Source organism: Dermochelys coriacea, chromosome 9, assembly GCF_009764565.3.
Source record: "Dermochelys coriacea isolate rDerCor1 chromosome 9, rDerCor1.pri.v4, whole genome shotgun sequence".
Lineage (NCBI taxonomy): Eukaryota > Metazoa > Chordata > Testudines > Dermochelyidae > Dermochelys > Dermochelys coriacea.
In genome coordinates this window covers 68,794,200-68,866,288 of record NC_050076.1, presented here as the reverse complement: position 1 = coordinate 68,866,288, position 72,089 = coordinate 68,794,200, and the positions used below count along the sequence as shown (strand labels likewise).

The 72,089-nt window shown below is 39.0% G+C and overlaps 1 long non-coding RNA gene and 1 pseudogene across 1 annotated transcript; both read left to right on the top strand.

Moving 5' to 3' along the window:
- Positions 1–13,010: 13,010 nt before the first annotated feature.
- On the top strand, positions 13,011–37,356 carry LOC122455638 (annotated as a pseudogene).
- Positions 37,357–55,120: 17,764 nt separating this feature from the next.
- On the top strand, positions 55,121–71,577 carry LOC122455806. The gene is made up of 3 exons (XR_006274284.1): positions 55,121–55,352; positions 66,544–66,546; positions 71,566–71,577. It is a non-coding gene; the product is annotated as an uncharacterized LOC122455806 (long non-coding RNA).
- The last annotated feature ends 512 nt before the right edge of the window (positions 71,578–72,089 follow it).

The following is a 72,089-nucleotide window of genomic DNA, read 5'->3' as shown; positions in this document are numbered from 1 at the left end:
GCACCAGGGGCTTGATTTTCAGAGTATGCAACACTTGCATGTAAAGTTAACAGGAGCTGTGGGTACTCAGCTGTTTTGAATATCAGGCTGCTTTGCAACTGACATCAGCTGTACACTCAAGAAGAGTGAAATGAGGGTGTGCGTGAGGGTGAAGCGTACTTAACTATCAAAGTCATTACGAATTTTGTTCCAATAGAGCCAGGGTTTGTTCATCTTCTGAGCAGTCTGCAAGATTCTTACTTTTGGCCAAGCCTTTGTCAGATGGGTCTAAACTCTGTCTTATTTTTCTCTGGTTTCAGAGTAGCAGCCGTGTTAGACTGTATTCGCAAAAAGAAAAGGAGTACTTGTGGCACCTTAGAGACTAACAAATTTATTAGAGCATAAGTTTTCGTGAGCTACAGCTCACTTCATCGGATGCGTTTGGTGGAAAAAACAGAGGGGAGATTGATATACACACACAGAGAACATGAAACAATGGGTTTATCATACACACTGTAAGGAGAGTGATCACTTAATATAAGCCATCACCAGCAGCAGGGGGGGGAAAGGAGGAAAACCTTTCATGGTGACAAGCAAGGTAATTGTCACCATGAAAGGTTTTCCTCCTTACCGCGCCCCCCCGCTGCTGGTGATGGCTTATCTTAAGTGATCACTCTCCTTACAGTGTGTATGATAAACCCATTGTTTCATGTTCTCTGTGTGTGTATATCAATCTCCCCTCTGTTTTTTCCACCAAATGCATCCGATGAAGTGAGCTGTAGCTCACGAAAGCTTATGCTCTAATAAATTTGTTAGTCTCTAAGGTGCCACAAGTACTCCTTTTCTTTTTATTTTTCTCTGTGTGTCTTGTGTTGTGTGATAAGATTTTGAATAAGATATATATTTTTAGGTTAGTCTATTAGATTTTCTGGTTCAGTGGAATTGCAGAAGGATTAATGTTAATGCCCAAAATTGATAATTACAGATTCATTATTGTTTTAATGTATTTTAATAAATATTTTTAATTGTTTGTGCCCTAACAAAGGATGTCTTACAAGGACCAATTGCTGCTCCCTACTTAATTTGCCCCATGGATGCACAAGGCCTAAAAAGCAAAAGGATCACCCTTCAGTTAAGAATATTTTTGAAAGTAAGTCTGAACAGTGCATATACTTGAGCAACAACTATGTAAAATATTGCTTCCGAGATACACAAATATTTAAGTTGCACGACAGTGTCCTTAAGCCTCTAGATCTATCTAGACTCTTGTAAGAGTTCTTGTCCCCTAAGTAGCTCCATAGCCAAATTAAAATGCTCATGTTTGAGTGTGTGCAGCCAGGACAAAGGGAAGCAGAGCTGGCAAAATGGAGAAGGGGCAAATACTCTTTTTCCTTTTAGCAGAAGGGGAGCTGCAATACACCATGCTACCTTTTACTTATATCCCTGCTAATAGCTAAATGTAGGTCACACTAAAGTAGGAGTTTTGTACTGAATCTCAATGGGAGCACAATTTGGTGTTAAATGTTTCTGTCCTGTTACGTGCGTAAAACCACGAAGGAACTTGTTTTATGTGATTGATTGAAATACTGGAACCTCTTAAAATTATTAGCCCCAGTTCACTCCAGGACATAAGCTGGCAGAAGCCAACCTAGAGCTGACAAAAGATAACTTTTGCAAGGATGGTTGTGTAATCCTCCATTCTTCTGAAGGACAAGTGCAGCCCACACAACCTCAGAAGTGGGTCGTATTGTCACAGGAGCCATCATCAGGACAGCTGGAATTGGGGTACCAATTCAATACATCCCTATTACAGCCCCCACCAACAGAGCTCTTGGTAAATGTAAAGCTGCCTTCTCCCCTGGGCACCCCAGTATGAGTGGTAGTGTAAAGACCTCATACTCCATCAGAGTCAAATTCCCCAGAATGCAGCAGCCTCCAGTGGTGTAGCCTTCACTGTTGAAGGAGGAATGTGTTTACTGTGCTACTCAAAAACTTACCAGACATTAGACCTGAGAAAATATTAAGTGACCCACCTTTCAGTTATAGCCAAAAGGAGAGATAGAGAGCAGCAGAGAGCTTAACATTTGAAAGGAAATTGAAGGATTACATTTTAAGTTGTGTCAGCCAGCTTTTTGTAACCTTTTTCTCCCCATGCTTCTAACAGGTATGTTTTGTCACTTGGCTCTTTATGACATGCTGGCTCACCTTTTGCTTGTTCCCAGGCAACCATCAAGGAGATGCTCCCATGATTAGCAGCTCTCTTGCTTTTTAGAGATTTTGTTGTTTTAACTAAGAAATAGTTGCAATCCCAAGAAGATCTTGTTTTCTGTCAGATATAGCATCTCTTGGAATTCTGCTGGCAGACACGTATCTCGTGTAACACTCAAATTCGACATCATTTTTAGACAAATTTAGTAAGTAAAAATAATGATTTTGTGGCAGAACATCTGGGCTCCGATGCTTTAATGTCTATATCTGCCAAAACATGTTAGAATTGTAATTAGTATTGTTAGCAAAATCAAGACAGCATTTGTTACACCATTAATGATCATCAGCATCCAACAAAGACTAACATCTCTACTTAATACAGGTATGAGTTACTCATTCAACACTTGGAGAAGAAAGAAGTTCAACAGAGAAAAGCATTAAGATTAGGAGATAGCATAGTCTATAAGCATCCTATCCTCAGTTCAATAAGTGAGCAAATAATGAGTTTTTACACTCAATTTCCATCAGTCCACAGGTATGAAATCATACATGCAAATGACATGGGAATTATAGATTTAGAGAATGTCTTACTGCCACACCAAGGATTCAAACTGACACTCTTGCTACAGTTGCAGACTACACTAGTCTCTTGAATCATATTTCACAGGACAAATTTTTTCTACAGGTTTTTACAGTTAAATGACTGCACAAAAATGAAAAATAATGGTAAAATAAAAGGGTGTGAACAGCACAATATACTGTACAGTTGAGGATTACTGCACAACTTATACTGTGATTGAAACATTTTATTTTTTCCATGCACAAAATATATATAGCACCCATATGTCACTAGGAAAATTAGTCTGACTTTGAATGCCATAAGATTATTATTAATCTAGAAACATAGACATTAATATTTTGGGGTGTGAATTAAGTTATTACATACTGTGCATTAAATAGTGCATAATTATAGACAGGAATTTTAGATACTGGACTCAGGAACATGTGCAGGAATTTAAATTTCACCACTTTTGGAGGAGCACGTTCTGGGTCCCTGCCACAGCCCCAGGGCTGAAGGAGCTCACTCTACCCGGCAGGACCTTGGGGTCAAAGGAGTTCCCTGCCCCTGCCAATTATTGGGGGGCGTGCCTCAGCTTGCCCCCACTTGTGCATACCCCTGACTGAACCTTGCATGGTTAACATTTCTAAGAATAGAAACCCTAAATACTTTGTACATTCATTTTCCTTTAACTGCACTGCTGAATGGCATCTAGTTTTCAATGGGAGATAAAAGAATGGTAAAAGGTATCACACATACTATTTTTAATACCATCTTGTACAGGTTATTCACAATAAAATTTACAGCATATTCAAGGTTCAATAATAAAAAAAGGCTGTAAAAAGATTCAAAATAAACTATGCATTATGCTCATTCACAGTACTGTGAAATAGAGAAGCCATTTACCTAATCTGATAAGGGGAAAAGCATAAACGTAAATCAAATAGTACATGTTAGATTATAATCCGAAAATTAAAGGCAGAGCCCTTAGAAGTAGAACTAATGTAAAAGAGATAATGCACCCATGTTACTCTGAACAAAATCCAAGGTAGCTACATAGCACTTCGGCTCAATTCACCACTGTGCTATTCCCATTTTGCATCAGTAAAAATTGACTGATTTCAGTGCTTTGGCCAAAGATATCAACGAGGGCCTTGTAAAGCAGCAAGCCACAGCAATTAATAGATATTTATCCAAGCAAATGCCAATTCTACAGGTTTTCTCTGCAGACTTTGTTTTCACACCTTCCTGTGGCAAAAAGCAGTACCCAACAGTAAAATCCCTACCTGTTGGGCTGCCCTTGCCCTATGCTTTGCATCCTGTGGAAAGGCAGTCGGTCAGAGCTGCTGGACTTGCTGATTGACGGCTATCAGCATACGGAGGAGCTCGTGTAGCCTCTGGTAGGATTAAGCAACTCACTTATTCTGCAGAGAAAAAAGGTGGAGTGGTGGAGGAACTGAAGAAGCGAAGGCTGAGAAAGATGGACAGTCTATCTAGCTGAAGGGCTATGGAGAAAGTAGAAGTCTATCAATCTGAGCCTCATTTTTTTGCAACCAGGGAAAGGGCTGACATTTTGAGGGATGAAAGTCAAATCTCTTCTGTGCTGCGCTATACAGTCTTGTTTTCCTATTGATGCTGTTACCAGTCTTAGCAAGGTGTGGATTGAAGCACGATATATATACATATATATATATTTTCTTGAGTTATGTCTCTTTCCACATGAGCTGCTCTCGATGTCACATGTCTGTTTTGAATTGTGGTTTGTGAAATTTGTTCCCATTAGAAAGATTGTGTTTCTAGGAAAACGTATATCCAATTTACACATTTGTTAAACCCCAAAAACGTAAAACAATTTTGCAATAATAGTACGTGAGGAGAGTGTCATTTCAAGCTTTACGACGTAAATAATGCATAACAATCTCATGAGAATTTCAGCACACGTCTATGGGGGCCACTGTTGCAAACAATCTATGATGTGAAGAGAAAATTCCGTTAATACAAGCCAATAGAGAATAAATTACAAAATGAAACTATATCAATTTGTAATTGTGTTGCATATTACAATGAAAGGAACTAAATGAGTGGAAACAAGGAGCACTGAATGTTGAAGGTTCTAACAAACTTAGAAGTGAAAGGAATCTAAATACATTTTTCACAATACCCTGAATTTTGTTTTTACTACTGCCTGGGTCATGAAGAGTTCTATGGGACTACTCATGTGCTTAGACAGATGAGCTCAAATACCTTTCTAAATGAAAGTCTTTTGGAGATTTAATTATCCATTATTTGCACCCACAAAAGACATTCACTGAACTCTATAGGAGTTTGGGGTACACAGTAAATGCTGGGTAGAAATTATTTACAATATATCTTACAGGCCCAGTAGTTCCCAGTCTAAGCTCATAAACCGAGGGGCTTAACATTCTAAATGTTAACATGCCTAAATTCTAGTCCAGAAGTCGCTATCACACAATGAATTGCACATTACACTGCAGTGGGATCGGCTTACGGTCTTTCGGAAATACTCAGACTAGAATAATTAAATATATCTATCCGTGTGCAGCAAATGTAAATTATAGTTGCCATGGTACTAGCAAGTGTAGAGTTTATCAATCATTTCATCATCTCTTCTCTGATGTAGGCTACATATTAATTGCAAAGTGTTCTCTTTCTGAAAACTAATACCATCCTAATCTTAAAGGAAACATTCATGTTCTGCATTATCTGACTTTAGTTTTTCCTGTCACATCTATATCGGTGTTTCTGAAATGTAAGAACTCAATGGAAGAGTTGTAACCTGCTGATTTCCTTTCTTGGACTGAGCTCTACCCCAAAAGTGAGACATCTGGGCTTTTGGAGATGGTTTGTCTGCAAATATGGCAGGTGGCTTACCCTTTTACCATGCGCCTTCTACTGTTGCCAAATGAGTATGTCCAAAGCTGTATAGATACATTCAGTTCATATTAACAGATAAATCTGAGCAGTAACATTTTACTCAGATTACTGGAATGAGGAAGTCTGGCCTTGAGCATGCTCTTAATGGCCTAGTCTGCCATGGTGGACGAGGTGGCAAAAGGTGAGCTTGGCAAATAGTCCCATTTATGGGACTGAAACACAGAAATTTTGATATTTTGTCTGAAATGAAGCTTTCAAACTGAAGTTGTTGATGGATAAAATGGAAACACCAAACACTGCTGCATTTACACTGCTGGAAGAACAGAAGCTGGCATAAGGACAGGCAGAATATGGTCGAGGGCCCAAAATTCTACAGGACAAGTTTGACTTGCCTCCATTATTTGTGGGAAGAGAGAAGTCAAATTATGTCTCAGACTGGTGCGGAGGCTGAGAACCAGAAGTAGGAAAGAGTGGGTTAGTTTAAAGGTAAATTAATTCCTATAATGAAAGAAGCAGGACTTCGTATTAGTTCAGCTAGATTTCTAGTTAACGCCTATGGGAATAAACAAACATACTAGAAGCTTGTATCAGTATATAGTAACATTTATGATTATCTGAGTAAATATTTACAGCTCCAGACAGCATTAGCCTGGGCTTGACCCATAAACAGGACATTTTTTCAAAAGCCTTGAATATTTTATTTCATACGCAACCAGTAATGCTGCTTGACCTTTTAGCATTAGATTTGGAAAGAGAATTTATAGTTTGTTTGAATAAGCAGGGCCATATTTACAATTTACTTGGTATGATGTTACCAGAAATGCAGTTGTAAAAGCTTTTCTCCCTTGGTTATATGTCAAAAAATAGATAGTAAATAAAATTATAATTCTGTGCTTATTGAAAGGGAAAAGTCTTTTTCATAAATCTGATAGCAACAATCCAAATTTACTTTACTGTAACATTACAAATGATGTAATAGCTAATATACAGAAATACAACCCTTAAATACTGTGTGTTGCTGAATGTAGACTACTGGAGAAAGCTTCTCATCTTCATGCCCTTTTACTAACCCAATAAAATAGAGGTAAATTTAAGGTCAGCTTCTGGTATAAACAAATCTGAAATCTGAAATTCATCCGATGAAGTGAGCTGTAGCTCACGAAAGGGTTCTGAGATTTCAAAAAGGTTCCCATTCTAAAGCAGGACAAACCCAAGTCCTTTTAAATCTTTTGGACAAAAAAATCAAGGCCCGAGAATAGCCAATATCCCTGCTCTGCCTGAGTCAGTCCTAAGACTTGAATGTGAGTCACCTAAATCCCAGATTTACGTGCTAACCACTGGGCTATCTGCTCTTCAGGAATGATTCTCCTGTGCACTCTGATTTTAACCAAAAAGTTCATTCTGGATTGAGAAACCTTCCCTGACAGTTTTGTCAAAACTGGTATATTAGAGTGCAAACTTTTGGTTTAGACGCATCCATCCACTAGATATGTAGATATGTATTGTTTCCTACCCGAATTTGTTATGTAGTAAGACTGCATTTTAACTCAACTGTTTTATTTCAGTGGTGGTTGCAGTAACTTAATAATACAGTAGTACCTGGAGACCTCATCAGGATAGGAGTTCCAGTTGTGCTGCTTCAGCGGTCTACAATCTATATAGCATGTATTGTTCTATATCCTCCTTCTCCTTCACATGCAAAGGAAGGACTTGCATATGAAAATGCATGGCTTTTGGGACTGGCAAAATCCACAAAATACTGTCTTCTTTAAGGCAAAGCTACTAGAGAGAACTGGCAGGGAGTTCCCAACTACAGCTCGGTGCAAAAGGGTTCTGAGATTTCAAAAAGGTTCCCATTCTAAAGCAGGACAAACCCAAGTCCTTTTAAATCTTTTGGACAAAAAAATCAAGGCCCGAGAATAGCCAATATCCCTGCTCTGCCTGAGTCAGTCCTAAGACTTGAATGTGAGTCACCTAAATCCCAGATTTACGTGCTAACCACTGGGCTATCTGCTCTTCAGGAATGATTCTCTTGTGCACTCTGATTTTAACCAAAAAGTTCATTCTGGATTGAGAAACCTTCCCTGACAGTTTTGTCAAAACTGGTATATTAGAGTGCAAACTTTTGGTTTAGACGGATCAGCATCTCCAAAAGAAAAGAATTTTGGCTCTGTTCCCAACAAGCTGCCCAAACACAGTAACAAAGGTACCACTACCTAGGTCCCATCTCACTGTCCATACTCCTCCCAGACACCCCACGGCACGGCTGTTTAGCCTGTGGAGATGTCATTAGTTGACCTTCAAACTGATGTGTACCCAAGGCCACTTCATGCAATCTCAAAGCTATGGAAGGAGAATTACTGCAGTCTGACATAATTTCACTTAAGGACATCGTGAAGTGAAAGTAGTTACGTTCAGAAACTAGTTCTTCCACCCCAGTGACCAGGCTACACACCAGCTCTATAATTTAAAGGGCTGTAGAGCAGTTTGTGACAGTTGCACAGTCGGGGAAAAGTTAGTATAGTTCCTCTCTCCTCCACCTTTTCTCATGTCCTCTAAGACAGAATTTGGGTAGCATTTCCATGTGTTTCATGCCCTCCATGCAGAAAAGAACAGATATGCCACACTTGGTAAACTGGCCAGGGCTCCTGCAGGATGAAATTTGCTTTGTAAGTATACAGTTTATGCACACAGAATGAATACATTCCATGTTGAGAGTTTGTCTATTACTGTATTACTGTTGGTCCGATAAAGTGAGTTGTAGCTCACAAAAGCTTATGCTCAAATAAATTTGTTAGTCTCTAAGGTGCCACAAGTACTCCTTTTCTTTTTTGCGAATACAGACTAACACGGCTGCTACTTTGAAACCTGTATTTCTGTTATATCTATTAGGTGATAAATGCTACCTCCTCAAGCCCAGGTAAGAATATGCATGTCACATTTAATCTCTAGACCACTTCTCATTTGCCTGTGGGAAGCTCCCCTACTTTGTGCTGTTCATAAGTTATACTAATTCTGGTTTTGCTCTATATATTATAAAGGCTAAAGGTGTTTATAAGGCATAGATTTACAGATCTTACAGTCAGCTAAATTTCAGTTTGTGTGTCAGCTTGACATCTTTTTATACATCTAGTATCTATATCGTGACTAGTTGTAGTCAGATAACTATAGAAACTGGTGTAATAGCCCTGGCAAGGACATGAGCAACCTAGACATGTTATGTCTATGTAATGTGGAAGGATTGTCCCCTGTGAAATTTTTAGAACATTAGATACAAAACAACAAGTCATTAATTGAGAAAGGCAATCAGGTCTGTTACAGAATAGTTTCCCAAAAAACAGCTCACTCCTCAATAATAGAGAGCCAAATCAGAAAGCTGCATATTGACTCAGCAAATTAATACACAGGTGCATATTGCCAAAGGTTTGAGAAATCCAAAGACTGATTTTCAGCTCCCATAGCAGAATGGAAAATTCTAGGAACAGGGTGTTACAGATTCTATAGAGCTATGTATATATTATTGCTCTCTAAAAACAGAGACTTCTTCAGAGCTAGATGTTGCATTACACATAGTTTTATTAATAATCTTTCTAATATTAATTTATGGTTTAAATAGAGCAGAATAGAGCCCTTCCACTTTAATAGGAACAGTAACAAGCACTGATAACATGTTTGTGTTAGGATCTCACACATTAAAAATATTAATTAATTTTTACAACACCCATGATATATTACAGTAACTTCCTTCATATGCACTATGTACTTATATACACAGAATTAGGAACAATTACTCCTTAATACTTTTTTAATCTCTGTTTTGCTGTACAGGTAGAAATTAACATAAAAGAATGCCACATTGTCAATAAAAGGCAACAACATTTCCTGTGTCAAAAGAATATCTTGCATTTTCTTGGACAATAATACATTTCATGCATCCAGCTTTCCATGTGTATACCTTTCATGTATCGCTTTCTAACACTACTTCTCACTGCACCAAGGGGTTAAATTCTGATCGTTTGTCTTGAAAATCCTGCTGTACCAGATCAGCTGAATTTATCACAAAAATTAGAAAGTTTAACACTGGAGGCATCAGTGACAGCATGGTTACCATAGAAATAGGAATCTAGAAAAAAAAAAGCTACAGCTGCTGTATTGCTATCACCACCGCTGTGCTGCTAGTGCTCAGGTCTTCCAACCAAAGGAAGAAGGCCAAAGATACTTACTACACAATTATTAAAAATTCCAAAACTCTTTATTTATGTAATACACACACACTGAAAGAGCAGAGGGAGTTTCTATTTGTAACTTGCCTGTCAACTCCTGACATAGTCACTTCTGCCTAGGGTTAAATAATATTAAATAGAGACAGCAGTAAATTACATTAGATGTAGGCCAAGTCCTTCACTCAGTTTCAAGCCCAAGGAAACATCATGAATTTCTGACTTGGAGTCTATTTCCATGGGGTCTGTTCTACTTCCAGAGAGTGTGAGTGGAGAGGGCAAAAAGAAAGACCCACTTGAAAACATAATGAAAAAAAATCAAACAGAGGAGAGGTAGAGTACAAGAAGAAGTAAAGTAAGATTAAAAATAGAGCAAAAGTTAAGGGGAAAAAAAACAGTACAGTGCACATTGTACCATATACGGGACACTCACTGGCCCCAAACTAGCTTCTGGGGAGAATGTTTATTTTATACTAAGAAGCATACTCCTTAGGTTGGAAAGTCTGTGCAAAGAAGGTTTGCGAATTCAAAGTAGATTGCTAGCTCAAAAATATTGTTTGAAAGTTTCACACAACATTTTACACCTGCCCCTATTCAACATTAGGTACAACAGAACAGTTAGAGAGCCTGACACACTGTAAATAAAATCCCAAAGCTAAGGTAAAGCATCCAGAATGGAACAAGTCATGAAAAAATAGGAAAATGGTCTCCCAGTGATGATTTTTACCTACATGAACAAAGGTGCATTTGTTACGTTTAATAGCATGGCAATAGCCTCTGAAAGTAACAGATTTAAGTAATGAAGTAAAGTAATTGTGTTAACGGATATGTGCATCTTTCTGTTTTGAAGGGGAGCAGGGAAGCTGTGTTTGTGCTGTTTTTCACCTGCTCCTTCAATTTTCATTGTCAACCATCTGGCTTAAAACTGAATAGCTAGCTGAGCTTCTTTGGTCAATTAAATTTCTGAACAAATAAAGATTTATATCAGATACCAATTATTCAGCTCTGCTGTGGTTTGGTAAAAAGTAAAGTTTCTGTTGACCATGATACCCATCCTCCACCTTCTCCAAACAAATCCTCTAGCATTTTGGTAAGATTTACAGAATAGTACCATACAGCTTTCAAGGAAGAAAACATTTAAAATGTATGTGATGAAAAAATAGTAATGCCTCCCACAAAAGCATTGCACTGAACTTGCCAGATTCTCCAGCAAATCTTTTCTATAAACGGATGACTCTTTTACAATCAATAACAAAGCATGTTTCCCAAATAAATACCAAGATTGCAATTCAATCTTCTGCTGCCATTATTTGTGCAAGATGTGCTCCAAGATTTATGATAGTAGCAAAGATGCTAGATTGAAATATATCCTTATAGTTAAGACACTGTCCACACTGTTATATTGAAATCTGCTAGCCTTCACCACCTTAGGAAATGGCTGTGCCTAGCAAGAACATAGGTAGTCTTGAATATAGATACAAGAAGACTTATTAGAATTTGGAACTGTCTGCTGAAACCACAAGTGGAAGCAGAAAAATATTCATGGGTTTAAGCCAAGGCTGGATTATCTGCACAAAGTGAACCTGCATACAGAGACAGAGACAATGACTGAAATACATCTATTTGCTGCAGTTCCAGGAAAGGTATATGTATTTATTTTCAGAGTTTCTGGGCAACTGTCCAGCACCCAAGACCTTAGATACAATGAAATAAAGCTTTTAAACACATTTTGTCTTGAAAAAATGATCAAAACAAAATTAATTTAGGACAATGCAGAAAACGTTCAAGTGATAGCTTTTTCTCCAGCACTCAACTGCAAAATTCCAAATGATCTGTTCTGCAGAGCAGTTAAGCAAAATATCTGTATTTATTTTCTCCCCTGGGTACTTGGCAACATCCTCTGCTGATATCAATGCATCTCAACCATAAGTCAGTGGAGACATGCCAGTTTACAGCAGCTAAAGATCTGGCCCAATATCTTTCAGAGAGGGCACTTGTGGTTCTTGTGCATGTTAATTATGTCTTTCCAATCATCTTGTCAGCTTTGATTATTGAATTCTCCTTCCCACTTCTGTTCCAAGTGATCTAGGTTATGCTGAAACCCAGAATTTTTCAACCATTCTTTTGAACTGTCAACTCAATTATTCTGAACTTATCTTAAGTATTATTTGATAGGTTCATAGTGTCACTTGGACATAACTGGGTTTTTTTTTGTTTGGTTGATTGTTTTTTTGAGAGGATACTGGAACAAAGGGGAGATTTTCAAAACACACACAAGGCAGTTAGGTGCCTGACACACTGTAAATAAAATCACAGCTCCACACAAGCTATTGAAAGTCAGTGGAAGTTGGGTGCTGAACTCCCAGTTGATCCTTCCAAAATATTATTTACCAATTGGCAAATATGGGTCACAATTGTGTATTTATTTTAAATCCATGTTAAAAGGGACAGTTTTTCACATAAAATAATTTTAATAATTATAATTATTTAACCAGGTGAACTTATTGTTTAAACAGGTTTTTTTTTTTTTTGGAAACACAAAAATTGAGCCAAGTTTTCTGATTGGTCAAGTGAATTCAAAATCTTTTTTGGCATGAACACAGAGTTAGGGATAGCCATACAAAATTTCATGGGTATCAAAATGGATCACTTCATCACTGTAATGTTTTGGGGCAGCATGTCTGCAAAAAGGTTTGTTATCCCACAGAATTGGATACTGATTTTCTTTTATGATACAAATCAAGAATTCCACACATCTCTTGTTTTTAAAAAACAATAATTATCCATTACTTTGTACACACAATAATATTATCTTGAGTTTAAGAATGTGCAAATAGGTTGACAAGTTGCCCAAGATTCTTCTTAGAACCACCACGTACAGAGGCAGAAAAGACAGAAGTGTTTAATAAATATTTCTGTTCTGTATTTGGAAAGAAATAGGATGATATGGTCATATTAATTGAAGATGTTTGTAACTAAGTCCATTAATAATGAAGGGAGGATGTTCAACAGCACTTACTAGGGATAAACATTTTTAAATCAACAGGCCTGGATAATTTATGCCCAGGAGTCCTGGAATTTCTCTCAGACAACTCTTTAAGAATAGAAGAATGATAATACTGAGCCAATATTCAAAGAGGGTAAGAGGGATGACCAAGGTAAATATAGGCCTGTTAGCCTGGTATCCATCCAAGACAAAATAATGGACAAGCTGACACAGAACTCAATTAATAAATAATTGAAGGATGGGAATATATTTAATGCCAGTCAATATGTTTTATGGAAAATGTGCCAGACAAACAAACCTGATTTCATTCTTAGAGATGAAATATTGTTGATAAAGGTAACTACATAGATGTACTATAAAAGATATTACCTTACCCTCCTAGTCTCTCTAGATGTACTATACTTAGACTTTAAGGCATTTGACTTAATATGGCATGATCTTCTGATTAAAAAATTAGCACTATACAATACAAATAAAACTCACATTAATGAATTAAGAACCAGCTAACTGGCAGATCATAAAAAGCAGCTTTTAATGGGAAATCATCATTGCATGGGGGTGTTTCTAGTGGGGTTTTAGAGAGATTGGTAATATACCCAACAGTACAAAACTTGTGATTCAATGATCTAGAGGTAAATCTAATATCATTAGTGAGAAAATTTGCAGATGACACAAAGATTGGTGGAGTGATAAATGACTGTAATACAGAGTGGTCTGGATGATTTAGTAAAATGGGACCATTCATACAAAATGTGTTTCAATTCAGTCAAATGCAATGTTATATATCTAGGAAAAAGGAATTCAGGCCATACCTACAGATGTGGATTGTGTCCTGGAAATCAATGACTCCGAAAGGGATTTAGGGGTCATAATTGACAAGCAACTCAACATGGGCTCCCAGTGTGATAATGGAGCAAGGAGGGCTAATGCAATCCTTCAAATGTAAGAATAAGTAAGTAGTGAGTAGGAGTAGTGAGGTCCTTTTACTTGTGTATACCTCATTGGTGGGACTGACACTTGAATATTGTGCATATTTCTGGTGGTCACATTTTTAAAGGAAGGTGAAAAATGGAGAAGGTGCAGAAAAGAGACAAAAATTATTTGAGGGCTGGAGAAAATGCCTTACAAGAAGAAACTTAAATCTGTTTCGCTCATGAAAAAGAAGATTTAGGGTTCACTTGATTACATTGTATAAGAACCTTCACGGGAAGAGATACTGGCTACTAAAGAGTTCTTTAGACTAGCAAAGAAAAGCATAACAAGAACCAAAGGTGGAAAGCTAAAGCCAGATAAATTCAAATTAAATATCAGGCACAAATTTTTAACACAGAGGATGATTAACCATTGGAACAAACTATCAAGGAAAGTAGTGGATTATTCATTTTTTGAAGTCTGAAAATCAAGGCTGGAAGCGTAGCTGAAGATATACTTTAATCAGACATCAGTTATTAGGCTCAATCTGGAGGTAACTGGGGGAAACTTAATGTCCTCTAATACATAGGTGCTCACAGTAGATTATCAAATGGTACATTCTGGCCATTTTTGTCCTTATGAATACATGTGTATTGTACAGAGCAGGCAGCCAGCAGCAACAGTGTGAGGACCCAGTCAAATGAACAAAGTCAACTGGATATGGATTGTCAGATTACTGCTCTTCTGGAAGTGACAAATCAGCATCTAATGTGCAAGGTAGCCACTGAAGGACAGTGGAACATGACAAATACGTACACTCTCAACTTCATCAAGAAAAATTAAGAATTTTTGTTTTATTTTCTCGTTAAAGTTATCCAGGATTTCAGGAAATAGTGAAGACTTACTTTAGATTATATCACAAAGTATCCGTAGAAGAACATGAAGATGACTGTCAACCACATTCATCTCCTTTTTGGGGAGGCTATTGCTTAGCTGCTCTCTCTTCAGCAGAATTACTATTCTTTTCCAAAAGTAAACTGAGCCTACTGAGCACAGACAGTTGCTACACCTGAACTCTTTACCTTAAAGGAGTAGATTTATACTATATTCAGGAAGCTGGTCCAATAAAATATTTTGCCTCACTCACCTTGCCTCCCTAGATTTATCCTGGACTCCATTCCTAACACACAGGGCAGTCCTGAGTAGTAAGTCCTGTACTGCTGCAACAGACGCATGTCACCAGTCTATTTGCTTATAGGAAGGGACTTTTGAAAAATGCAATACAGAGCACATCAGCAGTGGATAACTCATGAGCTGAAAGTAACCAGTCAGTCTCTAAGGTGCCACAAGTACTCCTTTTCTTTTTGCGAATACAGACTAACAGGGCTGCTACTCTGAAACCAGTCAGTCAACCAGTCAATAAATGTCACATGATACCACAGAGTTTCTCAGTACCTTATGCTGAATTATGTCAATTTATTTCTGCTCCAAAGGTTGTGATCAAAATTTCTGTAGTGTACCTAGCAAGTATGTCACGAACCCAGTTTCCAATCCAAAATATAATATATCCTCCCAAAATTCTCAGTGATTCCAATCTGATAGAAACAACATAAAAGTTGATTAAACTGAGAGCTGAAGTGAATACAAAGCATAAACAATAGGGTCTGGCTCATTCAGCATCCATTAAATAACTTAAGGTCTGCTTTGTAGTCCATGAATACAACTAACCAATCATTTGCATATGCAGCAACATACAAAAATGTTCTGTTCTGTCATGATTCACCAATCACAAATTGATATTTGTACCATTGGCACCAGCTTGACTACCCCTTCTACTGATGAAAGTCAACAATGGTTCGTGGTATACTGATTACACATGGTGACTTAGACATCAGTACAACTCCCCTGGCTGCTTTCTGGCCTATGAAGATATTATATTAAGGATTTTAATATTACTGAGGTATGAAAGATATTGGTACTTCTTACATACATAAGTACTGAATGACATTGTTCAACCAAGGATTTTCCACAGTATACAAATGATATCTGATTTTATATCTTCTTCTGTTATGCAAAACAAATTCAGTGATGTAAATAAAACAAGTAAAACTACATATTTGAATAGGCTATGTAGATGCAGAGAAAGACGATTTTAAATTAGACCAGGCTAGAGGAATGAACTATTGCTGTTTTTTATCCTTATGGTTCACATGTGCAGATCCTAATTAGATAACACACCAAAATTAATTTCTAGGTCTCTCAAGCAATAATCTTTTACATCAAAATCACCACATAGCTTAATAAGCTACATTTGCTGTTCAAGGAGTCCACAACATTAGATTAGCAGAAGTGTTGAAAATTAGAGAACCACATCTCATTACACCAGTGTAAATTTGAAAGAGACAAGGTCGGTGAAATAATACCTTTTATTGATAGCTCAAAATCTTGTACTTTCCACCAACAGAAGTTGGTTCAATAAAAAGATATAATCTCATCCATCTTCTGCCTCATATACCCTGCACCAACATGATTACAACAAAACTATACATTTGAAGTAATTCAGGTTACTTCAGCAGAACTGTCCCAGATTTAAACCATTTTCACAAAGATCTGGACTTAGCTGCAAGACAGAGGTGTGCTGATAGATCTAGAAGATTTCAAATCACATGCCTCTACTGGCTCCAGGTATTATTCACCTTCACAAACAGACACTCAAATTCAACAAATTTGTAAATTTCATCGTATGACCCCAAAACAATATTTGTAACTCAGTCTTCTGAAGAATTAAAAAAAATGCCCTCCCCAATCTGGGGGCGGGGGTTTGTTTGTTTGTTTTTTGTTTTGGTCATTTATCGCTTTTACACATAGCAGAGCCAAAACACTTCTTTGTAGACATCAAACCTTGTTATATTGCAGCTGAAGGGCACAAATGATGAAATTCAATTATCACATGATGAAATATATAAACTGTAAGTAAACATGTCCCTTGATTGGCTGATAAGATCACATGACCAACATGTTATCTTGCACAAACAAATGGAATTTAGTTTGAAGCCTTATCACTAAAATGTATTGGTGGAAACTCAAGCAATGTCTTCTGATGAAACAATCAGAACCAGACCTTTTGCTTTATCTTTTTGAGAACACATAATTCAAGTAATCCATAATACATCAGCAGTATAGTATGTCTTGTACTTATAGCAGAGTATTTCTTCTGCATAATTAATATAGGTATCAAAATATTATCAAGGGGAATATTCCTGGGATTAACTTTAGGCATAAAGATGCGGTGGGTGGGAGGGAAATCTTGCTCAGTCATTGGTCAGTTGAAACAAAGCCTGCAGAAAACAAATGGCTATGAGGTTTAACTGAAGCAGTTTCGTATGAGAGAATTGCCAACAAAAGAAATAACTAATACATTTACAGATGGGCTTAGGGACTGTGAGGGGGTTCACCCATTGCATGAGCACTTCCTTATAGCCAGGCCTGGTGTAGCAGCTGTCTCCCGCTATGTTGCCACCCTGCCAATGGTTACTCTGCTCTGTCGCTCTGGTGGTCTCTCTTCCTGCAACTTGCCCTCCTGGCCAGGTCACACTTTAGTCCATGCCTTTTGGGATAACACAGAGTCCAATCTATAGTCCAATGACCTTACAGCCGGTCCTTCCATCTGTCTCGGGGCTCCATGGGCCTTATACTCCTTATCTCAGGGGGTTTCACCCCAACTTCCTTGGTGGCTTGTAGGGGAACCCATTCCCTCCTTCAGCTCTAGGATCCAGCCCAAGGCCCCTGTAACTGACAGCTAGCTCCTCCTGACTCCTTACTGCCTCCCTGGATTGCTTCCTACCTCTTCTGTCCCTCAGAAAGCGATAACCCCTTAACGCTAAACTCTTCCCAGCTTTATAATCACTATCCAGTCCCACCTCAGCTGGACTTCATTATCAATTAAGCCTGGTTTCCTCTGTCACTTGCAGGTGTTTCCAGGTATGTTAATTGGCCTCTCAGGGCCACATTAATCCCTTCAGCAACTGTGTGGGGTACACAACCTATCATAGGGACTTTGGGGGGGTTATATCAAAACATTTAAATATACTGCCCAACTTCTGAAAATTTGCCAATATCATCCAAGCCATTCTTCCCAATTTACCTTATTTTCCATGGTTTCACCCCAAAAATATTTGAATACATAATTTTTAAAAATTATTGTAATCACCAATAAGGCAACATAAATTTAATATTAATACACAAATTTATAGATCCACTTCTACTAAGGTCCAACATACTGGATAGGAAATAATATTATGGTGCATCAGTTTCAAAATGAATTGATCTTGCCAAAGTATCTGGAACTAAACCACATTTTAATTACGTTATAGATCCACAAAAATAAGGTGTAAAAGCCAAATTGCAAATTAGCACAGTAGTTTCAATGCAGAAACTTAGAGTTTAGATATTGCTTACTGCTATGGAAATTTTTCTTCAGTGCATGACTATTCCTCATTACATCTTTTGTTCAACTTATTCTGTACAAAAAAAATAAAGTAATTGAATTACTAAAAAGCAGTTTAATAGTCTCTTAATAACAAATATAGAGTCTGAGAAAGCCTCAGATATGCTGGATATATAACCCACAGATAAGCTTTACCTTTTTAGCAGAATAAATTGATGATTTTAATATGTCATTTTTTTCAGTTTCAATTTTCATGCTTTCAAATACAGTCTGTCAATTTATTTTAGAAGTATTACTTTGGAAGACTTGTTTATATAAATAAATTAGTAAATTTAGAGGTCAAAAGCCAGGTTTACTGAAAGATTGTTAAACCACATGTAAGGAAACATAGTACTTACATTTTTGTATGGAAAAAGCGAGCAGATCGAGGGACGTGATCGTTCCCCTCTATTCGACACTGGTGAGGCCTCATCTGGAGTACTGTGTCCAGTTTTGGGCCCCACACTACAAGAAGGATGTGGATAAATTGGAAAGAGTACAGCGAAGGGCAACAAAAATGATTAGGGGTCTAGAGCACATGACTTATGAGGAGAGGCTGAGGGAGCTGGGATTGTTTAGTCTGCAGAAGAGAAGAATGAGGGGGGATTTGATAGCTGCTTTCAACTACCTGAAAGGGGGTTTCAAAGAGGATGGCTCTAGACTGTTCTCAATGGTAGCAGATGACAGAACGAGGAGTAATGGTCTCAAGTTGCAATGGGGGAGGTTTAGATTGGATATTAGGAAAAACTTTTTCACTAAGAGGGTGGTGAAACACTGGAATGCGTTACCTAGGGAGGTGGTAGAATCTCCTTCCTTAGAGGTTTTTAAGGTCAGGCTTGACAAAGCCCTGGCTAGGATGATTTAACTGGGACTTGGTCCTGCTTTGAGCAGGGGGTTGGACTAGATGACCTTCTGGGGTCCCTTCCAACCCTGATATTCTATGATTCTATGATTCTATGAAAAGACAATGATTTACCCATCATTAATCTATTTTACATGCATAAACAAATGCTTCCTGGAGAAGCATGATAGAAAAGTTTCATCTGGATGAGAGTAGGCCAAATGAGTAGATTGGGGCAAAAATTTTCAACTACAAATATTTTTAGACAAAAATGCAGATTTGGTTACACTAAAACTTTTGCATATTTGTCTCAACTTGTTTCAATAAAAACTAAAATAAATGCTGTAAATTGAAACTTTTTGTTTCAACATTTTCAAAATGAAACATGTTTCAATTCAAAACAATTTCAATTCCAAATTTCCTTGAATTTTATTTATTTTTTTAAATGTGAAAAAAAATGCTCAAAATCAAAATGAAATGTTTCCTTTCATGTCAAATGAGATGTTTTGTTTGACCCCAAACAATTTTTTCGTTCCATTTTTTTGGAATTGCCAGTGACCTGAAAAATATGTTATTTGCCAAGCTCTATAGATAACTTATACAGATCATCCCAAAAGGGAGCAAAGAAAACCTTTAAAACTCACCAGCATGTAATGTGTACTTGCCATGAAAATTTTGGAGTGTTGTAATTTTTGTTTTGTTTTGTTTTGTTTTAACTGGAACTAGTTCTTGTATCAGTCTATGAACCTAAGTACCATAGCAGGGTTTACAGGGAGCTGCACAATGTCTAAAAAGTAATCTATTAACATTTTCTATACCAGTGGCTTTCAACCCGTGGTCAGCAGACCCCAGGGAGTCCACAAAAGGTGACTAAGAAAATAAAGTTTCAGATCCCAGAAAAGACATTCCATTTTTCTGATCAAAAGTATGTAAATACCTCACCTCATATTTGACAATATGGTATTGTCGTTACCATAGAAACCCACAGTTTAGTGCCCTTTCTCATACTGCGTCAAATCCTATGCCAAGAATGTGCAAAATTTATAGTTGAATTCTATTCAGTCAGTTTTCAGCCTAAGACTTCTATAGTAGGAGTCCGTAGACCAGAGGTTGAATTTCCAAACAGGTCCACACCTCCATTTGATATTTTTTAGGAGTTTGCAAATGAAAAACAAGCTGAAAACCACTGTTTTATAGTTAGCAATTTAAGATCTAGTATTTCCAATCCTTTCAGAGCTAGAATGGAGAGCTAGTGGAATCTCCAATCATCAGTGGGACAAAGCTCCCATTTCTAGCATTACAGGACTTAAATCATTAGATTTAAGATGCGACATTTAAAACTAACACTGGTCCAACTTGACTGCCCTGGGTATCGGGAAAGAGTAAATGGTGGGGAGGGGGAAAATTACACATTTGGATGGTTGAGGGAAGGCAATCCTTTTCTTCTTTTTTTTTTTTTTGATGGCTATTTAAAGCTTCTGAGGTAGTAGGAATATTAGCACAAGTCCTGGGGAAAACAGATAAGTTGACAGAGAGGACTGTTAATGAAGATATATACATATGCTACATGCATTTCTTTATATTATAAATAAAAAGGTTAAGAAAGGAATGCATAATAGTTAAGTACTATATTTTATAGGTAGCTGCTCTCCTATCTAAAACCATCTTTACCACTAGAAAATACTCTTTATAGAAAAAATACCTTCTTGACATTTCTTGGGCATACATAGTTGTGACTAGGCAAAGTAGCATAGCAAATGTCATCACTTTTACACAAAAAGTAGGTAAGAAAACTGGAGTTTGAACTCTGCAGAGAGTAGGGAACTTTGCTCATGGAAAATGTGTTGACAATGAGAAAGAATGACAGAATGCTAAAATCAGCAAGGCTTGCTTCAGGCTTTGATAGATTAGTGACGCTCCAGAAGAGTGCTCATTTATTCAGCTCTACCTGTCTTAATGTTTGATTTGAATCAGAGCTATGCCATCCAGATATTGTTCAGGCAGACACTACATATTGTCCTGACTAAACAAAGAAAGAATTGTGTTAATAACAGCAATTAAGGGATGTGAATGTCTTTTGCCTTTGTTATCTTCCAAGTCAGTAATAATGCAGATAGAAGATAAATACAAGTGCTTAGCTATTTGAAGACAAATTAGATATAAATAGTTTCAATTAGGGGTTTATAGATATATAACTATATGAGTTGTGTTTATTTCCAGAAAATGAACTTATGAATGAGACAATTCTTCAGTCTAAAACCAGTGAGATTAGCACCCTACTGAATTGCTGAGAAAATTATACACATGGTCGATAAACAGTTAGCTATTAGGGCAAAGATAGAGCAAGTATTTTAGGACTCACTGTACCATGTACTTTTGCAGCTGTTTCTCTTTTCTTAACATACCATTTGAAAAAAAAAGATTTATTTTCTCCCCACAAAGTACACTTTAAAGAAGATATTAATACCAAAGTATTTTTAACCAACATACCCGGTTTCATATGCTGATAATATAGAATCATAGAATGGTAGGGCTGGAAGGGACCTTGAGAGGCCAAGTCCAACCCCCTGTGCTGAGACAGGATCAAGTATACCTAGACCATCGGTGATAGGTATCTAGCCAACACTTTTCTTAAAAATCTCCAATGATGGGGATTCCACAATCTCTCTTGGAAGCTCATTCCAGAACTTAACTATCTTTATAGTTAGAAAGTTTTTCCTAATATCTAACCTAAATCTCCCTTGCTGCAGATTGAGCCCATTACTTCATGTTCTACCTTCACTGAACATGAAAAACAGTAGATCACCATCCTCTTTATAACAGCCTTTAACATAATTGAAGACTGTTGTTAGTCTTCTTTTACGCAAGACGTAACATGCTCGTTATTTGAACCTTTTCTCATAGTAAGCCAAGTATTCTCAACATTTTATCATTTTTGTTGCTCTTCTATGGACTCTAATTTATTATAATCTAATTTACTAAAGTATGTTCCAAACCTAGAACGAGGAACAACTTTTCTGCTGATTTTTTTGTTTTTGTTTTTTGTTGTTGCTGTTGCCTAAAACAATACAGATTTGGGTTGTGAATTCATGTCAATGTCAGTAAATTGTTTCAGTCAAAATGAAAAAAGAAAAGAATTGTAAATGTCAAAACTAATCATCACAACATTATCAAAATGAAACATTTCAGTTTTCTAGGCTATATATCTAAGGGGATAGGATAGGAAGTGATGGGTAGTGCATTCCTTATATTCAGTAGTCCAGTGGTGGGAGGCTAGATGTGGGAGACCAAGGGTCATAAATACCTTCCCCATTCTGGAGCAGGTACTTTAATCCAGGTCAACTGTTCCTGGTGAATATCTTAATCACTGGGCTATTGGCTATTCTGGTGTGGATCTCTAGCTTCTCTCCTGTTGAAGCTACTCCACTTCTTATAAAATACTTGAATAGTCATGGGCCAGAAAGAGAGAAAATTTCTGTAGCCCAGTGATTTGATGTAAGATTTTCTTGGCTTTTCTCTGTAACTATACTATGGGAAGCCTAGCTCAGCGAGGTGTACAGAATGTACTGATGAGATACATTGTACCATCAGTTTTGTTTTTTACCACCATTTACTCAGAGGGATTGTTTTATTTTGTTGATTTTTTTTTAATAATCTTCTTTTTAAGAATACATTTTTAAGTTGTGGTGGATAATTACATACACACATCTTATAAGAGACGAGACTCTCTCAACCTCTAGAGAGATGCCAATGAATAAAACATTCTGGAGCCTAATTCACCACTCCTGTTCTGAGTCTCACGGTCATGGACAGAGGTGTTAGGAGGGTCAGGTAATCAGGCTCTGATATCATGCTGGGCAAAGCAATGAGCACAATTTTGGTGCCTCACCTCGTGAAGAATAGAATTCCACACATTCAAACATCTATCGGAGAAAGACCTTAGTAGATACCATGTAGTCTGAAGTCCTCTCAGTGTTCGAAGTGGAAATCTGGTCTAGAAATCCTTTCACCATGGACATGGAGGAAATGAGGACGCATCCACCCCAGCAATGGATTTTAGATTGGAGAAGTCCTTCCACTGTTTGCTTTGTATTTGGGGGAGGTATTATTATTATTTATACCATGAATTAGCTAACACCCCGCCCCCCAAATCCCATTCTTACACTTGTCCTAGCTGCAGCTTTGCCTGGTTGAGAGACCAGGACCAGTGTCAACATTAATGCCTGTTGTGTGGCCCTCATGAGGTTAAGAGAGATGCGGAAAAGATAATGAAGTATTGCTTATTCTAGTATCCCAGGCATTGATCTGGATTTAATTGTAGCCAGTGGAGGTGGCAATTTCATCTGGATCCCTCTCTATAGCCCAATGTTGTCAGGATATCTCTTAGGATTAGAATAAAGGAAGTCTGGGGTGCCAAGAGACAGTGGGGTTTGCACCCAAGATGATAAAGCTCGCTGCAACTTTTGTTGGCAGACAGCTACTGCTTCCGCTAATTTTTCCTACAAGATTTTTATTTTTAAGAAACCCAAAAAGCAGTGAGGGTGGAATAATCCATCCTCTCATTATTTTGTCTACCAATAGGTCTAATTTCCAACACAATACTTTTGGTTCTTTGATTTCTAGTCTTCTACTCCTCTTACCAGTCATAATCTTAACACGGTCCTTGAGTGGTAGCAGTAAAACTTTTTTTCTGTTTAAATGAACTGAATTAAGTCTGTCTCCTTCTTACATCTTTTCTTAAACAATTTTATATAACAGGTCATTGAAAGTTCATAAATTGTCACACTCACTTTTTACAGCTGAACTTATAATTAGGGTAAATTTGTTGGCCCAATTATCATAACAGTCCCTTGAATCAAACGTAAACTAAAATGGGAGAAATGTTGTCTGCCCTTTTCCTAGCAAATCACTACAACTATCCCTAATGATAACTTTTTTCTGAAAGTCTTCCAGCTTTCTATAAGTTAATATACATGGTGCTATCAGTGGTATCTCTGAAAGAAAGGAAGCTCATTGCAAGCAGTCAGAAATCCCATGCTGAGAGCTTTATTAAGAAATGCTTATTAAAAACCAGAGTGACTGTTCATAATTGGGGAATCCTGATGCAGGGAGCCTGGCAATGAAACAATGATTTATATTAAACACAGATTATTTGTTGTATAATACCACTACTACAAGACCTTTTCCCTGAATAGCATACAGTCAAAATAGACAAAATATAAATGAAGAAGGGGTGTTGAAGGATCAGTAAAACCCATGGGTCTGAGCAATGAGAGTTAGCATGTTAAGATGGATCCATAATTTGATTTTTGTCATCAAATTCCTCAACACTTAGCTGACAGGGAAACTAGGGGCAATTGACCTTTTAGAAGAAATTTATTCTAAAGAGGAAAGGCTGGAGGCACAGCAGATTGTATGAAGGAAGTATACAAGTGGAAGGAAGCAAGGAGAAGAAAATGGGGAAGATAGTAAGGGGATTGTTAGCTGTGGACAAGAAGAGAAGAGCAGAAGAGTAGCTGAGAACTAGTTTATAAAAGGCCTTGAAGACAGGAGATCTAGATGTTATACAGAAGCCACAGGAAAGTCAGTGTAAGAGTTTTGGGGTGGGCTGTAAATGGTGAGAACACTGAGCATGAGAGATTCAGGTTGGAATTGATGTGGGACCCCAGAAAGCCAGAAAGGGTGTAGTTCCAGTACTCTATGGAAGAAATAAAGGTCTGATGTTTATCACAGGGAGAATGGGATCACACTGATTCTGGAGCTTTAGAAAGGAAAATTTCAATATGATTTATTATTGGTAGTGCTGTAGTCATGTTGATCCCAGGGTATGAGAGAGAGAAGATTGGTGAGGTAATATCTGTTATTGGACCAACCTTGTGTCCAACATTATTTAGTGACAGGATCGCTATATAAGTGTATATGCATGACTCATTTTGGGGAGAGGTGGAAGACTGGTGGAAAGAGGTAAGTAGATGATGACTGCATATTTGTGAGTATGCAGTACAGGAAAGGTACTGTAACTGTCCACTCTATTAGAAATATGAAGTGGGGCGTTAGGAGGTAAAAAGGGGAGTTAGTTTTCACAACTAAGTCTGAGTTGACTGCATGACATCCAGTATAGTGTGTCAGATCGGGAATCACACTGCAAGACAGAATGTAAGATGAGAGGTCAGGAATTAAAACAGGTCACAGGTGAAGAGATGTTTGTTTTAATCGTAATTTATACTGTTTATGAAATGTACTGTATTTGGGAGTCAGATGATATGATTAGGAGGACCCTAGGAACAATTTTAATGGATGAGGCGGGGCTGTCTGACCAAACTTGTTTGCAGGAAATAAGGCAGAAAACCAAGGACAATATCTGAGGGACATCATTAGAGTACAGGAAGGAGGACAAAGAAAAGGATCTTCCCTCCAAAAGGGTGTCTTGAGCCTGGTCAGAAGTAGAAGGAGATATCCAGGAAAGCACAGCCTCTGAACCACAGGCAGCTGAAAAACTGAGATTCGGGAAGCTAACAGCCACAGTGAAGTTTACCCCAGATTATAGACATGATCCAGATTCTAGAGAATGCTTCTAACAAATCTCTATGTACAAGGTCACTAGCTACGTTTAATTAAGTAGCACCTTCCGCATTTACATTGCAACCTGTTAATATTCATTATGGTTAAAAATACGAGCTTGTACATGGTTTCAAAAGTTAGTGTTTATGGAGAAATGATTAATTATAAAAGAAAACAATTTATGTTTGTTTCATTTGTTTTAACAATAATGGTGTTGTTAGCACTCAGCGCCTCTTATGATTGTGCCCTAAATGAACACCTTCTTATGTGATTGGTCTTAGAATCATCTGATTACGTTTTACAATTGTCCTATGAAAGATGCACTACTTCTTCAAGTGTTGTCCCTTGAATGGCTCTCCCAGGTGGTAACTGAGGCCAGGTCTACACTACAGTGGGGATCAATGCTCTGAGATCAAGCCACCGGCAGTCGATTTAGTGGGCCTAGTAAAGACCCACCAAATCAACTGCAGATCACGCTCCAGTCAACCTCTGTACTCTACCCACAACAAGAAGAACTCTCCCGTTGACCCCCCCCCCCCCATGGTGTAGTGTAGTCATAGCCTACTGAAATGAGAGAAATTAAGTTTCATTGCATGTGGAATGAACACAGTTACATTTACCATTCCCGCCCTCCGCCCCCCACTTTGTTTTCCTTTTCAAACCTCGGTATGGTTAAGCATTACAGTTGACTTGTGAACTAACAGAGAAAAATATCTGCATTCTCTACCTCCTTCACACATTTCGACAACATTCACAACCCCCATATATAAAATCACAGAGTCCCTCTGAGGAGGGTTTAATCTTTTGCCTGAATATACGCATGTGGAGTACTGTGCAGTTCCACTGAGACCAATATCTCCAGTGGAATTTTCATATAAACAGTTCGACATTGATGTGAATATATACATATTACGCCCTATTTTGCCATAAATATTCTGTGGCATAATTAAATTCCTCACTGCTTTCCCCTGGGAATTGTTTGAAACTGAAGACATTAAGCATTTGCATAGAGAACCTGATAAAGTTTTTTGCTATGAAGATGGAATGTTTTGAAAGATGACCTATGAACCAAGATTTTAAACATGATTTTTCTGTTATAGCTAAATGGGCATTTATCAAACACTTATTAAGATAGCTGTAGAACATGAAGGAAAATGATGAATCTCTCATGAAGAAGGATTGAGATTTTTTTCTCTTCTCTAACAAAGTAGCATTAATCATTTTCCATCTCCCCTGCTACACTCCTATTTCTTGTTCTATTGATGCTTTTGAAGTTGGACTTTTTGCTTAGTCATCCTATCTATCAAGTAAGATGAATTAAATCAATACTACCACAGGGAAAATGGAGCCCACTAATATTTACATTTATTTTCTTCCTTGCCTTTTCTTCCTGTTACTTTTACCAACAATATATTTACAATGAATTCAAATCACAATGCTCTCTAGTTACTGTGCTAACATTATTTTAACCATTATCTTTCATTACCAATTAGGATACTTAACCAGCCTGGACAAAAAAGAAAATAAAAAGGTAGCTATGAATAGAAATTTTAAGAGGGTTGAGCTTTAGGGCAACTCTTACTCATTCAACTAGTTCTTACTCCCTTGAGTTGTGCCATTGATTTGAATGCATGCAAGCAAGAACTACTTGCACGAGTAAGGTTTGATGGATGACATAAACAGGTTATATCAAGGTTTCAAAATTGAAATTCTTACTTTAATTTCAAGCTCTGTAATGAAATTTAACCCTTGTGGGTAAACTCGGCATGCAAAAACTGAAGGGTTGGGTTTAAAAAAAACTGTCTATGTTTAAGGAGACTTACCTAAAGACTAGTGCCAATGACTGCAATGAGGGTATGTATGAAAACAACAAAGTCTTGTGTGACAAAGTTGTAGCAGGATTAGGTCCAAATGTCCCGGATGGTTACTGCTGAGGGGACAAATGGAGATTGCTGAACAGAATAAATTAGCAAGGAAGAAGCAGCAGTTTACAGGCAGTAAATATGATCACCAAAAAAGAATCTGGGGCCAATGAAACCAAAATTTGCAATTCCACTGGCCAGGCTCCCACATACAGCAGTCTTTCTGAAATGTGACTTTCTCCGTCCATTGGAAGTATGTTGGTGCTGCCATGTCCTGAGCCCCTCTTCCAACAGGAAGATTTCTGCATTTTTGGTCAAGTGATTAACTGCTGCTACTTTACTAAACCCACCAGTAATGTATTCTAACACCAAGAGTCTGGAAAAGGAAGATGTTGCCAGGTGATTGTTCTCCTGCTTTACTGAGGGTATGTCTACATTGGGGACCCTACTATGCCATAACACCACCACCACCCCTTACCGCTGGCCATTGTCCACACTGAAAACCCTGAAGCAGATGCCTCAGATTTTCACCTGTAGTACCATGAGAAATTTTCACATCAAGTCATGGAAAGATTTTCTACCTCAAGTGCAAAATGTTGCTGGGATGACTTTGGAAATGGTTTCTAATCTCCCACAACGTTCACAAATATTGGGGGTTTCAGGGATATACATCAGGGATGGAAAGGGTTGTAGGTACGTTCTCTGTGGTAGGAAACTCTCTACGACTTTCCAACAAAGCAGATGTCATACACATAGGCATGAAAGGGCAGATTTCCTTGTTCAATATTGGCATTAAGAAACATGTTGAATTAAATGTAAAAGAATCCCACAGAATATGCTGGCAATCACACTGCCACTCTGGTGCAGCAAAACCCTACCATCACCTGAAAACCTGTGCAGCAGACCATGAAAAGAGGTCAGAAACAGCTCTGAATTTCTTTTAGTAACTGGGACATCAATCAACTTAAAAATCAACATAATGGCTGCGCTTTTGCCCCTCAGGAATCACTCATCAACATCTTACAAGCATTGAAGTGATCCTGATAACAGTGGGCTTCTAAAGGGGTATGAATTGTAGCAAGTACCAGATACGCCCCTGACCTTAAACAACTGTCACAAAGGCAGAGAAGAGATTTCCATTCAACTGTTAATTATGCTCAGTAGAGTACTTCAAAACCCAGTAGTTGTATAAAACAGGAGCCCATAAGCAAAACAGAAAACCGCTCTACGTTTTGGGATGTAGGGCTCTCCATACACATATTTATTGTAAACAGCAATAAAAAGACACAAAATGAAGAGCAATGCTACATAACTATGACTGCAGCTGATGCCATCTGCAGACCTGCCCCAAGACTTATTAACAGTACACAAAAGTTGATATGATGGGTTACTCACAGGTATCAATACTGAGAAGCATAAACAAATTGACTGATAAACACATCATACCACCTTCACACCAACCATCAACAGCAGAAACTCCAGCCCAAGTTGTAAAAACAGTGTAAGTTCTCCATAATGATTGTTTTGATGCTGGCAAAATGCAATCCAGGGTCTCAACATGTGCCTACTCCACTGCATAAATATTTGTCCCGCAACAAGGAACTGGACCACATCACCCATTAATTCAGGATTTCAACCCAGTTTTGCACAAAAGGGATAAAAGGGAGAGGCAACTTAATCAGGAAGTACCAGCAGCAAACGTGCAAAGGCAGGGAACAGTACCAATAAAACACCAAAAAGCAGTTTCTAGGGTGTCGCCCTGTGACTCAAAGAACCCTGGAATATACCCCCTGAAATGGTAGCCCTAATCTGGTATACCGAGAACAGCAGTGCAGATGCAGATAGATGCAGGTACACAGGGTTCTATGCACATACAGCATAACAGCTGTGGACTCTCAGTGCAGATTGGGTTGGCCCACACCAAGATGAACACAAGCTAGTACTCAGATAGGCGCACAAATATAGATATAGCCTAAAAGGAAGTGGTTTCAACTATCCATTATTAGGACAAAAGACCATTATCCTGTGACACTATTCTGACCTATGGGCTTTCTCCTTTAATTAAACTGCCAGTTTTTATTTCTGAAGTTTTTAATGTACTAAATTTTATGATATCATTAGATTTCTTTTTATATCCATAATTGCTGATAAATGTTAAACTTCTTTTAAACGTGAAAATAATATGTAATCATTTAATGCTGATAAAATCTGGCAGGCAAAATGTTAAGTAATTATTTTATTTGAAGTTTTTAGATAGATAACTTGAATCCAATTAAATTTTATATTACCTCTTGTAAACTGGAAATAAATGCAGTGATATAGTAAATCCATTGGGAGAGATATACATTATATAAACACAGTCCTGGAGGCGTAAAACTTCACCAGCCATTTGCAAAGGGTTCCTCCCCCACAAGGTGAATTCCCTTGAATAATTGAGCATCTGTAAAAATACAAAACCATCTACTCCTTTCCTGTACTACAGGAATAATTTTAAAGGGCCAGTACAGTATATGTTACATATATAGGCACACATAAAACTGAGCCATGATAAACTAAGTTGGAAAAACTAAGTTGGAAAAATAAGAACTGTGACTATTATCTGCAGTGCAAAGGACTCGAGGAGAAATGGGAATTTGGCCCAGTGAATTTAGTTTTATTCACTGTGCTTGGTTTCTTCTGGGAAATATGATCAAAACTGGATATGTTGGCCAGATATCTCCAAGGAGTTGCTAATGGGGACAATAGTAAGACATTCAAAAAATGGTGAATTATTTTGGAAAGTTGGCAATCCATGCTATAACTAAGCAGGTAAGAGGGGATATTAAGCATAGTGGACAATTAGTCCAACTCTTTTTTCCAACTAGGTTTACTCTCTTTCTGTATATGTCTACAATCTGATTGTTTATACTCAGAAAGACAGCAGCCTGCCCAAAGTGCTCCAGATGCCATTCTCAATGTCACAGCTCTGCCTCGGCCATTACTAAATGGAGCATGTTCTGGTGGCAAAGTTGCAAGGTTAGGGTATGCCTACCAAATTCCCTAAAAGAGTGATACAGTTCCTCATTTGGGGAGTTAATGCATTGCAACCCCACAATTTGTCCAAGGCTGACTGAGTCAAGCTACCAAGTGGAGAAATGCAAGGGACCATACACCATATTTTGTGAGAGCAGATGTTACCCCCAGACAGGGCCGTCCCTAGGCATATGCAGTATATGCACACACACAGTCTCTCTCACACACAGACTGGCTCTCACACCCACATACACAGGTCCCCAATACAGATTGTCACAAACGCACACACAGTCTCTTACTCCCCAACACATATTCAGTCACACAGCGCTACACACACACACACACACACAGATGTTTTCTCTCTTTCTCTCTCACGCACTGGCTCTCTCTGTCACACACACACATACACACACACCGTCACACACGCACACACACACACAAACACATACACACACACTTGCATTATTATTGTTGTTATTGGTACTTGTTGTTTGGTACTTCCTGTCAAAATGCCCGTGATGAGCCAGGAGCGGTGCGGGGTTGCAGGAGGGCCAGGGGCTCTGGCAAGATGCAGCCTGCATGTGACAGCGTGAAGCCTGCCTTGAGTCACTACCTCAACGGCTGCTGCTTACGAAGCTCGGTGTGTGTCAGCAATGGGAGGATGGTTCTGGGAGTCCGCGGGCTGGGGTGATGGCTGTGCCCCCTTGACACACGGGGGTCAGCAGCACCAGCTGGGGACCGCCTTCAGTTGAGCATAGGGGCACCAGTTTAATAATACTGCGTAGGGCCCCATAAATCCTAAGGACAGCACTGCCCCCAGAAGTAGATTCAATATCCCTTGCAGCTGGATGGGGGGCTCACCACTCTAACAATTTGTTTTGGGGGCCTGGAACTGCTGGGGCTGGCCCAGAAATGGCATTGTAGCTTTAAAAACAATTAGACCCACTGCATAAGTCAGCCACCCTCAGGTGCTTGGGCCGGCATTCAGAATGGGGCAGCAGTCCGTGTCCCGAAGCGGCAATTCGGTGGCAGCTCTGCCACTCTTTTGGGCATGGCGGTGGCAATTCGGCAGCGACTGCTTGGGGTGGCAAAATTGGTAGCGCCGCCCCTGCCTGCAGCATGATAGTGTTGATTAAGTGAGGCTGTTTGCCAAACACTGGATGAATAACCTTCTCCATATGCCAGCTAAAAGCAAAACTCCAAACAAATGTGATTTTATTGACTCTTTTTTCTGTGAATATAGCTTCCAGTCTGTAAGCTAAGATTTAAAACCCAGAAAAAAGCAATTTCATTACCAAATAATCCTGTGCACTCGCTACCTCCTCCTTATCACCAGCCCCAGGCAGGAAGGTTGCAAATTGGTACAGGAAACACTATATACATAATGAGAGTCATCATCTCACCTGCCTTGCACAGCCTACATACCTGTTTACTTGGCTGATCTGCAGACACAGGATGAGAAATGGAGTCAGTTTAATGTAGTTGAATTTTCCCTTTGCACAAAACTAGGACTCAGGATTACCCCAAGCGCAGTATTGGCTGGGCTTCATGTGGGTGTCTTCCATCCTTCTTACTCCATCATCCCATTTTCTAAGAAGATAAATGTTAGATTTTTACACTGAACTAAATGTATTTTATCTCAAAGTTCTTCCCTGTGTTATCCCCTATAATCTCACACCGGTATCTCAGGATAGATCACTCAACTATTGTTTAACCTTAGTGTCATATACTACACTTTTTTATTACTAAGAAAAAGTCATATCAGTATGTCTGCAAAACTAGATCTGGAAAGCCTGCTGCAAACTCCCTTTTCATTTTCATCTTTGTCCAATAGTCTCACTTGTGATTGCTTTTTCTCTGTGGGTGCTTATAAAGAAAGCCAGTCTAAGAGGTCATTATAGAAAATTTTGTCAGAGTTTCCACAGTACCTGACCAATCTGCTCTATAAATACATACTTAAATATTTTTGACACTATGGGATAACCATGTACGTGAGCATTTTTGTTAATGTTTTCACCATCCAGAGAAAGTGTTCTATTAAATTATTACATGAAGGATGATAAGTGGCTGATTAATTGCTTTAATTAGCTTTTGATGAGTATCTGAGACCCAGATACATAGCAAAATAAAGGTCATTGCATGACACAACAGTAAAAAAAAAGGAAATCTTAAAATTTAAATTGTGCTAATGAAAGTTTTCCTGTTTATGGCTGTTACCTCTAGCCATCTGGGACATGAATCAATTATTTAAAAATATTTATTGGGCTTCCTGGAATGGGCAGCATGGATCATCTGTCCTGGACCGGGCCCATTTCCAAGGCTGTCAAGATGCAATGTGCACATGCCATTCTACATCCTGATCCAAACTTGGACACCAACAAACTGCATCTGTCAACAGCTCTCATAGTCAGCATGCTTTTCATGTTATTCAGCCAATAGGTTGACTTTCAGACATTATGACACCACTACACACAAGCTCTGTAGCAAACTCCCTTATCCTGTGACACAGAACAATTGAGCTTCATGCAGCCTGCTGTTCCAGAGCTTGTCACACAGCAAGCTGATGTTAAAAACCTATCACTTTGACCAAAGGAATCAAGCAAGTGCCCCCTCCTCATCGTATTTTACCTGGCTCCCAGTGTGTCTTCCTGGCTGTCATTATGCTTTTCACTTCAACTGCATATATATCTGGGATAAGAGAGTCATAGTTGCTAAAAAAAAATCCTCAACTCTAAAACACAGTTAATGAAGACAACTTAAAGTGAAATATATTTTAAATTGTTTAACACATCCATAACTTTTCATATCTTTTGCACATGCAGTTGGGAGCAAGTGGTCCAATTGCTCAAACTATTTAATATACCATCTCTTACAGGAACAGCTTCAAGCAACACATTTCCATCAGTTTCTTTTAATTTAAATCAGAGTGCTTCATACTTCCATCTGATTGCAAGTGTAGAACTTAACTTTCTGCAAAAATGAAGCCTTGGGCCATAACAGCCATAGCACACCCCAGACTGAATTGAACAGGGATGGTCTCCCCATTCCCCACCCCTGGCAGGTACTAGGAAACATATATTGTCCACCTCTCCCCCAGTAAGGTTTGGGGAAGATAGGTTCCAGGGAAGAGCAAGGACCCAAGGAACAAACTCTTAAGCCAGTGGAAGCAGACACAGAAACAGCCTCAGCACATTCTGCAGTAGGGAACCTCAGACTCTGGTGTCATCATGCTGCTTTCCACAGTTTTTACTCTGGAAATTCTCTTCCCTGTGCTGACTGACCGTTGATTCCCAGACCTTCCCTCTGTCTCTTCACCTCAGCTTCACTCCACCTGCCCAGCATGCTCCCTTCCTTCCAGTAATCCCTCACTTAGCCCCTCTCCTTTTATTTGCCTTTCTGTTGAGCTAAGCCCCTTCTAAGTAACCCTGCCCAAAGATGTTGAAAATTTGGCAATCTAGCCATCGCTTTGCTTGAGTATCCTACTCCTTTCCCCCAACTTGGTTTCTACTGTCTATTTAGTTGTAAGCTCTTTGGGGCTGGGATTGCCTAACTATACCTGTACAGTACACAATGGAGTCCTCATCCTGGCTGGCCAATAGACACTACCATAGTAAAAGTAAAGAATTATAACAAAATTCTCATCAAGTCTCCACTGGATGTTATTGGGGTGTTTTTGTTTTGTTTTGTTCATTTGTTTTTTGTCTTGTTTTGTGGCAGCATTGAGTCAATTACTTGTGATTTTTTTCTTTCCACACCACTAGAGTCACCAAAAAGATACCTACAGCTTTCTGGTATCTGCAGTGTTGTTGTAGCTGAGACACAAGGTGAGGGAAGAAATATCTTTTATTGGACCAACTTCTGTTGATGAAAGTGAAAAGCTTTCATGCTACGCATAGCTCTTCAGGTCTGGGAAAGGAACTGAGTGTCATAACTAAATACAAGATGGAATAAATAGTTTAGCTTAAATAGTTAGCCCATTTTCTAACAGACCATTCAAGGTCATAACTCTGCTAGACACTAAAAATTGTGGTCTTAATAAAGACACTAGATTTATGGCTTATTAAAACAATCTGTAACCCACTAACCCCTCTTTTTATCCTATGATTCTAGTAGTGTTAATGGGCCACTTCACCTTGAACATATTTGCTAATTACTTATGCTAAACTATCTGTTCAATCTTGTATACAACTGTGACACTCTGAGTACCTTTCCCAGGCCTGAAGAAGAGCTCTATGTAACTCAAAAGCATGTCTCTCTCACCAACAGAAATTGGTCCAATAAATATATAACATTGGTTCTCAAACTGGGGGGGCGCACCCCTCTCAGGGGCCCATGAAGAAATTTCAGGTGGCGCAAGGCTGTAAATTTTCATATCGAAAAGAATTTTTTATTAGCATAAACATTTTTTATTTAATTAATTTATTTATGTAATAGACCAGAGGTGGGCAAACTACAGTCCGCGGGCCACATCCGGCCCACAGGACTGTCCTGCCCTGCCCTTGAGCCCCTGGCCCCTCCCTTGCTGTCTCCACTCCCCCACAGCCATGCTGCCGCACGGCCAGCACAGCTTGCACCCGCCCACCTCCCAGGCTTTCCAATAAGCCAGTTCTGCCACTCTGAGCAGCCTGGTAAGGGGGCGGGGAGTGGGGGGGAGGAGGTTGGATAAGGGCAGGAGGTCCCGGGGGGCAGTCAGGGGACATGGAGCAGTTGGATGGGCTGGAGGTTTTGGGGGGGAGTCATAAGACAGGGATCGGGGGGTTGAATAGGTGTGGGAGTCCCTGGGGGCCTGTCAGGGGGTGGGGCAGTCAGGAGACAGGGAGCAGGGGGTTGGATGGGTCAGAGGTTCTGACTGGGGCAGTCCGGGACAGGAAGTGGGAGAGGGCCGATAAGGAGTAGGGGGCAGGCTGTTTGGGGAGACACACAGCCTTCCCTACCCAGCCCTCCATACCATTTCACAACCCCGATGTGGCCCTCAGGCCAAAAAGTTTGCCCACCCCTATAACAGACCAACAGACAATAAATTATACATCTCTGTATACATAATAATAACTATTCATAAAATTGTCCAATTACAGGCCTATATTATTTAACTACAATTAAGTATTAACAATCTTCTCAGTTTTGATTATGAATGTAAGTAGACAAGAATAAAGATGTAATATAAAATACAATAATAATAAAAATACAACTATAAATAAAGGTATATAACTGTAATGTTTTCAAATTTCATACCACAAAATGAGAATATATATTATATATTTTGCCTTTCAATGTGCAGGAGTGCCATTTTGGTAGGTGGGGAGGCCAAAGAATGATGTAGAAAGCAATGGAACTTTTTAAAACTTCCTAGCTCGCTTGTGTTCAAGACTGTTCTATCATGAGAGTAGTTACCTCCACCACTCACCGCACAAGACTGGCTGTTTGCCAGACAGGTGGTGGGATATATAGAGAGCATCACGCATCCGTACATAACAGTAGTAGTAAATAAACATTCGCGATAACTCAAATTAGCTTGCGTCTGTTATTATTCACAAATCAGGAAAATTATTTTTATAGATTTTTTTATTAGTATATTATGGCCACGATTAAGAAAAGGAAGTACGATGAAGACTACATTAAGTATGGTTTCATCGTCATGGAAAAAAACGGGATCAATCATCCTCAATGTGTAGTATGCCATGCAGTTCTCAGCAATGATGCTTTGAGACCTCGTCATCTTGAGCAACACTTGACAAAGAACCACAGTGCTTTGAAAGACAAACCAAAAGAGTTTTTTCTGCTAAACTTCAAAATTTAAAACGCATGAAGCTAGACACGACTGGAGCTTTTAATCAAGCGTCAGCCAAAGTGGTAGAAGCGTCTTATGAACTGTCATTGCTAATCGCTAAAGCCAAGAAAGTGCACATAATAGGACAAACTCTTGTGAAGCCTTGCTTGTTGAAAGCAGCAGATATTGTTCTTGGTGTGGAAAGCAAGAAAAAATATCGGAAATTTCGCTTTGCAACAATTCTGTGAAACGTTCCATTGATGACATGGCGAAAGATCTGAAACTTCAAGTTGTGGAGGCAGTGAAAACGTCTCCTTTTTTTGTAATTCAGTGCGACGATACCACTGATGTAGCACAATGCTGTCAGTTGCTGGTCTACATTTGATTAATTAACGATGGAACTGTGAAAGAAGAACTGCTTTTTGCGAAGGAATTGACAACCACATCAAAGGTTTCTGATGTTATGAAAATGGTTTCTGACTTTTTTGAAGAAAATGGACTTTCATAGGAAAAACTGGTTGGTGTATGCACAGACAGTGCTCCAGCGGTGCTTGGCTCTCGCTTTGGATTCGTGACATTGGTGAAAGAAAAAAATCCAGCCGTAACCTGCGTTATACACAGATAAGTGTTGGCTGCTAAAACGCTTCCAGATGATCTACATGACTCGTTGAATTTGGCTATCAAAGTTGTCAATTTTTTGAAGAACAGCGCTTTAAATGAGGCTTTTTTGCAGCTCTTTGCATGGATTTGGGAATAGATCATAAAATTATTTTGTTTCACACGGAGGTACGACGGCTTTCCAAAGGTAACATGCTTTCGAGACTATTAGAACTGAAAGACGAAGTGGAAATTTTCCTCAAACAACAGAAAAAAGAAGAGTTATATTGTGCATTTATGGACCAAACATTTCAACTTTCACTGGCATACGTCATGGACATTTTTGAATCTTTGAACAATCGCAATTTGAAGCTGCAAGGAAACAATGCTGCAAACATTATAGAGCACCACAATGCCATCAAAGTGTTTACAGACCAAACCAAGCTTTGAAAACATCGAATGCAAGCTCAGACGCCTAACTTTTAGTCTTTTCCAACATTTTCATCACTCGCTGAAAATGAAGGGTTCCAAGAACTTTGCAAAGGAGATGCAAAGAACAAAATTGTGTTTCATCTGGACTGCCTTGCTGATGAATTCATCCACTATTTTCCAGACAACTTTTCTGGCAACCCCATTCATAAATTAGCATGTAATCCATTCATCGTTGATGTTGATTCATTGTCAGAAGTATCGCAAGAACAAGTGCTTCAAGAACAAGCACTTGAAATGAAATATGATTCAAGTGTGAAAGATATTTTCGAAAACTTAAGCCTGGAGGAATTTTGGATAAAATATTTCCCAATTTACCCAAAAGTTGGAGAAGAAGTGCTATGTATTATTCTTCCGTTTTTGTCAACGTACCTCTGTGAAAAAAGCTTTTCACATTTAGTCATAATAAAAACGAAACAAAGGAATCGACTGGATGTCGAAAACTATTTGTGTTGCACACTTTCATCTTTCAGACCTAGGATTTCCCAACTTGTGAAGAAAATGCAGCATCATCCTTCACATTAAAATTGTTTTGTTTATGCTATTTCTTATTTTAAATTACATTTTTATTAAATTTTTGTGCCAAGAAAATTATTTGTGCTTATTTTTAATTTTAAATAAAAAATTTCATGCCAAGTTTTTGTGTTTATTTTTAATTTTAAATTAAGAATTGAATTTGTTAGAAAGGGGGTTCAATGATGGTAAAGGAGAGGTGGGGGCATGAGGGTTTCTCAAAAATTAAAAAGGGGGCATGATGCTGAAAAGTTGTGGAACCAATTATATATAACCTCACACACCTTATCTCTAGTTTTCTGGCATAGCAGTTTCAGTCTGTGAAAAACTATAGAAACCAAGCCACATGAGACACAAAATTCTCTTTCTGATAAAGAAAGGCTGCAAAATACCAAGAATAGCCATTTAAATGAATGGCAAAGATGATTTTTAGTAGCAAGTGTGACAGCTGCTTTTTGGATCATTTTTCCCCTGCCTAATGGAAGCTCATTGCACTTACTAGAGCTCAAGGGACAGAAACATTTGTAAGTTAAGTTACTAAATATTTGTTAAGCAATACTAAGAAGAGAGCTCAGAAATATTACACAATATTTTCTATGCACTAATTCAGATTTTTAAATGTATTCATTATGACTTCTCACAGCCCTGAGTACTTCCTGTAAATATTGAGAGCTTAGAGCCAGTAATATTTGTGGGTATTGATTTGGATGAATATTGCACAGTATTCACAGAAAGCAAGATTTCTCATGCATCATAATGAGAATTCACACCAGATTACAGAAGCTGTGCTTGTCCAGGCAGGTACACATGTGCCACAACAGAACAACTCCAAATTAATATATTACATAAAAGTTCATCAAGAATGAGTTAGGGGTCAAAATACATGAAATGTTGAATAGAGTGAGGAGACAATGTCCCCTTCTCCCCAGAAAACTTAGACTTTTTGGAGAAACTGTTTTTGTTTAAACTGATTATTGTTGGTTGAAAATAGAGTATTTTGATTCAAATATGCTAGTATGGTGCCTTGAGTGAATAGCAGAGTGGGTGCTTCATGCCCCCGTTTCTCTGGGAGTAGAGTTCCATGGCTGGACTACATCTCCCATGATGCACCACAGTCTACCATCTTCCAGGACCACTGCAGCACATCATTGGAACTCCTGGGCACTATGGTAGCATTTCTGAATTACAATTTTTTGGATTTCAGCTGAAAAATTTGGAGGGTTGTTTTCTGGTTTGTTTAACAAAAAGTCAGAATTGTATGCAGAGAGCAAACACTTTAAAAAATATTGTTTAATCAGAAACCTAATTTTCCACCAAAAATAGTTTAAGCAAAAAAATTGTCCACCAGCCCTTGTGTTGAACAAATAATTCTAAGAAAGAAATGCCTTTGAGACAATGAATTCCAATCCTCTCTGTACTTGAATAAGTTGTTTGACGCAAGTCATCTGGCCTGGTGTTAGCCAAGCAATCATCACCGCATAGGTGGGAAAGTTGCAAGGGGATTTGTACTGGGAGAGTTTATGGAAATAAAGTTGAAAGGGTGAACTAGGCTGGGGCTGCTGGACACTGTGGTGTTGTTGGGAACATTAGCAGCCAAAATTAAGAAGGGAGTTGCCAAAACACAAAAAATTTCCAGGAAGCAAAAACTGGCATTTGAACTTCAAATATTTGTGCATGAATTATATGCTCTGTTTTTGTGAAAAGGCTTGAGATTCAAGTCTCTAGCACGTATCTGAAATCTGGGGATTATATTCTCCACTATATGCACAATCTCGCGTTTAGGAGAAGCTGCCTTTTATTAATAAAGGTGAGGAGAAGCATTGATGTGAAGCAGTTCTGCCACAGAAAACACTGGTTAAATGATGCAGGAAATTAAAGATGTAAGGTAAGTAATGGACCCTGCAATGGATCTTGACAGGTGATGTTCCTTTAAAGGAAACCACCCTTTGCCAATGCAGGCTTGGTTTAGAGAGCTGAGTTCACTCCTGGTATCCTGTTACCCAGGCACAAGTAGCATGTGTTTTAGTAGTCCATTCGCTATTGTTAGAGCCAGTGGGAAAATCCAGTTTCTGGGCCAAAAATAAGCCATGCAGCCAATAGTACTGATTACTTGAAGCAGATAGCTGTGAAGTGTTAATTTTTCTGCTGCAACATGAAACAAGCTTCTTACGGGGAGCCTTGTTCTTTGGGTTTCGAGCCTCTAGTTAAGGACAATAGCACCGATTTTTCTTCTGCAATTCTTTACATGTAAATACAGTTTCTGAAGGAAGTGATGGCAGGAGCCTCAAATGGCTAATAGGGTACAACACAGAGAAGGACTATGGTTTCCTATGGAAAAAAGGGCTGATTATCATTGGAGAAATGTGAGGCTAACCAGAGTCTCCTGCACAAGGATTGTTATTCAAGTGAGAATGGTGTTTCATATCCTGTTTTGAAGGGATGTAAGGCAGGGCAGCTGTCTGAGGGCAGAGAGGGATCCACCGGGAAGAGGCTGATTCTACATAAGGATCTGTTTTTACGTCTAGAAAGACCTATCACATGGAATTTGCTATTGGAATGGATGCTGGAGAAATGGAAAACTTGAAGTGTAGAGTCAGTTAAGGGCACTAATCATGGGGTTTAGGGATTCATGGGAAAATCTGACCTGGGGAGAGAGTCAAGGAAGGAGCTCCTGTTGGCAGAGGGTTTTGGCAGGTGGGAGATTCAGATGAATTACTTGGTTATCCCAACTCACGGACAAATCAGTTAGCCAGGTGGTATTCCAAACCATAAGATATGCATAATCTTTGCAAAGTTCAAGTAATACTGTCAGGTAAGATTAAGGATGGAACTATGGGTTTTATTACATTACTTAATAAAATTACATTTTAAAACTATATTGTTTAATAACCCACAATAATAATATGAATCAGTCCCCATGTTATATAACCCTGAATATAAGCACTTCTGCAGGCAGGAACCAACTACTCACACATTTACAACTTAAAACACATCTACCCAACAGAGTTAATTAATCTTTTAATAATAATTAAAACATACATCTGTGTGCAAGGTACAAATTTAGATTTTACTTTTGCAATTCAAGTAAGAGTAAAATTGGAAAGTTTTTGTTCCCACTGAGAAAATTCATTGTCACTGCCCACTCTCGTTATCTTTTCCAAGAAGCCTTCAACTCAACATTAAGAGCAACTGGCATATTTGAAATGAGAACAAGTTTGCCTGCCCAAAAGATAACCATGTACATAGATGACATATTGCTGTTTATATCAACCTTCTGGACTTCCCTTGCAGAACTGCTGTAGGTGCTTAATTGATATATTTCCATATCAGGATTCAAAGCTTATGTGCATAAATCAGCATCTACAGTCTTTAAAACTAAAGGCAAAGTCATGAAGGCTGGCTTAGACATATGTCCCTTTGAGTTGTCTTTCTTGGGATTTTGATAGCTGGGTTTGAATATTACCCCCCAATGTCTCTGATCTGTATAAAGCTAATTACGTGCTGCTATAAAGCAGATTGCATGAGACATTGACAGTTGGAAAGGCCTAATGACCAGCTGGATGGAAAAAATTCACATTGTCAAATGGTAACTTTGCCAGAATTTTTATGTTATTTATTTGCTACCAACTTGAATACCCAACTCCATGTTAAAAATCATCATCTAGGAACAAGTCACAGTTGGAAGCTGCAGTAGGATTTTTTCTCTTTAATTCTGATTGTTCTTTAGGGCTTTATTCACTCACATATCAATAAGTAGCGATAAGTCAACCTGCCTAGTCTACAGGAGAAAGAGAAAACACAAGGACAATTAGAGTAATCCAATAAGCAGATTTCAGGAAAAGGGACAAGGTCTTGCAGCATAGGGAAGAGTTTGTAGAACTTCATCTCCTGTTTAAAACTTATTTTTAATGGGAAAAAGCTACAGATCTGTAATGCCTAAATCCAGGAAAGCATTTCTGCAAGTACTAAACTTTGAAAACATTATCAGTCCCACTGAAATCTATGAGATCACTCCAAATGCTTTAAACTAAGTACCTGGTGCAGTGCTTTTGTAGAGTGGAGCCTTATTCAGGTGCAATACCACTCAATCTATGAGCTCCATTAGGACTTTAAAAAAAAGAAAAAAAGAGGAGGAGAACCAAGCCCACTATCAATGTATGTTTTCTGGGGAAAATTTGCCTGCCTGGGGACACCCAGTGAGATATAGAAAGCCTGCAACAGGCAATGAATGGATTTGAGGGTCATGTTCTCCTCAATTCATAAATTTCTGCTCTTGTTTTTGTGAGCACAGAAGATCTCAATCCAGGTATCAAAAATCTGTGTGTGAAAATATAAAAATATTAATGTTGCAAAATAGTTTAAAGAGCTTAAAGGGACACTAAACTTGAACCAAATTTTGAACTGAAAAGTAATATGAAAACAAACTTTGGAAGAATTTGCATTTGTTAAAACAAAAGTACCAGTGAATGCTGTTAGAAATCAAAACACAGAATGTAAACCAAGAGTTTAAATAGTGAAAAGGAAATTAGAAGGTGGCATTAGAACAAATACATGTTTCTCTGTAGTATATGTTTTTTACATTGTGGCAGCCCCCTTTAAATTTCTAAGTGTTTTGTAAATAATCACATGTACTTTAGCTTCACTATTTTTGCTGCGTATTTACATTTTGCATCTCTCTTTGCTTGAGTTGGCCTCAGACTGGTCATTTATTTGAAGAGACTTTTAGTGAATTTCACTTTTAGGTTCTAAGACACTAACTAGATTTTGGGTTGCAAGCAGTGCAGGGGAATGTTGGTCTGTTTAAAACCATCTCCTACTAAAATTTAAAGTATTATGGAGACATTTCTTGGAGAATGTGTAAATATTTCTTTAGTTAACTTACATCTCGGTGTCAAATTTGGTCCAAAGGTGCTTCATTATAGGTGGATGGAGGAGTCTGAGCAATACCCTCAAAATTTAGAAATCATGCATTTATTCCTTTCTTTTTTCGGTATTGTTTGTTTTTTGGATTTACATAAGGGAGTTAACAGAAAGAAACATTTTTATTTTGTATTATGCTACTTTTAAGACTTCCATCAGAGAACGCCTGGGCAAGTGATTCTGCTTGGGAGGTTGCTAGTCAGGTAGAAATAAAGTTATTCTTATCATTAAAATGCTCAACAAGGCAAATCTAACCACAGAAACAGGAGAAAACAAGCTTAAGCCACACCTGCAGTCAGATAGAGAAAACTGGATTTTTACAGCAAGTTGAAAGAATTGATTCTAACAAATAATGTAGATGTGTGACTTCTGAAGTGACACTTCTTTATCCTTTTGCAAATCCCTTGAATCTAGCTTGTTAATGGAAACACTGCCAATTCACATGAAAAGTGATTGTTTAGAGCTTAAGGTTTAACTAAATGTGATTCTCCATTTTGGCAAATTTAATTTTGGCTTTTTGCATTGTCTTTCAAAGTGAGAAAACCATCTGTTTAACTTATTAGGAAAGAAAAATAAAAGACCTTGGCTAATCTAGAATCCAGACATGGGTTTTAAGACACATGAGAGAATGTTTATTTTAATTAAATTACTGCACCTAAACGTTGAGAATCATTGTAAGTCACCGATTCAAGTCAGGTTTCATATTAGTACGCAGTAGGGCAAGTTTCCACATGCACCTGTAAAGGAATGAACTGACTCTAGTGCCACTCTACAAGGTAATCTGAGAGGAAGGGTATAAGGCATGTTACCTTCCTGTTGGAAACATCTCTGACCAAGAGACCGTCCAGGTTTCATAACAAACACAGAACATACAGATAATGGAATAATAGCTTGTATTCTTTCCCTTCAGTGGCACGTATTACAGAAAGTGATATTTTTTCTGTGTCTGAGGTACTTCAAAAAAATCACTGCGGAAAACAGCAATGAGAGTGGGTTATCAGTTCTCATGTTTCTGTGCAACATAAAAGATGATTATTTTAAAGAGCTTGAAAGCAAATTGAGACTCTATGGTTACAATCATTTAATGAAGTTATCCTAAAATCCAAACACCCATAAAACTTACAACATAAAATCTATTTTCTGCTAACTGAAATTATTTTTCCGTATCCATTGTTAAAATTACTATTTCCTTCTCCCATCTCCCATCACTGAGCAAAGTAAATTCATTTAGGCAATATAGACAGGTGAGCAATCTGCAGTTTTTAATGAAACTGGTCTAATTCATATATATTGCAGACAGAAAAAATTCTCTATACTTTTACTTGGAGTAGAACTTTCCTGCTAACTTCAAAGAAGGATATTAGTCAATTAAAAAGCACATGTACCTTTCATTAGAAGTAGAATATGGTTTTCTTCATTCATTATGGTAAGGAGTAGCAAATTGATTCATTATAATTACACTATGACATTGTGCATGTGGTTTTATGCTTATTTTATCCTGAAAGTGGTAACATTCTACTGGGTAATATTTTTCTTTTTTGTGAGAGGAAGATGTCTTTCAAATTTGAAATTATTGTATTGCTCAGTATTATGCGATGTAGATTTATTAGAATAAAACACTGATACTCACACTGAGACTTGAGAGCCGCAAGTGGCTCTTTAATATGTCTCCTGTGGCTCTTTGCAGCACACAAATATAAAACACTATGTCATTTAATTATTAACCAATCAGGATACTTTTTACTATGTTATTAACCAATTGTATTTGATAAAATAATAATATGTGATCAGTCATTTTGTTGTGAGAATAATATCTATATATACATATATAGATACACTCAACATTTCCCATCATACTGTTTAAATATGAATATATAGTACTATAGTAAATGAAACAATGAAGTCACACTACTTTGGCTCTTTTGGGTAATGCTGATCACTAATTTGGCTCCTGAACCATTGAGGTCTGAATATCACTGCATTAAAACATAGTTAGCTATTGGGGCCCCAATATACCCATGTACATGCCTAGTCTCAAGCATGTGAATAGTCCCATTGACTTCAATCTAGCCATTAAGTAATAAAATTGCCTTTGTTACGTAAAGAAGAAGATCAGCCATTTCTAGTAGAAATACACACTTTTTCTGTGTTATTTTTCCTCTACTTATTTCAAACTGAATCAGTCATTAACAAAACAATTATCCTTCCAGGTACAGCCTTGAACTCCTGCTAATTGTATACAGCCAATGAAACTGCTACTTTGAACTATTCACTTTAAAAAGCTCTCCCCTCCATCAATTCACTCTTCAGACCCATCCTTGAGCATTGAATCATTTGTTATCCATGGTATTGTAATAAAGCCACCAATACATATATCACCAAGAAGCCTCAGAAAAAGGCAATTCAGCATTTTGCACAATGTAATGAAAGAAAAGGATATTTTTCCTCTTTTTTGTTAATAAGACTGTTGTATACTTGCCCTAACCTCTATTGCTATGTAGTATACACACAAACTGTTTTCGGGTTTGATTAAAAATCAAAGCAAAGCTGAAGCATTTAATCAATTTCAGTAACAGTTTATTGCTTTGTGTACTACAAAGAAATAGAGATAATCCTTTAATTATTGATTAGTTTGGCTTCAGTCCTGGCAGCTGTGTTGCCCTTATTTATTAACATTTTTGTTGAGCAAGTTTTAAACTTGCACTGGGAGACAAAAATGTATTTACTGTAGCTTTAGACATATTGGTCTACTATTCATGCCATGACACTTTTGTGGGGGCAAATTATATAATTAATTATCTAATGCCCACTAGGCCTAACAGGGTCTCTCTTTCTTCAAAGGTTGTATATCTGGGATAATTGCTTCTCTCATAAACATTTTCATTATCCTCCTGCACTGTCCAATCAGATCTACTCTTCATAAATCAAACAAATATCCAAGGATCTGAGTGTTTTGTGAAGACACAGGGTCAAACTCATGGCTGGAATAAGTGAGCATAATTCCACTAATTTCAATGAAGTCACACCCGCTTATGGGCCCAATCCTGCACCCAGTCACGTTAGCAGGCCCTCTGACAGCAATTAATTTGGTGAAATATCTATTGTGTAAACTGGAATGATTTTATGCCAAATGAAGAAGTTAGAAGGAGAATACAATGTGAAATCAGGGTATGCAATCGGTTGCAGTCCAAAATGGTGGGAACTAACTGATGATAAGAGTCAAAGATAATCGTACAAATATAACCAAAGTCAGTCTGATCTAGAAACCAACCATTGGCTAAATGGAGGAATATTACATGCAGAGACATGACCAGGCTTGGCTTGGTGGGGGCTGCACCAAGTGTTAACTTTCAAGGAAAAGTAGGGACTGGCAGAGCCCTGAGAAAATTGCTTGAATGGCCAAAGGGCTGGCAGTGGCAGGGACATCCAGCTACCACAAGATATACTCCCTCATGGTGGAGGCAGGGAGATAGCAGTGACTCACACCCCTTGGCACCCTGATAAAGCCCCACAGAAGAGATGACCAAGAGAGTGACTTAGAGAGTAAGAAAATCCATGATTCTGACGAGAAGCCATGTGCAGGAGAGGGATATCCTGGGCACCCCCACAGGATTCTGCCACAGTCCAAAGAACTCTCCAGAGTTCTGAGGAAACTAAGGCAGGGAAATACATACAGGTGTATATTATTTTGTCTAGATTTGTGTGTTCCTGGTGCTATCTAAATAAAGAGTAAATGGGTTTGGAATCCTGTGAAAAGTCAATCACTTTGTCTGTTGGTTTCACTATCACATGCCACATACAAAAAACCCAGAGTGCCTCACAGTTGGGGTAGGTCTACACAGCCCACTTCTTTTGGCAGCATGTAGACCTGCACAGACCCTTCCCCCGGCTTAGCATAGTGTCCCGCTACTTCCCTGCAGCTGGAGCCTTTTCCCTCCACAGAAAAAGACTCCTTCATAGAGGAAAGTCTACAGGGCTTCTCCCTGCTACTGAAGCCTTTCCCTGCTGTTTCTCCTCTGCCAGAGCCTCTCTCTGACACATATAGCTATACATCACAGTGTGGATGCAGGCTGGTTTTTACTTCAGAATGTAGCTATAAATATGTTACATGCCATCACCCATTGTGTGCAGTGCAGACATAACCTTGGAATTCTGGGAGATGAGATGCTTAAGCTTCTGAGGTGCATGAGGGTCAGCTCTGATCCTGGGGGCCAAGGAAAGCTAGACAACATGATCCCATTTCTTCCAGGATGGGGATGTGTTCAAGGGGTGTCCAAGTTATGAAGTCTCAGGGATATTTCTAGGGAGGTGCATGCCTTCCTCAGGACCGTACCTTAAATCAAGACCTAGAACTTAAAGCATCAATACTGTATCTACTAAATGTGTGATTGTTTTATACCTGATACGTTATCAGTATTACAGTCTGGTCAAACAGATATTTAATTGGCTGATACTTGAAAACCAAATACAAGTCAGGCAGTAGTAAACCTCTGGAGCTGCTTCAATATCAAGCTTCACCGAAGCAAGACATATTAATTGTATATGGAATGTTTACAAAAAGAACTCACTATTTAAGCTTGATTTGGACTTTGGGGGGATAATTACTTCAACCTTCCCTCTGGCAACAGCACAATCTCATCAAGGTACTACCGGCTTGTTGTGTAGTAAGGAAATGGTGCAATAGCAATTCTCAAAGTGCTGCAGAACGGCAAGGACATTTCCATCGTGCTATCGTACAAGGAAATAATATTAAAATAGTCATTATTAGTAATAATCATGCATTCAAACTGGAACTGGAAAATCCACTACCCAAGGTGTGGTCCAGCTTAGATGATACTGAACTTCCTGCAAAGTATTTGAAAAGATCCCAAGACATGTTGTTCTTTATAATTACTTGGGAACAAGACTGCTCCTTGTGTGTGATATTGTTTTAGATATTTCATGTTAAATAATAAATTATCCATTTGCCTTCTACTCTAAGTGTGGACACGATGGACCACTCTGAATGGACCAAGCACCTCTATAGTGTGTATAGACTGTTAGGTTTAAATGGTGCTTAAAAATATTTTTTTATTTTTTAAAAAAGAGCAATGCTAAACTGCCAGTTTCTCTCTGTAGGGGGTTTGTGCAAACATTTTTTCCTAGTTATATATTGCTTCCCTCCAGCTTTACTTTGAACTTCAAGTTCAAATGAGTTCCAAAACAAAGCAAAAGACTCAATCAAAACCATCTAGTTCAACAATTTTCTGTCATAACCATGCAAAAAAACGCAACTCCTCCTTTTTCATGGTTTTGATGTGAAATTCTAAATTGGCTTGGGTTTGCTCAAAACTGGGTCCACATTCACTTGAAAAGGTTTTTGAACGTAATGAACTTTTGACAAACCTGGACTGAATCTCAAGTTTGTTAAGAACAAACCGAACACTTTCATGTGATTTCAGGTTTTGTTGTCAACATTTGTCACAGATCTATTGAAAGGCCACAAAGACGTGGAAAATATTGAAGTACATGCTATTACAGAGGAAAGATCTCCACAGACTTTCTGCATAACTAACTACCTTGTTAGACTATATTGAAAAACGGGGAAATGACAAATGAAAGACAAAAAATTCTCCCATTTTCAGTTGGAAATTCTGATGAAAACTTTCCAATCAGCTATACTGTTTGCAAACAAATCAAAGTTCTTTAACTTTTCTGAAATGCTTAAGAGCTCTCGATGTTTTGTTTGGTTAGGACCTGATTCTGGTACATTCCTGTTTGGGCACGAAAAGTAGAAAGATAAATACAGAAAACGTAAAGATTGGTTTAGGGTGGAACTATGTACTCACTGGGCATGCTGCACTCAGTTAAAGGATAACAGAGCTACCACATGGACATATGCTCTCTGGGAGGTATAGAAATAATTCTGGCTGACATCAGAATTCTGCCATGGTCCCATCTCATCAGCTACACACAATCTAGGGGCATCCAAGGCAACTCTTTACTCTTAGTATTAAATTCAGATTGACATAACAACAACATTTCTCTCTGGGGAAGACTAGTACTTTCCGCAGCTCTAACTGGATCATATGACATTGTCATGCGGTTTGCTTATCATTGCCAAAGTGTTATAATGTTTCAGTAGTTTATAGGAACAAAATTAAACTCCTCCCCTTTGCCGAAGTACTTCTTTCATGTCTGAGCAAACAGAAGGCCGGGATACCACCTGAGCTTCTTGGGGAGTGACCTCAGTCCACATTCCCAACCTCAGTGGGTATTGTAAGGATATGTACATTAAAGATTATGAGATGCTCAGATAGTACAGTGATGGGGGCTATTTAAGCAACTTAAATAGATGTTTGAATTGGTTTGAGTTTCTATGTGAACAGATCTTCATAAGAAAGGTCTTGAAAAAAAGAAATGCCTATGTGCTTCTAATGACTAAGTGCTCAGTCTTAATTTCATTCCAAGAATTTAGGAAGCCATCTACTCAGCATAAATAACCCCTTCTAATGCTCTTTTACCCCATATCAGGAGGTTGGGGCTTTAAAATTTAATATCTCAAATTAAATTTTGAAAATTAAGCCCCAACTTCCTTACTACAGTCAAAGGTGCACACTGAGGATGCAAGACAACAAATATTGATACGGTCTCCTTTTCTGATGTATGTTCTAAGCCACATATATGATGAACAGCTTCTGTTTAGCTCCAGCCATAGAATTCTTCTATAGTGTGAACTCAGCATGTTTTAGAAGATGGGGCAAAATAAAAACCTTGCCATTCCCCCTTCCATAGATTTTAAACCTTATGTGCCTCCAGAGATCTCAACGTGAACATTTATCTCCAGAAGTTCCATCTTGAGTTCCGTGAGACTGGGGAAGTTGCTTAATTTATGCATAGTTAAACCTATAAGACAAAAATTATTGTAATGAATCCAACCTACAAGTAGTTTCCCAAAAGGTGACATAACCAAGAGACACAGATGTAGTCCTCATCAGTTGAGAACTCACCAAATGAAAGTGAAGCTGACCAAACATAAGACATCAACATATCAATTACAACTAAAGAGATCCCATTTCCAGAACTTTGGTTGAATTATAACTTGTGGAATAGGTCTTTATGAAAAATGTTTTCTAATGGCTGACTTACCCAAAGATAGAGAAGGAAGAGATGTTATTTGGTTCTTTCAAAAACCATTAGACCTGCTTGTTACTGTTGGCCTCAGATGATAAAGAGGGAGAAAATGAAAGAGCAATTTGGATTAAGGCCAGCAGACAGTGTTCCTTTCCCAGGGAAAAATATCTTTTTTAAAGTACTGGGTTCCAACAATAAAATCTCAGGTTTGAAGGTTTAAGGAAAAAATCAAAGCTAACACATCAAGTTATGGTATTGATGGAGGGGGAGGAATCAAAGTTCAACTCTTTAGCGAAAATCTTACACACAGCAAGCATAACCTTTGGTTCAACACTTACAGCTATCCTGATAGTTGATATCAATAGGGAAGAAAAAAGTTTAAGCCCAGAATACATTATATTCTTGCAAAAGTCATAAATTGGTTCAAATAATGGATGCATTTACAAGATCTAATTTCTGAGAGTATAGTAGTCACACTCCATCTTCCACGTTGTTTTGCCCATATAGGAGAGAGTTTATTGAATTTAATTCTTATACATTTTTATATCAGTGGTTTCTCCACTCTCACTTTGAGAAATCTTACTTTAGATATGTTTTTAAATAGTCAGTCATATCCCCAGTAAGAGTTAGCAATTAATTGGACAGTTATATGGTCATTGGTAAAGTAAGCAGAAATCTTTAAAAGCTATTTTACAAGAGCAGACAAAAAATGACACATGTAGTTAATAGATCATGTAGACTGGGATTGTTTTATAGCACACATATTTCATTTTTACTTCATCTGTCAGTTTAGTAGATTTCTGAAATGTTGCCAATATTTTAGCAACTAATGCTATAGTTTAGAGTTAATTATGTATAGAAATTAGAGTGGATTCTGCTCTCTACCCCTCAGCTTCTTAGCATCTTGCTTCCTGTTGCATTGGTATTGGGTGGGGGCTGAGGGGGGGAGGTTTTTGATTGGTTTTGTTTTGGGGTATATAGAACTGTGTCTCTGGTAGGTTTGTTGTGACCTTATCTTCAGTTCTGTGACTAGGCTTTGGGATACAGATAAGTTTTGCAATGGGCTTTAGAAAAAGTCATAGGCCCTGGATTACTGAACTACCTACTAAGGAGTTTAGACTCAACCCAAACCAGACAAAGTCTCATCTTCATCAACATCATGATTGGCTCTGTTGGCTCCAGGTCACAGAGAAATTAAGTTGACTTGGTGAAACATAAATGCCCCAGTGATAAGCCTGGGCCCTAAGTCTCTGAAGGCCCTGAAAATTATAACAAGATCTTAAATTATCACTAGTGAGGAACAGAGCCAGAGAAAGGTGCAAATGTGTGATATGCAGAACACAGCCTCTTACTTCCACAGCACAAGGAAAAATGTATGTGTTGTCTTGACCTTTTACTGTAGACCATTCAAATTAAAATAAACCAGCCTGAAGATAAAAGAGAGAAGTGTCTTCTGGCAAGACACAGATGAAGAATGTATTCTTCACCAATGTCATCTGGGTTTACAGGATTAGTGGTAAAATCTTTTTTTTTTTTTAGTTTGCTGGCAATTCTGGAAAATGTTTTAAAACATTTCCTTTTGGGCAACCCAAAACTGACTTTTCTTTAAATTTTTGGTGAATTGAAAGATCAAAAAAGTTATTTTGAGTCAAATGAAAATGTTTTGTTTGACCCAAAACTAAATGTTTTGTTCAAATTCTGAACAAACCTTTTTTGGGAGGTGGGGGAAATACAGTCAAATAAAATTGAGAGAAATTTCTAAATGCAAAGTCATTCTCCCAGTGAAAAAATGTTATGAAAATGTCAAAATGAAATGTTACCATTTTTTTCAGAATACTTTTTTTTTCTGAGCAAAACAATTTTGTAAATTTGACGTGCATTTGCGAAATGTTTTGGTGCTGCCACAGCCACATTTTTTGCTGAAAAGAGTTTTGGCTAAGAAAAAAAATTTCACCGAGTTCAAGTGGTAAGACTGGTAAAATGTCAAAACTAAATTTTGATGTTTAAAAATTGCACTTTCAGATGAACAGGATAATCTTTTGATTTGGAAATGCCATCACAGTGCCTCATAGGATTTGTAGCTCAGTCTCCTCATTTCTCCATTCTCCTCTATGGGATTAGCTCCCTGGCTGGAATACATCTCCCATGATGCATTTTAGCAGAAACTCCCATAAGGTACTGCCATCTCTCTCCAAGAACAGAGACTGATGCATCATGCAAAATGTACTCCAACTAGGGAGGCTGGTCTACAGAGAATGAGGTGCACAGACTATAACTCCCATAAAGCGCAGTAGCAGCATTTCCAACTCAAAAGTTTTGGATTTGGACTAAACATTTTTGGCTGAATTTTTTCAGTTTTTGAATTTCTGCTGGGAAAAAAAATCAAAATTTGCACAGAAAAAAAGACCATTTTTGATCAGTTTTAGTGACCAGTCCATTAGGATCCTGAGATGTCCTAACATTTTGACTATCTTCAGGTTGGATTGGATTGCCATTTACACTTTGAAAGTAATATGATTGGATAATTGAAATTTTCATTTTTAGTTGCCTTAATATGCCAAGCCTCTCTCCACAAAAGGTGTTAACATGTTCCCCTATTTATTTTAATCCTCTTACACAGTGTGGTGCCAAATTATTCATGCTTTCTTGAATACCTAGCAGTAGACACCCTTGGAGAGTTGATTGCAAGTTACAAACATTATATATCTTTATTTGAAAAGCTTCTGATAAAGCAGGAAGTAAAAAATATCTGGGAATGAGCCCCACAAATTTGCTTTTGTAGTAATTAAGGGCCCTCTGAACTCATCTGTTACAGAGTGTTAAAATAATTCATCATTCCAAATCAACCTTGGGTTATAACACAGAGCAGGATGACAGCCTCACAGTGTTCCTGCCCATCAAGATATATTTGCCACCAACCAGGACCATATTAGCCATGGTATGGCAGGACCTCTAACCCATCAGAGGCAAAGAGGAACACAGGGGGCTCCCTGTTCTTTTGCGGCTACAAAGGAGGAGGGACAGTGACAGGGACATTCAAGACTTACCCACGGAGCCATCCCTTAGGTACGGCGAATTGGGGCGACTGCTCCAGGCTCCGCGCTTTGGAGAGCCCTACGGGCCAGTATGACTGGCCGGTGCAGTCGGTCCCAGAAGTGATAGATTAGTCACTTCCGCCTTGGGACCCACACCCCTATAGGAATGGCCCTGCTTGCCCAGTATCTGGGCCATATCTGCTTGAGTGATGGACTGCACCAGCTGCACTCTTCCACGACAGAAGCCTCTTTTTTGGAATTGTTGACACCCTCATCCCTGTTGCCAGAGCAGTTTGTCTCAGAAATGCATAGAATGGTTCCCTCCTCTCTGTGCTCTTGTTTCAGGTACTCTACAGAGTCTATTCATGTTCAGTTCAGGTTTCCAAGATCCTTTTTTTGTAACTCAAAGATAAAAATTTACTTTCTCTTTTAAAAAGTATGCAAATATTCTTGGGTTAGCTCATGATTCAAGGAGGCAGAGGCATAACTATTGACATTTAGTGCCTAAATCTCAATCCACGCTTGCTACCAACCCTCCATATTAACTATGCACTTTTGGAGAATTAATAAAATGGTGGCTGAGATTCCCTCATGAAAATGAGACTCTATTCCCTCTCAAAAAGGCCTCTCCATCACTCACAATTATCGCTGCATAACCAAAAGTTTAGCTCTGGAGCATCAGGAGAAGCATCAGTCGCCTCTCTGTCCCCTCAAAGATTATCTTCCTCAGATAAGGAAAGTAACAGAGGTAACTTGTCCCTCTGGCCTCGTGGAGGAAACAACAAAACAGTCCTTCAACCAGAGTATGCCTTGGTCTCCCCCCTCATTCAATACAAGTGAGTGATGGGGAGTCTCTCCTATCAAGTCTAGAAGAGCCTCCTGGAGTCCCTACACTTTAATCCCACACCAGTACTGTCACCTGCTTTTTTTTCCTTCTCTTCCTTCAGATCTCCCCAAGATCTGAGTTTCTCCTGCCTCTTCACAGACTTTTTTCTATAACCACAAGCTAAAGGCCTCTCCAGCTCTCCTGGAGGAAAGCCCTCCACTTTTCCAGAGTGTCTCTTGTTGCCAGCATTCCTTTCCAAGATGCTTTGCAGTGGCATGTATTCATATGTCCTTGGAGCAGAAGAATTTCCAGAATATTGGCTCTTAAAGACCCCAGAACCATAGCAGGCCTGTGTTAGTCCAAGCCCACCCTTCAAAGAACAGCCCACCCCGTGACATGTGCCATGGCATCTATTCAAAGTCACAATCTTTCTAATCATTCACTACTATATATTATATTTAGCTTCCATCACTGCCAATTATCCCCCAGTTTTTCACCTCAGAACACATTACAGTACTTTCTAAAATATAATGGAGAATCCCCCAAAAGTCTATTTTTTGTTAAACTAACCTCCTAAACTGCATCATCTAAAGGAAGACATGTGCTGTTGGTATTAAATTATTGCCAGCACCAAAAGTAGTATGTAATATGTTTAAGTTTTAGATTCAAAGGTTTTTTGTTTTAAAACGTAGTCCTCATGTGTATTGATTTATAATTTATATTGATTCATCCACCTTTTATTTACCATGGAGATACAATAGTGGTATATTTGCATTTTTATAATGCTTTTGATCCAAGAATCTCAAAATAGACAATGTGCAATTTTCATTGCAACTATAACTATGCATTTGTTATCAATGTCTCTATAGTTAAGGATTCTCTTTTGATTAGAATCATAGAATCATAGAATATTAGGGTTGGAAGAGACCTCAGAAGGTCATCTAGTCCAAACCCCTGCTCAGAGCAGGACCAACACCAGCTAAATCATCCCAGCCAAGGCTTTGTCAAGCCGGGTCTTAAAAACCTCTAAGGATGGAGATTCCACCACCTTCCTATGTAACCCATTCCAGTACTTCACCACCCTGCTAGTGAAATAGTGTTTCCTAATATCCAACCTAGACCTCCCCCATTGCAACTTGAGACCATTGCTTCTTGTTCTGTCATCTGCCACCACTGAGAACAGCCTAGCTCCATCCACTTTGGAACCCCCCTTCAGGTAGTTGAAGGCTGCTATCAAATCCCCCCCTCACCCTTCTCTCCTGCAGACTAAATAACCTCAGTTCCCTCAGCCTCTCCTCGTAAGTCATGTGCCCCAGCCCCCTAATCATTTTTGTTGCCCTCCGCTGGACTCTCTCCAATTTGTCCACATCCCTTCTGTAGTGGGGGGACCAAAACTGGACACAATACTCCAAATGGGGCCTCACCAGTGCCAAATAGAGGGGAAGAATCACTTCCTTCAATCTGCTAACAATGCTTCCACTAATACAGCCCAATATGCCATTGGCCTTCTTGGCAACAAGGGCACACTGCTGACTCATATCCAGCTTCTCGTCCACTGTAATCCCCAAGTCCTTTTCTGCAGAACTGCTGCTTAGCCATTCGGTCCCCAGCCTATAGAGGTGCATGGGATTCTTCCTTCCTAAGTGCAGGACTCTGCACTTCTCCTTGTTGAACCTCATCAGATTTTTTTTGGCCCCATTCTCCAATTTGTCTAGGTCACCTTAGACCCTATCCCTACCCTCCAGTGTATCTACCTCTCCCCCCAGTTTAGTGTCATCTGCGAACTTCTTGAATGTGCAATTCATCCCATCATCCAGATCATTGATAAAGATGTTGAACAAAACCAGCCCCAGGACCGAACCCTGGGACACTCTGTTTGATACTGGCTGCCAACCAGACATCAAGCCATTGATCACTACCCACTGAGCCCGACGATCTAGCCAGCTTTCTATCCACCTTATAGTTCATTCATCCAATCCATACTTTTTTAACTTGCTGGCAAGAATACTGTGAGAGACCGTATCAAAAGCTTTGCTAAAGTCAAGATATATCACATCCACCTTTTTCCCCATATCCATAGAGCCAGTTATCTCATCCTAGAAGGCAATCAGATTGGTCAGGCATGACTTGCCCTTGGTGAATCCATGTTGACTGTTCCTGATCGCCTTCCTCTCCTCCAAGTGCTTCAAAATGGATTCCTTGAGAACCTGCTCCAAGATTTTGCCAGGGACTAAAGTGAGGCTGACCAGTCTGTAGTTCCCCAGGTTCTCTTTCTTACCTTTTTTAAATATGGGCACTATATTTGCCTTTTTCCAAATCGCCCGGGACCTCCCCTGATTGCCATGAATTTTCAAAGATAATGGCCAATGGCTCTGCAATCACATCAACCAATTCCCTCAGCACCCTTGGATGCATTAGATCTGGACCCATGGACTTGTGCATATCCAGCATTTCCAAATAGTCCTTAATCTGTTCTGTCACCACTGAGGACTGCTCACCTCCTCCTGTGTTGCCCAGTGCAGCAGTCTGTGAGCTGCCCTTGTCCGTGAAGACTGAGGCAAAAAAAGCATTTTCAGCTTTTTCCACATCATCTCTCATTATGTTGCCTCCCCCAATCAGTAAGAGTCCCACGCTTTCCCTGACCTTCTTCTTGTTGCTAACATACCTGTAGAAACCCTTCACATCCCTTGCTAGCTGCAACTCCAATTGTGCCTTGGCCTTCCTGATTACACCCCTGCATGCTCTAGCAATATTTTTATACTCCTCCCTAGACATCTGTCCATATTTCCACTTCTTGTAAGCTTCCTTTTTGAGTTTAAGCTCACTGAAGATCTCATTGGTAAGCCAAGCTGGTCACCTGCCATATTTGCTATTCTTTCTGCACTTCGGGATGGTTTGTTCCTGTGCCCTCAGTAAGTCTTCTTTAACATACAGCCAGCTCTCCTGGACTCTTTGCCCCCTCATATTAGTTTCCCAAGTTCCTGCATATTATTAGCCCTAATTTCTTAGCTTTTCAACATAGATGTTGCAAAAGATTGCTAAACAATTGTCAGTTGTCACCTACCTACTATATTAGAACCTGTTGTCAAAAATCTTTTTCATATATGTTTGCATTCTAATTGTATCATCTACCAGGGCTCAGCAAAGACAGCTGATTTCTAGTTCTCTATCAATTTTCTCCCAGAAAAATTTGTATTAATCATGTTTCAACAACTGTTATCATGTGAATAAACTGATTTAATTTAATGCCAAAAATCAAACCATTCTTGAGCAAGCAATCAGATACAGTGCAATCAAATGCTTTCAAGGTGTCCAGGGACAAGATTGTAAGAGATGTATCCTTATATTTCAATCCTCCAAAATGAAATATAAAGATCTTAAATTATCTGCTGCTCTTCTGCCAGATATTTGTATCAAAGATGCCATAACTTCTGACAGTTTTCTAAAATGTTAGTCAGACTGTTGGACTCAGGAGTAACTAATGATATTTGTTTATAATTACATATTGTAAAAGATTCATGTTGAGTTTAGGAAATAGTGTAATTTCATTATTCACTGTTGAGAGATGTTCCCACTTCTGTAAGATTTCCCTACACACCTGCAACAGTTTAGGAGCTAAAAGATTGTTGGGTTCTTATTAAAAAGCTCCCCTGAGAAGCCAACAGCCATGTCATTTATATTCAAGTCTGTAGAACTGCCATTTGCAAATAATTAATGCTACCCTGATATTCCCTATATGAATACTGCAGTAACATTAACATTAGTTAAACAGCTCTGGCCCCTGTCCTACAAAGACTTGTGCATGTATTTAACTTTATGCACATGTGTAGCTCCAATTTTGAGTAGAATTCTCTTGTGCATAAATTGAAGCATATACTCTCGTCTTAGTAGGATCAGTGCCTAAGGGTATATCTACACTGCAGTCAGAGGTGTGACTGCAGCACATGTAGACATATCCAAGCTAGTTTTGATTTAGCTGGATAAAATAATAATAGCACTGAAATCTAGGCAGCATAGGCTGTAGATACCTGCCCAGGACCCTGGGTATTTACTCGAGCATCTAGCCCATGCTTGCCACAGCTTCATTGCTATTGTTATTCCATCTAGCTGGATCAAAGCTAGCTTGAGTATATCTACATGTACTGCAATCACACATCTGATTTCAGTGTAGACGTATGATAACGCTGTGGAGCTAAGAGTAACCACTCTTAGTTAGGAGTATTAAATTTCTTCTTGTTTACATCTTGAGGTAAGAGTTTTTTAATCTATACTTCAGCATTTTGGAACAGTAATTAATTTAAACAAACAAGGGAAAAGGTTTCAGTACAATTTAAAACTGGGAATACTCTGCACTGATTGAGTTAGAGATTATTGAATTAATTTAGGGAGAATGGTATGTCTGGCTGTCAGTAACTTTAATTGGCTAGCCAGTGATCTAGCTACCTAATTTCCAGACTGATAGCATCCTATCTTAAATTGAAAACTGTATAGAGCACTTTCTTCTCATGTACTTTTTCTTGAAGTTTTATTTAGTTCATCTCTCTATTATGATACTTTATTGAACAGCCATTAGGAAGAACCGATAATCATGTTCTAGGACAGAAAACTTTTTTTTTAATTTCACAGAAGATTTTTTTCATGATCTCGCTTTCCCCCTTCTCTTCTTTTTTAATCTGAAACATCTAATAAAATAGCCTCCCCAAACACACAACTTAGTCTCTGTGTTGATACTGAACCTTCAGTAAAAGTCATAAGAAGATTCTAAAACCTTATTTATATATATAATTGTAACTTTGCAATGTGTTTAATCTCTATGGCCAACTTGTTTATTGTATGTTTATCATGTTAATATGTTTCCTCTCTAGTGCTTTTACCTTATGAATAAATATGCTTGCTTAGAACGAGCAGTGTGGCAACTTAAAACTTCCAGGCAGTACATTGTTCATAGACCCCAGAGAGAAAGCAATATAAAAGTATTGGCTCCTGGGCAGACTGGTTTGCTGGAACTATCAAAGTGTAAGACAGAGAGCTGTGCAGCCCTAAAACCCCATGTCATAAGGGACAAGGATCCCTACCCAGGTACAGGTGACAGATGGAGACCTGAGACCTGACAGGTCATTCCTGGAGCGTACCATGGTGGTGCAGTTACCCTGACACTATGACAAGGAGATAATTTATATTAATACTGTGCATTCATGCAATACTTTTACATCTCTTTGAGCTATATAGATGAAAAAGTTATTAAAATATCATTATTCTCAGGTAACGTAGAAGCAAACTGAGTTTAAATAGCTTGCCCAAAGTCAGAGAACATCACTGTAAAAGCTGAGAATTGGACTCCAGTCTTCACTCCCACTCCAGTACCCTAACTACTAGGTAATGCTGCCTCTCATTGCTACATTTGGTTTGCATATTTGTGCTCTTGCTGTCTTAACACTCCATCTCCTCATGCATTTATTTCATTTTATTTATTCTTGTTATACAGAACTCTGCACAACTATTTGAATGCAACCAAACACTCTTTATTCATTGGGCAAAAAGTTCTTTGTCCTTCTGCAGATTTTTGAATGGGCCATGATGCTTCTAGAAAAGAGCAATTTCCTCTGTCATTTTTGGAGTGTGAAACTTTAAGTAGTTACCTGAGAATCCAACAGTTAAGCCTGTCAGCTGGATGAACTTTGAGTTTGTCTGTGCTTGCATACAGCACAGCAGAACACTAACAGTATGCATTGAAGTGCTAAAACAGTAGAAAAAGGTATCTTACTATTTCCAAGGAGACAAAGAAAATACACTTTCCCAAAACAATGTACTTCAACTGAATTAGTTATTCTACCCTGAAAGTCCCATAAAATAGGAAGAGCTGATAAAATAGTGTATAGAGTCGAGCACAATTTTGACTCTAGTTTTATTCTATTTATTTCCAGTCCCTTTGTTTGCATGCAATTTCATTCATGTACAGAGGCTAGTCTTTTCAAGAGCAAGTGGATACAAAATAAATTGATTGTACTGCAACTGAGACTTCAGCGCCATCCATAATAAGCAAATATTTGGGGGAGGTTTGACCATTTTCTTGTTGTACTGAGAAAGATACTACATGCAGCCTTTCTGCACCAAATTCATTCCATGTGTGAAATACAGGAACTGATGTAATGGGTAAGTTCAAGCTTTAGTATCTCTCTATCAATGTTAAGAGTTAGGCATTAGCCACACAGGAGCTGTACTGTTATAGTGACAGTGCACACCCAAGACAGATATCTGTGTTGTCTGTAACATAACTAATCCAGGTAAAGAGATGAATAAAAACCTGATGAATCCAGCCTGAGAAGACAGAAAAAAGCATACTACCATCATAGTATTAGTCTTTCTTTTGTCCCACCTCCAAAAATCCCCTTATTGACACGCCAAGTATCCATCTCAGAGAAAAGAGCAACATTAAAAGGACAGCTGCTCTCTACAGCATTGTCTTAGCTGGGATTTCTCATACAGCTTTAAACTTAGATGGGTTCTGCCTTTGCTACATTAAACCTCCTGAATAAAGGGATCCTGTAACAGCAAAGCCAATGAGGGCATGGTTCAAAACTAAGCCATGCTGCCATAAGAGCACAGGAGGTAGGTGCTATAGAAGTAAACCTCTTCCACCTCAATGACCTTGGATTCCAGTCTATTTTCAAGCATGATGATGCAACCACTGGATTCCAACTTGAATCTCTCTGTAACTGGTAACTTGTGAAATTTCATGTCTTCCTAACATGGGAATAGGCCCCTAAAGGCTGATACAGCCCAAATTAGCAATCTAATCAGCACATAGCTCCATATAGAGTGCTTACAATGGTTTATACATTTCCTTAAAAAGTGTGACTACTCTAGGAAAATGGACTGCTAAAAAAGCATTCTGCAAATCTTTGTTAAGTAACAGTTTAAAATGAGTTTGCTAGTGTCATATTACCTCAGGCATGAACACAGGCATTTCTGTTTATACTATGTTCTTCAGAGACATGACATTCTGCAAGAGTCCCTCCTAGGTACAGAGAGAACTGGACTAAATTGTTTCCAACTTCAGTCACAGTATCTGAGTTCTCACCAAATGAGTTTTGTCAAGTATAAAACTGATGTGTTAAATGAGTTATCAGCAAGATAATTAGGGCATCAATTATTATAATAATGCCCTAATTATTGCAACTGCCAGAAACTGTGCAGAAATATGGGGCTCCAATTATCATTGTGGCAAGTTGGACTCAGCTATCAACTCTGCCCTTATCATCATCACTGGTGCAACCTGGACAATTCCAGCCTCCACGTTTCCAGTCCCAGCGGGCATTGCTCCCCTGGCGATTAGGGTGTGAAGGCTTGGCTCTGGCCACATGACTAAATGCAAGCAACTACTAAGACTGCTTATGTCACAATTTCCACTCAAAGCCCTTTTCTGAAATAGCTCAGACAGCATATCAGAAATGGCCTTTCTACAGAACAGCAGTGACAGGTGGCATGGAACTACATTTTGGATCAATGGGATTTCTTGGCAGATAGAGAACTCAGATCTCCGTTCCCTAGTGTGTCTGGATCAGCTAATGCACATCCCTCAGAAAAACTATACGGACTGAAAAATCCTTCTACTTTAACACAGAATACATTGTCATCACAGGCGATTTAACTAGTGTCATTACTGTTGGAGCATCTGGAGCTCCCTGTCCTGCCCCTATGAAGCTCACGAACAAAGAGCATGCCATCTGCTTATGGACTCCTTTCTTTATCATCTTGATCATGGATGGATGTGCTTGATATTTCCAGATGATGATCCCACGATAGAGTGGCTACACAATTTACCCAACACCAGATTCATTGTTTGTGCTGTCAGAAGCCATATGCCAGAAGGAGCATGATAATTCTTTTCCCCCAAGTTTTTATGACTGACATCACCAGTCCTCCCTTGACAATATTCAAGAAGTCACCCAGAAGCCAAAAACCTTAACCTTCTATCTTCTACCCAGACACAGATGTTGATACAAGGAATATACAAGTATATTTTGTATACTCAGGAGGCATGCTTTGAGCTACCAGTACAAATATGTTTTATTCTCAATATATCTGAAGCACTGTCTATATTCAGAGTTAGCCCAGCTTTGCTTTGAATCAGTTTAAAAAATCAATTAGGTAAAGCAGTACAAAACAGTGTCAAGACCATTAATTCAATGTATACTTGGTTTATGTTGATTTAGTGTAAATAGATTGCTTCCCAGATCAACATAAACAGGTTTGAATTAAAAAAGATGATGTTGACACCATCATACTAGTTCAGCTAATTCTCTTGAATATTACAGATATATTTATGTAAATCAGGGCAATCTTGAATACATAAAAGGCCATATTATTAACCCAGTCAGAGCCTGTTTAGTGTGGGTACAATGTACCCAGTGCTGCATGCCTCCTGCTAGGAGGTCAGGGTGCTCTGTACCTGGCAGCTTTGAGACCATAGATGTCAAGACATTGTAATGAGATTTCTCCTCCAGCTGAGAAATGAATGTGAATCTGTTCAATGCCCATCAAAGAGTTTCTGAATCAGCTAGAGCAAATCTTGGCACCTTTTCCTCCCCAGGGCTGACTTCACAACATGCCCAATGCTTGCAGATCGAGGAGTAAAGATGGAACTTAGAATTTAATAAACAGACAAACCTCAAGGTCATTCTCAATACATTTTTCTCTCCATAAAATTCAGTGCCTATCACTACAGGGGGGAAAAAATCAGCATTAGCATTAAGTCAAAGAAATCATAAGTCTTTCACACTGGTTTTTGGGAATGTTTTCACTCTGGCAATATTTTGCTATATCACAGTTCCAAGGAAGCTGAATGCTGTGGGGTCCCTGGGTAACAATAACCACCAAAATTGTCAGCTGTGGAAAGGAATTTAGAAGCACTGGGCCAACAGTTCCAACACAATAAGACAGAATTGGCAGCAATGTAGAAACATTTCAGGGACCAAAATGACAAGATCAGCCAGTAAATCATCCATGGGCCCCCTATGATCCCTGGCACACCAGGAAAAAAAACCAGTATATTATCACCACTATTACACAGGGACCACTAATGATATTACCAAGTGTCTTCATAAGATTCACATCATCAGCATTCAAGGTGTTTGGTTGGTCTGTTTTTTCCTATTTCACCCTTAAAGACAGGATTAGAGAAACTTGCCATGCAGATTATATATTCATCACAGCTAGTACTCTCTGCAGCCTAATACGATAACATCAGCACCACAGTGTCACTTGTCACTCTCAGTGCATGAGACAAAATGATGCCATCTGTGAGAGAAAATAATGTGGGGAAATGAGTCATAGCAGACTCTGGCAAAATGGCACATTCAGTACAGAGCTGGAGAGAAAATGACTGAGGCAGGGCAATCAGACAGCCAGTGCTGTCTTAATTTATGTAAAGGCAAAGTTCTTTGTAGCCTATATGAGTTAGTCACTTGACAAACCTGCTATGCACATCTGCACTTTTATTATAATTTTATTATACCTGCTAAGTGCACCTGCACTTTTATGAGAGAGTTGGCCTGAGGGCATTGTAGCTACAGGGCCAGGAATACATTAGGAAAATTAGAAGAAATATCATCAAACAAGTTCAGGCTGCTTGTGAACAATTAGCAAATCATTAATGAGGATTTAAGTTTCTTTGAAATCCCATTCTTAAAACACAATTTTAAAGCTAGTTAATCAAAACAAGGCTTTGCAGCTTGGAGGGACAATGTTCTTTCAAAGGCTGCTCTAGCATTCATATGTGATGCTTTTAGCATACTTATTTCACTGGGAGAGTCTAGTGAATTATCCATATTTATTATAACAGCCCTACCAGAAAAAAAATCACATTTCCAAGTTCTCTTCACTTCACACTTCTGCTTCTGCAATATTTCTCTCTTATTCTTGGTATCTAAGTTAAATATACTTATAAATGCAGGAATAGATGAGCCTTTGGAGAAGATTTAAGTAAGTTCATTTTTTTATGCAGGAAGTAAAAAATGGTATGAGAAATATATGCTTAAGTGTATGCCTTCCTTTTCAAATAATCTGAAGACACTACATGTTGCCAAATGGGCTTCTGTTTGGCAAAGAGCTAATCCATCAACTGTTTTTAAAAATTGAAAGTTGAAACTTTGTCCTTTACCACCAATAACTGTAGATTTCTGAAGCCAGTTACTCAGCTCTTTCCCATATCAGTGCACATCATTCTAAGAATACCAGATCCATATAAATCCTAACTGAAGTTAAAATGTTTTAATTGTTAAGCATTTATTGTAATTAAAGAAAAAAAACAACAAGGTCCATCACTCAGTTTCTCCATGTGTAAGGATGACAAAAAGGGATTAACAAGAATTATGTTACACTGAAATAGTTTGCCAAAACACCACCAGTAACCAAGATAAGTATAAGGGGTCATATCTAAAAGGTGAGAGTTCAAGTATGTGCAACACCCGTTACCGGGGGAAATCATTTCCTATCCCCCTGTTAAAACATTGCAGCATCTGAACAGCTTCTAGAGAACCAAGAAAAAATGTGTATATATACACATGCACCGTTCAACTGTCTATTTAAGTGGTCAACAGCATCCAGCAATGGGATATTGTGCAGTAAATGTTCATTGTTGTTCCAACATTTAAAATCTGTCTTCTATTATCAGCTCTGGTAAACTGCCTTTCACTGTCCTAAATATATTCCCCATTTCTTTCCTCCTTTAACTGCATTATTGCTGTATTTTATTATTTTCTTAGAAGGCACTGAAAAAATTGAATAGAAAGTGCTTGAAGCTGCCAGTGTCTCAATAGGCCAAGTGTCTCAATAGGGTTCATTTTACCTGTATCTGTGGTAGGTGCTGGTGCCATGGAAAACAGCTCCCTTGACTTTGCTCAGAGAGCCACACCCCTAGCAGACACATTGAAAAACCCCATACTGGCCAACATTCTGCAAAAATGGCTTCCATGGTGTTCGAAAAATGTAGTCAATAAAACACTAATTTTAGCCTGATATTAGTAGCATTTTTGTTATTTGCCCTGTCTCCTTTACACTTTTTTAACTGATTAATCACAACACCCAGAAAGTAGTTAACTCGAGAAGAAGGAAGAGAGAAAATTAAACTTTAACAGTAGTATGAAATCTGTCATCTTTTCTTTGCTGTCGATAAGGAAGTAAAAGGCTCTACCAATAAGTGCCATATGTAAATTAAGAAATATCATTAACCTTGTGACCAGGGTGCTGAGTTTCTAAAGTTTAATCTTTCCAGTGCTACGCAAAAATAAAGTTGGATGGCACAACTGTGTACTAATAGACAAAATTGGCAACATCCACTCCAAAATCCCATTTCTACTATTAGAACTTCTAATCTTTTGGGAAATCCTGTTATTCTAGGATATCATCCAGCTGTTTCTCATTCTGAATAGTTGGGTCCACTTTTGGCAGCTGACATGGGAAAAAGACATGAACATCTTTGAACATGTTTGTCAAAAGTGCTTATTCCAATCCCTGAGCAGCTTCCCAGTCTCTTGGCACTCACACAGCTTTGCCACTGACCTGTCCTCTGCTTTGGTTGTGTTATGTTGCAGTCTGGGCAAAAAAATCTGTTCTTGCAACTTTGATGTTGCTTGCAGCTGTTCAGCAATTTTGCCAATTTCAGCTCAGTGTCCTTCTACAGATATATCTAAAGCAGCCAACTCTGCAGCTTTGGTCTTCAGTATATCCTGTAGCAGTTTAAAATGTTACTTCATCTGATGGAGTGTTGATGAAATCCAGTAAAAATGGAGATCATTCTGCCAAGTTCTTGTCAGAATTCCTCCAGGTGTCCCAAGAAAGACCAGTCAACTGACATCCTCAGCAATAAGCCTGCCTGTACCTTCATAAAAGCCAAGCACTGATAATTCTGAACAGCACAATAAACTCTAGCAATTTAGAGGAAAAAGTATATGGGAAAGTGTTGTATTGGCCAAGGCCTCCAAAACCAGATTAAGACTGGCTAAGTAGGTTATATGAAGGTCCCAGAGGATGGATTGCTTTCTATGTGACACTACTACTGACATCAACATGTTTCAGAGTAGCAGCCGTGTTAGTCTGTATTCGCAAAAAAGAAAAGGAGGAATTCCTTGAGGAATTCCACCAGGATTTCAACAATTTCCATCCCACCATCAACCTCAGCCTGGACCAGTCCACACAAGAGATCCACTTCCTGGACACTACGGTGCTAATAAGCGATGGTCACATAAACACCACCCTATAGCGGACACCTACTGACCGCTAGTCCTACCTACATGCCTCTAGCTTTCATCCAGATCACACCACACGATCCATTGTCTACTGCAAGTTCTACGATATAACCGCATTTGCTCCAACCCCTCAGACAGAGACAAACACCTACAAGATCTCTATCATGCATTCTTACAACTACAATACCCACCTGCTGAAATGAAGAAACAGATTGACAGAGCCAGAAGACTACCCAGAAGTCACCTACTACAGGACAGGCCCAACAAAGAAAATAACAGAACGCCACTAGCCATCACCTTCAGCCCCCAACTAAAACCTCTCCAACGCATCATCAAGGATCTACAACCTATCCTGAAGGACGACCCATCACTCTCACAGATCTTGGGAGACAGGCCAGTCCTTGCTTACAGACAGTCCCCCAACCTGAAGCAAATACTCACCAGCAACCACACAACAGAACCACTAACCCAGGAACCTATCCTTGCAACAAAGCCCGTTGCCAACTCTGTCCACATATCTATTCAGGGGACACCATCATAGGACCTAATCACATCAGCCACACTATCAGAGGCTCGTTCACCTGCGCATCTACCAATGTGATATATGCCATCATGTGCCAGCAATGCCCCTCTGCCATGTACATTGGTCAAACTGGACAGTCTCTACGTAAAAGAATAAATGGACACAAATCAGACGTCAAAAACTGTAACATTCAAAAACCAGTCGGAGAACACTTCAATCTCTCCGGTCACTCGATTACAGACCTGAGGGTGTCTATCCTTCAACCAAAAAAGCTTCAAAAACAGACTCCAATGAGAGACTGCTGAATTGGAATTAATTTGCAAACTGGATACAATTAATTTAGGCTTGAATAGAGACTGGGAGTGGATGAGTCATTACATAAAGTAAAACTATTTCCTCATGTTATTTCTCCCCCCACCCCACTCCCTGCTGTTCCTCAGACGTTCTTGTTAACTGCTGGAAATGGCCCACCTTGATTATCACTACAAAAGGTTTTCCTCCTTTCCCCCCTCATTCCTGCTGGTGATGGCTCATCTTAAGTGATCACTCTCCTTTCAGTGTGTATGATAAAACCTATTGTTTCATGTTCTCTGTGTGTGTATATAAATCTCCCCACTGTATTTTCCACCGAATGCATCCGATGAAGTGAGCTGTAGCTCATGAAAGCTTATGCTCAAATAAATTTGTTAGTCTCTAAGGTGCCACAAGTACTCCTTTTCTTTTTTGACATCAACATCTTATCATAATTTACACTGTAGGTCCCCAAGTGCTGTTGCCTTAAGGTTATTGTTGAAAGTAAACTTATTTCAAGAAGTCTATCACAATTAAAACAAAGTTACTCTTTGATACTCAGTAAAAATTTGGGCAAAACTTCAGTTCACTTTGTCTACTGACATTAGACAAAACATTCCTACCTTTGACTAGTTTTGTTTTCCTTTTTTCTCCTTCACAGGCTTACAGCTCAATGTTCCACACAAATGGCTGCTGCTGCTAAGTGGATAAATTATGCCCTGCGCAAAGCATGAAGCTTGGGATCATTGCCATGGGAAAGAACTGAAGCCTTAGGAAACAAAATTACATATAAATTAATATTCTGTATCAAAAAAATTAAAAAACTACATTTCCAGAACCCAATATGTTCCACCAAAAAAAAACCAGTGATGTCCTTTCCTCGCAGCTGAAGCTTTACTGTCCCCAGGATTATGAATTTTATTTGTTCTTTGTTGGGCCTGTCCTGTATTAGGTGACTTCTGGGTACTCTTCTGGCTCTGGCAACAAAGAAAACAACAGAACGCCACTAGCCATCACCTTCAGCCCCCAACTAAAACCTCTCCAACGCATCATCAAGGATCTACAACCTATCCTGAAGGATGACCCATCACTCTCACAGATCTTGGGAGACAGCCCAGTCCTTGCTTACAGACAGCCCCCCAATCTGAAGCAAATACTCACCAGCAACCACACACCACACAACAGAACCACTAACCCAGGAACCTATCCTTGCAACAAAGCCCGTTGCCAACTCTGTCCACATATCTATTCAGGGGATACCATCATAGGACCTAATCACATCAGCCACACTATCAGAGGCTCCTTCACCTGCGCATCTACCAATGTGATATATGCCATCATGTGCCAGCAATGCCCCTCTGCCATGTACATTGGCCAAACTGGACAGTCTCTACGTAAAAGAATGAATGGACAAAAATCAGACATCAAGAATTATAACATTCAAAAACCAGTTGGAGAACACTTCAATCTCTCTGGTCACTCGATCACAGACCTAAGAGTGGCTATACTTCAACAAAAAAGCTTCAAAAACAGACTCCAACGAGAGACTGCTGAATTGGAATTAATTTGCAAACTGGATACAATTAACTTAGGCTTGAATAGAGACTGGGAATGGATGAGTCATTACACAAAGTAAAACTATTTCCCCATGGTATTTCTCCCTCCCACCCCACCCCCCACTGTTCCTCTGATATTCTTGTTAACTGCTGGAATTAGCCTACCTTGCTTGTCACCATGAAAGGTTTTCCTCCTTCCCCCCCCCCTGCTGCTGGTGATGGCTTATCTTAAGTGATCACTCTCCTTACAGTGTGTATGATAAACCCATTGTTTCATGTTCTCTGTGTGTGTGTGTATATAAATCTCTCCTCTGTTTTTTCCACCAAATGCATCCGATGAAGTGAGCTGTAGCTCACGAAAGCTTATGCTCTAATAAATTTGTTAGTCTCTAAGGTGCCACAAGTACTCCTTTTCTTTTTGCGAATACAGACTAACACGGCTGCTACTCTGAAACCTGTCAGTACCCAAAAGGACTGTGAGGAGTGGGAATCAGAACTCATGCTTGCAAGATGGGATCTGGCACCTCCCCCTCCTTAGGTCCTCTAATTTCCTACTGGCTAGGACTCAGGGGACCAGGCTGGCTGACTGGCTGTCACATACCCCTGCTTCTCCCTTGCCTATTTAATCTCTCCTGCAGGGCATATACATAGCCAAGCCAAGCTGCCTTACCCTAAGCTACATGGTTGGAAGTTCAAGGGAAGTGGCCAGCAGCACAGTTTCTGGATTCACACCAAGAGTAGCTTGCAGATATGCCCAGGTCCAAAGCACCTGACAAGCTCCAACATCAGGGGTTGGAGCAATTAGCAGAGTCACTTACTCCTCTCATGGCCAAAGTGTTACGGCACCTCTCTGACATGAGTAGTTCCTCCTTGGGAAGAAGAGCACTGTTGGTGCAGATATAAGGTAGAGACTATGTCTCCCAGCAGGCCACTGAACCACAGAGGCAGGCAACAAAATGGGGTTTAGGTGACATCTTCAACACCAGGTGGCAATTCACCCATGACAGTGATGGGGTATTGGGTAGCATACCCCTCTCTACTGAGGGACATTGTGATGGGGTTACCATCTCTGAAGAGGTTAAGATGGTGCATATAGAGATAATTAACTTTATAGGCCACTCTTGGTGGAGAGTCTGGCTTGACTGAAAATGACTAATGGCTGATAAAGCCCAGCTGGGGGAGCATGCAGGGCTTGTATAAAGCCAGGAAGTTGAGCAACAGAAAGAGGCTGCAGTGTAGAAGCTGTCAGTAACTCTCTGGGCTGAGAGGGAAAAGAAGAAAACCTAGGGAGTGAGAGAAGCCCTAGGATTCTGGCCCTGCGGGAAGCATTTACCCAGAAGGGTGAAAAAGAAAACCTGTGGGAGGCATAGTAGGAAGCAGCCAAAGGAAAGAGCCCCAAGGTTAAAGATTAGGCTGCCTAGATCTGCTGACCTTGGCTGCTGATTGTAGGGTCCCTGGGTTGGAACCCAGAGTAGCCCCAATTCCCCTACCAGTCACTGGGAAGGATTGTGAAAGGTGCCAACCAGACAGCTTGTCTGGGGGACTTGGATACTCTGGGAAGGGAGGGGGGAACTATATAGTGACCTAGCCAGAGGACTGAGTCACTAAGAGAGAGACTGCACCCCGAGTCACAGACAGAGGCAGACCGTTGGGTGAGTGAACAGTGGAAAGGGGAGCCAGACCAGATGGGAGATGATTCCCTAAATACAGCCACGAGGAGGTGCCCTAGCAGTGAATGAACCCTGTGAACACATAGAGAGTGCAAGTGATACTATTAGAGAACTGATATGGGAACTGACCAGCAAGTTGGGGCCTACTTGTCAAAGGCTGTTAGGGAAATGATTTGGAAAGGAGAGTACATGGGCAAGTTCACCCTTCTGTTTTGAGAAAATCAAGGAAGGATCCTGTGGGAGGAAAAAAAATGGCAAATAATGACAAAAGAGAAATCCATCATACCCATGGGAGGTAGGACAGTTGATAATTAGACCACAGCCATTTGTACATTGACAAGTATAAAATGCAAAAGGAACCTAGACCACCACACTCCCCTTCTCAAATATATGGACATTAGAGCAGGGACACACCTGGCTTATGGGAGGAGGGCATGGCTGAAATACAATTCGGCATTTACACTTTGGGCATCAGATGAGCCAAATTTGTCATGGAGGATTAAGATTTGTGGCTGAAATGCATTGCCCCAAGCTATCCAACCCAGACAGCAGCGAGAGTACTAAAACTGCAGACAAGAGCAGATAAAAAAAATATACTCAGGCCAACATTGTGCCTATGTTCACTAAAGAGGAAAAGCATTGTGCTCATGTTCACTACAGAGGAAAAAGGCACAACCTGATGGAAATAGGGGCAGTCACCACATGGCCAGTGCTTCAGCAGGAGCAGTGGGAAGAAGCAGCAGAGCTGGAACAAGATCCAACCCCAATTAAATTGGAAGTGTACAGGTTTTATTAGGGTTTTTTTGGAAGCTTTACCCTGAGTGTGCCGTTGTGGGACAGAGGCAGCTCTATTCAAAGCAGTATTCATCATGGCATTTTTGGGTGCTTTCAGATTTACTGAGCTGATCCTGCAGGTAGCAAGAAAAAGCTACAGGCATGCATTAGAATTAGTAGCTGTGCAATTAATGCAAAGAGCGGTGTCATCATAGATTCCAAAACCAGGAGGGACCATTGTGATTATCCAGTCCGATTTCCTGTATAACATTTCCCAAAAATAGTTCCTTGAGCAAATCTTTTAGAAAAACATCCCATCTTCATTTAAAAATTGTCACTGATGAGAATCCATCATGATCCTTGGCTAACTACTCTCACTATTAAAAATTTACACTTTATTTCTAGTATGAATTTGTCTAGTTCCAACTTCCAGCCATTGGATCACGTTATACCTTTCTCTGCTAGACTGAAGAGGCTACGAACCTGGGGAAGCAAAGACAGACAACACTGGACACTCTGGTTACTAACCAACCATTGCAATAAGAAATAAAAACATTAAAACTATTTAAATTTAATTATTTTAAGGGTTTGAGAGCAAAAGAAAGTGAAAACACAGCATATTGCAAAACAAAGGCATGGCATAGAGCACAGAACCAAGATAACAATATTTTCAGGACATCAAGCAGTGAAAGATGAAATAGAATTATTATCAAAGAAATTTAAACCATAACAGTGTCACAGCAGTGCTCCTGTAACTTTATAGTGAAGTTATGCTCTGCAAGGCATCTATGCAAAAATGGCTTTTTTAGAAAGGATATTCTACCACGTGTATTCTGAGTCAGAGCTACTGCCTTCAGAACTAAATTAAGTTTATGCTGCATTTTACTCCTGTTGGCACTGCAGATCCACACTGGTATGAGACAAATTCTATTTTTTCTTGAGCATCAACAGAAGGCTTTTCTAAGTTCCACACCGTTACACCTATGCAAACCCATTTAAGGCCTGATTTGACCGGCAGAACCTTACTGGTTTTGCATGTCAAGCCAAGGCCCTAACTGATTCATCCCCCTTTTGAATTTTCATGGTTGGAGGTTGGAAAAATCCATTTATAAATTGAGCATATTTGTTACAGTCATTTAGTCATTGTAACACAACCATGGAACGCATAAGCCATTTTTAAAGTCACTTGCTGAGTACAAGTATATCGTAAGCAGTATCAAATTTA